The 61,001-nt window shown below is 41.9% G+C and overlaps 3 protein-coding genes across 7 annotated transcripts; 1 reads left to right on the top strand and 2 right to left on the bottom strand.

Moving 5' to 3' along the window:
* The first annotated feature begins 5,096 nt into the window (after positions 1-5,096).
* On the top strand, positions 5,097-7,028 carry GCNT3 (glucosaminyl (N-acetyl) transferase 3, mucin type). Its single transcript, XM_056347853.1, has one exon. It carries the CDS (start codon positions 5,733-5,735, stop codon positions 7,020-7,022), a length of 1,290 nt encoding a protein of 429 aa, XP_056203828.1. The 5' UTR covers positions 5,097-5,732; the 3' UTR covers positions 7,023-7,028.
* Positions 7,029-17,709: 10,681 nt separating this feature from the next.
* On the bottom strand, positions 17,710-32,512 carry GTF2A2 (general transcription factor IIA subunit 2). Of its 2 annotated transcripts, none has more exons than XM_056345157.1 (5): positions 32,378-32,512; positions 31,840-31,955; positions 31,240-31,344; positions 29,827-29,953; positions 17,710-18,032 (listed from the first exon to the last, which is right to left on the bottom strand). In XM_056345157.1, exons 2-5 carry the CDS (start codon positions 31,909-31,911, stop codon positions 18,007-18,009), a joined length of 330 nt encoding a protein of 109 aa, XP_056201132.1. In that variant the 5' UTR covers positions 31,912-31,955; positions 32,378-32,512; the 3' UTR covers positions 17,710-18,006. The 2 variants fall into 2 exon arrangements, with proteins under 2 accessions (XP_056201132.1, XP_056201133.1); XM_056345158.1 differs by lacking the exon at positions 32,378-32,512 and adding an exon at positions 32,244-32,262.
* A 294-nt stretch (positions 32,513-32,806) lies between these two features.
* Positions 32,807-53,177, bottom strand: BNIP2 (BCL2 interacting protein 2). Of its 4 annotated transcripts, none has more exons than XM_056345152.1 (13): positions 53,089-53,166; positions 51,264-51,395; positions 48,816-48,953; positions 48,211-48,341; positions 47,410-47,477; positions 46,181-46,348; positions 44,108-44,284; positions 43,072-43,174; positions 42,646-42,777; positions 41,967-42,053; positions 41,714-41,812; positions 40,208-40,243; positions 32,807-37,663 (listed from the first exon to the last, which is right to left on the bottom strand). In XM_056345152.1, exons 4-13 carry the CDS (start codon positions 48,258-48,260, stop codon positions 37,615-37,617), a joined length of 969 nt encoding a protein of 322 aa, XP_056201127.1. In that variant the 5' UTR covers positions 48,261-48,341; positions 48,816-48,953; positions 51,264-51,395; positions 53,089-53,166; the 3' UTR covers positions 32,807-37,614. The 4 variants fall into 4 exon arrangements, with proteins under 4 accessions (XP_056201127.1, XP_056201128.1, XP_056201130.1 ...); XM_056345153.1 differs by having other exon boundaries at positions 51,325-51,395; XM_056345155.1 differs by lacking the exon at positions 51,264-51,395 and having other exon boundaries at positions 53,089-53,177.
* Positions 53,178-61,001: the final 7,824 nt, after the last annotated feature.

Raw genomic sequence — 61,001 nt, 5'->3', positions numbered from 1 at the left:
AAGAGGCCAGAAGCTGCCCCATGCCAGACACAAAAGGCTGAGCCAATCAGTGAAAGTGGTAGCACAGAAAGCACTTAAAAAGCACTTAAAAATAAAAATAAGCTGCTCAGCAGTTGGCAGGGTGGAGAAAGCATGAGAAACAATCTTGCAGACACCAAGGCCAGTGAAGAAGGTGGAGGCAGGAGGGGTGCCCTGAAGGAAGCTGCAGCCAGTGGAAAGCAGCCCACCCAGGAGCAGGTTTTCTGATGGAAACTGCTGCCTGTGGAAGACCCACACTAGAGCAGTTTTATCCTGAAGGGCTGTGGCCTGTGAAGAGGACCCACACTGGAACAGTTGACAAAGTGCATTACTTTCTGATTACAATTATGTCTTATACACATAATTCCTTGTATTTAGGGCTTCATTATCTTGATGTCATAAAAAAGCCCCTAAACAGCTGTCAGAGACAAAGGTTAAATGAAAGTCATTGTGCTGCAAATGTAAAATTCCTCCTGTTGCATAAATGTCCTGGAAAACACAGAACTTAGCTGTGAGCTAGTAATGCCTACAAAGCAGTTAGCCAAGAGAAACCACAACACAATACACACTATGCCTCCAAACAAATCAGGAGGAAATAAGGCACTCTTCTGAAAACTGAGAGGATATAAAATACAAAAGCACCAGAATGATAAAGACAACAATGCCCTGATAGGTTACAACTGGTATTATAGCTTAGAGGTGGAATCCTTCAAAATCCCTACCGGCTGGTTTGTAACAAACTGCACAGATTCTAACTTAAAAAAAAACAAAACAAAACAAAAAACCCACAAACACAACAATCTATTTGTGACCAAAAAGCTAAAACCAAAATTCTCAGCCCACCCAAGAAATGGAGTTTAACACACAAGATTTTTTTTTGTAGCATGTACAAGCCTGGTCTCAGTTGATTAGGTTAACATAACTTACTACTTCCATTTTCTTAAAAGTGATGCTAAAGAAGCCAACACTGTATCTATACATATAAACAATCCTTTCCTTACACATTTCAGCAACCAGCATTTCAGGCTAATCCCTCCAAGTGAGTTCTGTTTGTCCTCTTTATTGATGCTGCTTTCCCAGGGAAAACCCTATTCCTTCTACAAGCTAACTGTTTTCAGGTGAACCCACTGAGACTATGAGCTTTGCCATCACAATCTAAACTTCTACCAGATGCTTCACCAGGTGTGGCACCATCAGCAAGCAATCACATCGTATTTTTTTCTCCCCCTTGGAGAAGCAAGCAGAATACCTTTCTTCTCCACACTTCAATGCATTTATCTGAACCACAACCTAAAAATTGTGCAATGAGGCAAGTAGGTAACAGGTCACCTTGTGATGACTCTTTTTATCCCTTAACAAGAAAGCTTTAAAAAGCAGGAACTTCTGGCTTGATATGGTTTATTGAAATGGAAGTAGGTACAAAAAGGCACCAGAGAGTTGTGGCACCTAGACTAATCAGAATTGTTTGAAACTAGAGTTTTCACACTGATTAAGAGCTCTTTGTTCTTTGGTATCAACAGGGGAATACCAGAAATGAACAGAAACACCAGTCTGTCCCATGACAGCACAGTGACCTTTAAACCATGGCCATCACTGCCAAACACCTGAACCCCTCTCCATGCCGCTCCTTCACCACTTCAAACATAAACAACTTTAGAGGGCTGCGTTCTGTTTATGTTTCTGTAAAAAAGCATACCACAAGAATCTTACGTGATCTAACTTCTCACAGAGGGTATTCTGCAAGATTATTATCTAAATATGATTAAATCATCCTCCTCTTACATTGTAATCTACTGTCATATCTCCAGGCTGTTGATCTCTCTATGTAAGTGATCAAGTGGCTGCTGGTTACCCTGTAGACAGTACTTGTACTATAGTATCCTTACTGTAGGACAGTTGTTTTACACTCACTTTTAAAAAGTCAATTTTATGTTCATTGAGACATGTATCATCATTAAACAGAGTCAAAGCAAATGATTCGAGCCCACAGTTCAAAGCAAAGTATTTTGGAAGTTACAGTTACACATAAGAATATCAATATTAACAGTTTTTAATCCCTACTTAGTATGAAAACAAGTTCTCCAGTCTTGGACTTTACCAACAAAATATTACTTTGTGTCGGCTAACATTTATCTCATGGGGAAAAAAGCAGCTTTGCAGAAAGCACACTTAATAATGTTTTATTTAATTCCATTTTCATGTGTCTTTAAGGACTAAGTTATTTCATTCAGAACATGCAACAGAAAAAAACCACTTTTTTAGGTGTTAGAACCTATATTCTGTTACATAACTGAAACATCAACTATTTATCTAAACCACCACTAAGGACACAAATTCATCTTCATGAAGTTTTTTACATGTACATATTTTGTCTGTAATGCATACTATTCATAATAGACTAATTAGATACCAAGCTTCACAGAAATTGTAAAAGTTTGCAATCATAACCACAGCTCATCTGCTGTGGTTATGCAGCAGATGTGCTTAGCAGAGAATAAAGCAAATGTTTACCAGTGCTGATCATGTGGATTACCACTTGCTCTTAAGAGAATTCATGAAGAATGATACCAAAACACAGGAAAAAATGGCATGCTGAAAAACAAAAAAGCCATTCAGACACAGTTGGTCAGCACATAGTGTGATCATCTCAGTGATTAACTGGTAACTATTATGGAAGTTTTTCAGATTTCCAACTAAGTGTTTAGCTGGACATTTACATTTCATACTTTCCAAAGGAGACAGTTTTAAAAATTCACCCTGAAAGTAGGCAAGGAAGATATTTCAGGCAGTAGAGGCATAAGCACTTCAGATCTTTCAGCACTTGGGTTTGCTGCGCCTTTTTTAACTTGAGATAAAAAAGAGCCTATATATGAAGAGCTATGTACCACAGAGTGTGTCAACCTATGGCCACACTTCTAACCACAGAAAGCTTCAAAAGATCCAAGTTCCTTGCACTGAACAAGTTCACGATGTTAACGCTTAACGACAAACTTCTTCCAAAGAAGTTTCATATTGATGAATCTGTGACCATATTTACAGAATGTTGACAAATCAATCCAAAATAATTTCTTTCCTTATGCAGTATTGGGCTTTCCTAGAAAAAAACATTTACTATCAGATAAAGTTACCAACAGAAGTAACCTTTCCAAAAATAATTTTCCACATAGCTGATATTCATCAGTGTGTGTGACAGCATTTTCAAGCAGTGTGTTACTCCTACAATCTATTCTCTATCTGTCCACACGTGACTTCAGCCATTGACCAGCATAAAATGAAATACAGCAGCAGTTTCCTGTCATTTCACACACTGTTTTGGGGTGTGGGTTGATTTTTTTTTTTATTTTTTTTTTTTAGCTTTTGGCACTGTTCAGAGATGGAATACACTGTTGCCTTCAAGAGTATAGCTGAGAACACTGAAAAGACATTTTTCCGAGTCTCAACTTAGACTTAGCAATTGTTGACTCTTAACAAAGAATCACAAATGATAAAAATGTGATTTAAAAGTTACAGTTTCTTTTCAACTTCCTGAAAAACACTTTTGGGAAAAACACCACTGCATTTCTGAATCACATCACCGTAATTTTTGAAAAATTACTCAAAAAATGCACATAACTGGAAAAAGCTACAGCCCATTTAAAAGCCCTCATGTGGGGCTGTCATGTTTTAAGCATTTCCTGGAGGATTAAGAATTTGAGGATTTCTTCCACCACACCATTACAAGACACAACACAAGACAGAGCAGCTAGAACCTGAAAGTAGAAATGGTTGTCTACAATGCCATACAATATGTAAAATATGCTCTTATTTTCCTAGTCACAAGCAAGCACTGTATGAAAGAAGATACCTGCATACTGAAATCAGAGGAGAGGATCAATATAAAGACATTGCTTTAGGAAAAGGAAATCCCAAGACTACAAGAAGTTGCCATCCCTCCATGCAATACTGCAAGGATACAGTCTAGCAGAGGTGATCTGGAGGGGAAGAGCTGCTTGGAAGTGCAGAAGATGCACCGAGAGGATTATTATTGTCCTACTCCAAGAGCTTCTTAGAAAGTACCTTTCCTCTGATGCTTTGAAATTATTCAGGTGAATGAGGTCTCTAGCGCAAGCTGAACATAGCTTAGAAAAAAATTTCAGGAACAAATTTCAGGAACAAAGTGCAAGTATAAATGGGATGAATGTCTTCCTCGCACTGAGAAAGCAGCTGGCCCATCTAGCATCTTGTTGACATCCACCAAGCCTTTTTCCCCCTCTTCTCCCAAGTACATTCACTTTGGTACTTAGCGCAGGCAAACTGGCAGCTGTGTCTATGGGAAATTCTATATGCAGCACATCATTGCCTTTCATAATGCCAGTTAGAATTTCTGGACCATAGATGCCTAAGACAATTATTTACTGAATTGGGTAAAGCTATTAATTCAACAAATAATCTCAGTTTTGAAATCAGGGAAGTTACTTCTGCTGTTTTCTAGAACCCTGGCAGAACCACACTCAGTCCAGCTGCACGTTCTGTGAGTTTGGTTCCTTGATACATATGGAGAAAGAAAAAAATAATTTAAAGAAATACACCTTTATCTAAAAAAACACATCTTAGAATTTTTGACTTAAAATTGAAACTGGCCCTTTTTTTACAAACATGGTACCAAATACCACGTTTGGTTCAAACCACAAAGTGGTTCAGGATGACTGTAAAACTTAGGGGACATTATTTCGTTCATCACAGCACAAGGCATATTAGACACTCACAGATATCCCTCTTTTTCTCTTAAGTGATACTCAGCCAGGATGTACATGTAGGTGCATGCAGGAGGTCCTGACACTCTCTATCAATATTCTCTCACACCTTCCTTTAAGTGGACACTTTGTGGCAAAATATTTATAAACCAGGGCCTCCCTCTTCACCCTTTGCTTCCACGGTAGAAGCAGGGATTCCACTTTGTGGCAAATAATTTATAAACCAGGGCCTCCCTCTTCACCCTTTGCTTCCACGGTAGAAGCAGGGATTCCACTTTGTGGCAAATAATTTATAAACCAGGGCCTCCCTCTTCACCCTTTGCTTCCATGGTAGAAGCAGGGATTCCACTTTGTGGCAAATAATTTATAAACCAGGGCCTCCCTCTTCACCCTTTGCTTCCACGGTAGAAGCAGGGCTTCCACTTTGCCCAGTTATCCAACATCTTTTGCAGTAAACCTTCACTAAATCTCAAAACCCCCACAGCCAGCAGAAAGCTCACTGCAGCTGGACTCGCAGACTACAGTGCTGTTGCTGTCACTCCCTTGACCCGTCAGTTGGAACGATCAGAACACTGGAAAAGCAGGTTAGAGCCCCAAGTCATCTTGTCAAGTCTTTTTAAAAAAGCGCGTTACACAGGGTTGCATTCTAGAGGCATTTTCCCTGCGTTACACGCTGAATGGGGGTAAGATAAAAAACCCTTCCTTTAAACAGACACGCAAGATACACAACAACCTGCAGCGCTGGTAAAACCAAACGCAGCCACGCCACGGGGAGGGAGGAGACTTCCTTTTATTCACCTGCGGTTACGGCGATCGCCCTGCCACCGCTCCACCACTCCCCAGGAAGCAGGCACCCGGGCTGTCAGGTCACCCTTCGCGCAGCACCGGCTCCAGCGCCCTCAGCGAAGCCCCCCGCGGCGGGGAGGGCAGCCGCACGTGGCGGCGCGGCACGAGGGAGCCGTCGGTGCCCGCCGCGGGGACATGCGGCTGTGCGACAGGAGCCCCCCGCAGGCGCGGAGGCGCTGCGCGCTGCTGCTCGGCCCCCTGCTGCTGGTCGCCGCCGTGGCGCTGCGCAGCGCCACCCGGCCCTGCCCCGCCGGCCATCCCCGCTGCCGCCACCGCCTCTACCGGGCGCTGGAGCTTTCCCCCGCCAGGAGGATCAACTGCTCGGGGATCGTCCGCGGGGACGAGAAAGCCATCCGGGAGGCCCAGCTCAGCAACCTGGAGGTGGCGAACAAAAGGGTTGCCCTGACGCCCAGCGAGTACCTGAACATGGCGAGGGACTGCGGCAGCTTCAAGGAGACCCGGCGATTCATTGAGTTCCCGCTGAGCCAGGAGGAGGTGGAGTTCCCCATCGCCTACTCCATGGTCATCCACAACAAAATCGAGATGTTCGAGCGGCTCCTGCGGTCCCTCTATGCCCCCCAGAACATCTACTGCGTCCACATTGACAGCAAGTCTCCGGCCACTTTCAAGGAGGCTGTACAGGCCATCGTGGCCTGCTTCCCCAATGTCTTTGTGGCTAGCCACCTGGAAAATGTGGTCTATGCCTCCTGGTCCCGGCTGCAAGCTGACCTCAACTGCCTGCAGGACCTGTTGCGGAGTCCCGTGCCATGGCGCTACGTCCTCAACACCTGCGGCACAGACTTCCCCATCAAGACCAACGCCGAGATCATCCGTGCCCTGAAGGTGCTGCAGGGGCGGAACAGCATGGAGTCAGAGAAGCCCTCACCCCTCAAGCGGCAGCGCTGGCAGTACCACCACGAAGTGGGGACATTTATCTCACGGACTGCCAGAGAGAAACTGCCGCCGCCGCACAACTACCCCATGTTCACAGGCAATGCATACATTGTGGTTACCCGGGCCTTCGTGCAGCACATCTTCGAGAACCCCACAGCTCAGCAGTTCCTCGAGTGGGCCAAGGACACCTACAGCCCTGATGAGCATGTCTGGGCCACCCTCAACCGCATGCCCGGCGTGCCCGGCGCCATGCCCCAGAGCGACAAGTACCAGCTCTCGGACATGAATGCCCTGCCCCGCCTGGTCAAGTGGCAGTACCTAGAGGGTGACACCAGCAAGGGTGCACCCTACCCGCCCTGCACCGGCCAGCACCAGCGCGCCGTCTGTGTCTACGGGGTGGGCGACGTGTCCTGGGTGCTACAGCAGCACCACCTCTTGGCCAACAAGTTCGACCCCATGGTGGACGATGCCGCCATCATGTGTCTCGAGGAGCACCTGCGCCACAGGGCCCTCTACGGCCGGGGACTCTGAGGGGAAGCGGCCAGGGACTGCAGGAGGGGATGGAGACCCGCGCCGTGAGGCGAGAGGGCGCGGCGCCCCCGCGCTGGCGGAAGGAGCGGCCGCCGGGAAGCACGCCGAGCGCCAGGGGCGGCCGCGGGCGCCTCAGCACTGCCCTGAGGCGGGGCGGGCGCGCGAGGCAGCGAAGGGCGGGAACAGGCGGGCGGCCCTCTGGGGCGCGCGCAGGGCCCGTGCGGAAGGGCGGGAGCGCTGAGCCCCGCCCCGCCCCCCCCCCCCTCCCCAAATCTCCTCAGGGGCAGCGCCCGCCGCGATTTGCCGCCCGCCCTCTCCTCACAGACCGTCCTGAGGAAACGCGGATTTCTCCTGCCACAGTCTGTTCCCAAAAGTGACCCCAGGGCTTCTTACTTGAGACAGGCAGGGCCAGGTCATGGAGCACGGTGACTCCACGTCCTGCTACAAGCAGAGCCGACACTAGACTGAATTTGCTCTTCTAAACATCACCCAGCAGGCCACCTGCCCCGGCCCCTGCTGCACTGCTCAGGTGGATATCTGGCTGCTGCTTTTGCATCGCTAAGTTCCTGTCAATAACCATTAGCCATTAACAAAAAAGATATTCTGTCAATAAAAGCCAATATACTAAAATAGATGGCTCTTTGGTATTCTGTACACCATAGTGCTCTGAGAAGAACTACTTGTGCTCCTAGGCAGAGCCGTTAAACCAATTACCCCCTCCGCACCCAACTCCTCCATCTGTGACACAGGGAGAGGGATGCTTATGTGGTTAATAGTGTGCAAGCTTACATTTTTCTCCTCTCCCTTTCCCTCCCCCCAGAAAAGAGTTTTTTGTGAGGAGTGCACTGGGTAATATACTTGCCATATCCAGCAGTGTATCTGGCCTTTCAGATGAACAAAACAATCATTCAGCATGTTGTTTTCTTAAGTTTCAAGAAGCTGGAAGAAAGATTTGTGAACTTCTGTGTTTTACCCATGTCTTTTTTCCCACCTTCTCACATTAAAGCTAGCCACTTGACATGGATCCAACAGCTTTTCACTGGTTATAATGCCAAGGGATTAATTTGGTTGTCTTTGTAGTACCAAAAAAAAAAAACTTCAGGTAATTTTTATTGTCAGTAAACACTCTCACCTCAATTTATAAATTAAAGGTGTCCAGTGGAGGATTAGCATTATACAAAGAATATCTGAAGCAGTTCCACAGCACCAGGCTACATTTAAGTGACGTTAAGTGATGACTGCAGTCACACAGATCTTTACAACATTGCTTTAAATAGGATGAGAAGATGAAATAACTGACTTGAAAAAGTGTGTCACTGCAATTTTGTTTGACATTTTAAGATGAACTTGGTTGTAAAATGCTGATTTTTAAAATGCCATGGTGATTTCACAGCAAACGTTACAGGGTACACTCCCCACCCCCCCAAACTACTGCCAAAAAAAGCTCTCAAACATAAATACCAAACATATTATTGGGCATTTGTTTGTTCAAAAAGAGCAAAGTAATAGGATTGCTGGTCCCAGTGGGAAACTTTCCATCTTGTGTAAACAGACATTTGCTACAACAGAGGTTAAAGCTTTATGCTAACCTGACAGTAACACAGAACATTTGAAAATGCTTTCAGCAGCAAATTCAACATTAAATGCCAAACGTCTAATACATTCTTTTAGAACAAACAAAACTTCTCTGGTGACTCAGGATGAGAACTCAAGTCTCCCAGCACAGAGGAGGGCATCTAACCACTGCTGCCTAGTCTGCTTTTGCTTGTTGGAGCTCTTTCATTTACTTTAAATTAATACATATTAGCCCCAAATGGTAAACTACTACCAGCGGTTCATTTGGGGGATTGGGATATGTTCAAGTTTCTGGACTAAATCAGGCAGAGTGGGGTCAGTGTGTTTCTGACTGGCAAGGTGCTGCCATTTTCCCTTGGAAAATGGAGGAAAAAAAGGTGCACCTGCATGGAGAGAAAAAACCCCTCATACTTCTCTGTTCTAAGGAATTGCATCAAAACCATACCCATCTATGAAATGGATGTCTCTAAGACAACCTAAATAATTTCTTTCTCAAAGAACCTTCTGAGCACCTACAGAAAGCAAGATGTTTAGGCAGTGGAAGGAACCCCAGCCTGAAATAGTGAAAGACTGTTAAAAGAGGGATCTTCTCTCATTTTGCAAACATACCTGTCAAGAAAGATACATAATTACAGGTTACTTACAGATTCGTTAACAGTAATTTTTATCCCCTTCACTCTGTAAATATGTTGAACTTCTTCAGCTGTTTCTTAGAAATATGAAGTAGTGGTTGTACACACTATTTAAATAAGTGTTTCATCTATTATTGACAGACACTGCCCTGACAGAAAATGTTACAGATGGAGACAGAGACAAGTATTTAGATTGGGGGGGCGGGGGGACGGGGGACGGGACGGGACGGGCACGGGACACGACACTTCAAACCTGTTCCATGGTAACTCTTCAACTCTTTTAGCAAAGGCAAAATAATTTTTTTTTTAATGTTACTTGTTGCAATCTATGCTCTTCCTGATCAGACCTGAGGACAAGGAATCTAAGCATTTATCCACATTTGAAGGAGCTTGCCCGTAGAATATGAAGGCCTCGATTGAAACCAGCACACCAGAAAAGCTGCTTGGTGGCACACTAAGAGGAACAGCAGACACCTACCTACACAGCCCTCCCCATTCAAAGAGATCACTGATTGGTATGAAAATGAATGTTCTGGCATTATTATCTGGAGGTGTAAACAATCTGTGAACTTCCACATCCCATTTTCTTGATTCAACGAAAATTTTCAGTTTCTGTTGATGTTATTACTCATAATTTATCTCCGATCATGTGGTTCCATAAACAAAGGCGTATCTTGTGCAAATTTGCTTTCAAATGACCCTCTTCTTTTAGAAGTGACTTAATTCCTTCTGAAAGAATGAGACTACTCCCAAATTCTGAAGGTGAACTAAGACAAAAAGAATCTTACAAAGGAATGTTCTCAGCATTTCCCCTTCCAAAGACATTAGAGATTTGAGTCAGATTTATGAGTGCAGTGACATGCCAAAGCAGTGATACAGAAAAGAAAAAAGGAAAAAAAAATTATGTCTCCTTATCTTTACAATACATGTCATACAATAAATTAAAAAATCACTCAACTGTAACACAGAACTTTGTATTCCAAAGATCTCAAAGTATCTTAGAAACAAGATAGCGAGCATATTAGGCAACAGGGCACAAAGAAAGGATGTAACTTGCCAAGGTTAGTTGCAGAACTGAAAAAAGAATAAACTTTAAATAGGGAAGGACAAACTTTAGCCCAGAGTATAGCACAGAATATAGGGCCACCTCCAAAAAAACAGGTTAAACCCCATATGAACTTCACCAGTAAAATCTTGGAGCTATCCAAATTGGAAATATAGCCATATCGGAAATGTTAGTGTTAACTTTGTCTAGTGAGAGGATGAAAACCTACTTCTGACACTTCTGTCTATAATCAATTGTTAACTAACAATCTGACCTTTAAATAAACCACCAGTTGTTTAAGGACGAACTATGCTGCAAATTGCCATTTATCTTTCAAGATATGCACAGGAAGAAGGTGAAACTACAATTCTGAAATCTAATAACAGATATTTTTTAAAACTCACCTGGCTTTAATGTGTATTTTATTTCCAGGTGGTTTTCACTTTATTTTTACAAGAACAACTTGATGTGAGCTGAAACTGGCATAATATGTATTTACACAGTGGGTCCATGAACAGCTCATCTTAACTGTAGTTAGTCTGTTGCTTCTTGCTTTGCATGTCTTTCATACTCCATATGATCATCTCTGAATTGTCCTATAATAAAGAGATGGGTCAACTGAAATAAATTCAGAGGAAACTAGGTAATAAATTCTGAACAAACCAGAAGGAAACATGACCTATAGGAAGAAAATACCAGTAAAGTATTTGCAGTCATGAGTAAAATCGATTCAGGGAATGGGGTTAGGGTGTCCTTTTTCTTCAGACTGTAACAGCAATTAATGAAACATTAACTAGACTCTAGTGAACTATTTTCTACTTCCTTGAATAGTGCAGGCTCTTTTAGCACAAGGTGAAAGCCAAATTATTCATATGTCTGTGACTTACTACCTACTAAGCCAAAATGGCTAATTTATTAATTAATTTATCTTTGTAAATTTATCTTTGGCCAAAGCTATTTTCCTAATCACCCTTTAAGTTACAGTGAAGGAAAAGTCCGTATCTCCCAATAAAGTCTTATTAAGGTTAAAATGCTTTTTACCATGTTCCTACTTTTCCTACACCCCCACCCCCACTCCAGAACTTTTAGAGTACAGAAAAGCAAACCAAGTCACTAGTATCTTAACTGAGATACTATCTCCTAAGCTGCTGAGATCCAAAAAGATCTGTGTTTTGAGTAACATTTACCTCATTGTAACTAGTCATTGTGTAAAAAGTATGTAATGCTGCTGATTAAATTGTGTTCTGGGAATTCATCATAAATTCTTCCTGGTCTGCTCTTGCCTTTAATTTCTGTCTCTCTGATAACATGTAAAGTCAGGTACTGAGGTATTGACATCCCTGACTCAGCAAACAGCTTACTTCAGATAACGGCTGTTTTGTGCACTGAAGGAATCCACAAAACTGTTTTTCTTGGAAGCCATATTTAAACAAAGGCCGTCACCCACAGCTACTTCTGTATTGGTGTTTATTCATTCCTTTTCTTCACTATCTTTCAGCTAATTTCCTTTCTACATAGAAACATCCATTCCAGGTCAAGGTGCAAAGGTATCTTTTACTTCGCTACTGATAGGCAGGAGAAACTGTGACCTTTCTGAAGAAAATCAACAAAAAAACAAATAAATGAACGAGTCCATAAAACTACAGGTAAGGAAGACAGAACTATATAGGCAGCAGTGAGTATGCTGATGCTGTAGCAGGTGAGATGGCTTGTCTTCTGCTGTGTATTAAAATAGCTTCGTATAACAAAAGTGCAGTTAACACTTCTAGGTGTAATTCAACAAATCTTCCAAAACCACAAAGCATATTAATCATATGAACATGGAGCGATTAGCTGAAATTCAAAGAGAAAAAATACAAGTGGCAAGAAAGTTATGGAGACTAAAGCGATAAAAAGCAGAAATAATATTGGCACCAGATCCCCTTACCTTGTCTTTGCTCCCCTCTCCTTCAGTGAATGGAAGCAGCCTCCACAGAAGCAGCAGATACGGGTCCTGGACAAACACCACCCCAGAAACATGGTTAGAGCTCAAAAGAATGTGTGCTGCCAAGGCAGTGTCAGAGCCTGTGCTGGCAGCTGTGAGCTTTGCAGGAATTAATTCCTCCAGAAGCATAGGCAAGCTTCTCTTCTGTGGTGAGCAGGCAGCAGACTTCATCGCATAGGCGTAGTCCCTGAGGCATCACTACAGCAATTCTAGACATCAAAAATGTTATTCGCAGGAATTAGTTACACCTCATTGTACCTCAAGAGCTGTCTCCAAAAGGGATGGCAGAGTTCACAGGGTAAATACCTTATGCTGAATGGGTTGTTTAAGAAAAAAAGGATCATTCAGAAACAACAACAACAAAAGAGAGAAACTAGAGCTAAGCTAGGGACGGAGAATATTTCCAAACAAAATACAGGAAAAAGCCAGATAAAGTTGGAACTGCATACCTGTGTGAGGTTTAGTTTAGAAACCATAAAGCAACCCACATTCATGTTGTTTCTTCACATACACAAAACCAACACTAACTTCTGCAGTTTTCAACAGTATATTCATTGAACAAATAAACACTAAAGAAGCTGTACCTGCAGCTTCTGCACCATAACATAACCATACACAGAACAAGGCTGCCAAATGCTCTTCTGTTGCTTAGCTCAGCTTGCCCTTTGGCTCTCAAGGACAACAGACCACAAGAGCAAAGATTAGCACTGATAACAAAACTTCATTCTTTTCTTTGTGTGCCCAGGTAAACTCAGTATTCTGTACGCATCCACATTTGAATTCCATGCTTAGAAACATCCCACAGATGCAAAAATTTCCGATACCTGCATTGCCTAACACTGCACTGTCATGAAGGAGACAGAAGATGCACATGTAAGCTAGTTTTAGGAACAATAAGTAGACAAACATAGAACAAAATATTTATTTTGTAAATTAAATACAGAGTACACAGAAAACACAAATGATTCCACCATGAGAGTGGAAAACAAGTGGTTTGAAAAACAACAGCTTGATGCATTTATCATAATCAATCAAAGCTAGCTTATGTTACCAGAAAATTTTAAACAGTGATAAGAAAACATTAACTAGATGTGAAAAAAAGCTGCTAATACCACCAATAAATAGCCAGGCAGCAGCAATACAAAACGTTCAGGGTACATTTTTGTTTGGTAACTTCTCTCTTCCTGTTGTGTGTGAAAGCCCTTCCCAGCCTTGTGGCTGGAGGTAGGCATGTCTAGATAACAGAAGCACGTTATGACTGCCCACTTGTTCCTACTCATGTGTTCACTGTTTCACCTAAAACATTCCCTTACTCCCCATTTGTGCATGCTTTCCAGCCTTTCACAGACTAAATTACACAGATTCCCCCAGCACACAGTCCCTCTATTATCACTGTGCCCGAGAACAGATTGCTTCTTGCCCCAAACCATCCCAGTTGCTAAAAAATCTTTAAAGTATGTTGTGGATTTCTTTTAGGACTACATTGTTATTAACAAAAATGAAAAATCTTGGAATAGGTCAGAAGCATGCACAACGTGCTGTATTTTTCATCTGTGTCACTTTTTGCTGCTCACTTAACTCAGGCTAAACAACAAGCTAACATCAGTGTCACTTAAGCATTTGCAGTAAATGCAGAAAGACTCAGGCACAGAGCATTTAAATTCTTCTCAGAATGTCCATCTCCTTTTCAAATGCTTCCTTACAAGGCAAGGCAATACTCAAATCTGTTTTCACACTGAATAGGAACCACCAGAGAAGGAGAGTATGCAATACAAAGTATTACTGTTATGCACCAGCACAGGGAGTATCCCATCACCTTCTCTTTCCAAAGGACCAAGTCTAGCGCTTCAATGGGACTGTAACTTCTTTTTTCAATCAAGTCAGTAAAGTTGTCCTGAATTATAGGTGAACATAATCATTTCTGGTTCCTGCTCACACTGACTTGAATTTCACTGATTGCTAAGTAGCAGACATCTTTGTCAGCAGAATTATTTCTCCTTTCATTTGTAATTTCTCTTGGAATATATTTTCATTACATTATTTTCTTTTTTAGTTAAATATTTATTTTCCTTTTAATTAACAGCTAAGATAGCACGAGTGCAAGAGTAGCAGTGTGCAACTGTTGGAAACACAAAGAGAAGCCTGGTAGAAGAGTATCAATGAAATGTAAACATAAATCCATTCCACACAATAATATCACATCATCAGTACAATTGTACTTCTCTGTTATATTTATTTTTAATGGAAAATGCTATAGTAAATATGCTAATGCACACTTAATTGGAACAAAATGTGTAACTCTTTTTATTAGGAGGGAGTCCAGTGGCTACAGAGAACTGGAGATTGAGAAGTTTCTGTCCAGAGACAGGAAGATACTGCAAAGAGTTGGAGGTAGAAACAGAAAACTTTTATAAGGGCTGAAATTCAGTTTACATGATTATTAGACAACAAAAAAATGTTTAAACCTGAAAGATTGAGTATGATGTAGACGAAGAGAAAACCACAGTATCAATATACATTTGCATCCTTTAAGATAATGACCTCAACAGACTTAAGTGTGCTGCTCAAATCAGAGCAATGGTCTGTTCTGGTTTCAAAAATGGTAAGTCACCAATCTTCAGTTTGCAGCAATGGACGTTTAGCATAGACATGAAACAAAAAAATTAGTGGTAAACGTAATACTTGGAACAGTCTAGCAAGCAAGTTTGTGAACTCCTTTCTCACTTGAAGTGAGGGAAGCAGAAGTTAACTAAACCCCAAATATATATCATGTGCAAATGTAGGATTTAGGGAACTGTAATGTATCAGTATGGAAAGGTATTAGAAGAGATACTAAAGCTTTATTATTTTAATTGAGTGGGCCAGTGACATGTAGAGAAAAGTTTCAATATGTAACTTATGCTCTAGTTTCAGCATGTGTAGCTGATAAAACAAAGATTTTGACTGATCTGAAATGAGTTATGCCCTGGCTACTATTCTGTAAGGTTTCCAGTTTCTAGTGGTCTGTAAGTAGCCTGTTGTCAAAAATAGATGAATTTGACACTGTCAAGGCAGCTAGCATTCCTATGACCGCACTGGAACAGTCACTGCTGTTCAGTCAGACAACTGAGCTGTCAGTACATTATATTCATACCTCTAGTAAAGAAACTATTTTCAGGGTTCCTTGAGTGGAGTTATTTGGTGGAATGTTTAAGTCTAAAAAGAACAAAGTTATCCGTTTGGTATCTCAAAATTCATAGCTTGACTCTTTCAGAGAAATCCTGTTGGCCACGTGTCCCATTAAATGTATTCCACATAAATAGAAAAAAAAACATTTTGAAAAGCATTAAAACAAGCAGCACTAACATTGGTTGAGATTATAGTGCAATGTTAGGAGACTCACTTTCATTATTTCATGGAATCCTTGAATCATTTATGTTGGAAAAGACCTTTGAGCTCATCAAGTCCAACCATTAACCCAGGACTGCTCAGTCCATCACTAAACCGTGTCCCTAAGCACCGCATCTATGCATTTTTTTAAACACTTCCAGGGATGGTGGTCCCACCACCTCCCTGGGCAGCCTGTGCCAGTGCTTCACCACCCTTTCAGGGAAGAGACTTTTCCTAATATCTAACCTAAACCTCCCCTGGTGTAATTTGAGACCATTTCTTCCTGTCCTGTCGCTTGTTACCTGGGAGAAGAGACCGACCCCCACCTGCTACAGCCTCCTTTTAGGTAGTTGTAGAGAACAATAAGGTCCCCCTGAACCCCCTTTTCTCCAAGCTAAACAATCCCAGTTCCATCAGCTGCTCCTCATAAAACCCTTCCCCAGCTCTCTGTTGCCCTTCTCTGGTCACGCTCCCACACCCCTATGTCCCTCTTGCAGCGAGGGGCCCAAAACCAAAGTGTTCAAGGTGCAGCCTCACCACTGCTGGGTACAGGGGGGCAGTCACTTCCCTGGTCCTGCTGGCCATGGTATTTCAGATATGAGCCAGGATGCTGTTGGCCTCCTTGACGACCTGGGCACACTGGGGGCTCATGTTCAGCCGTCAGCCCCCCAGGACCTTTCCAGTTTCCCAGCCCCCTGCCCCAGCCCGCAGCTGCCTGGGGTCGCTGTGCTCCACGGGCAGGGCCCGGCAGTGGCGGAACCTCACACAACTGGCCTCGGCCCATAGGCCCGGCCTGCCCAGGCCCCTCTGCAGAGCCTCCTGCCCCCCAGCAGATCAACACTCCCCCCACCTTTCTGTAATTTGTAAACTTACTGAGGGTGCACTTGATCCCCCTGTCCAGATCGTCAATAAGACATTAAACAGGATTGGCCCCAGTACTGAGCCCTGCAGAACACGTTGGGCCCCGTTGCCAGCAGGATGTAACTCCATTGACTATCACTCTTTGGGCTCGGACATCCAGCCAGCTTTTTAGCCAGGGTAAAGTACACCCATCCAAACCATGAGCAGCCAGTTTCTCCAGAATGCTGTGGGAGATGGTATCAAAGGCTTTACTAAGGGTCCTGGCAGACACCATCCACAGCCTTTCCCTCATCCACTAGGCAAGGTCATCTCGTCGTAGATCCATTTTTCAAGCAGGACCTGCCTTTCATAACCCTGCCTGGCTGGGCCTGATCCCCCGTCCTGCACATGCCGCGTGATGGCACTCAGGATGAGCTGCTCCATGGCCTTCCCCAGCACTGAGGCCAGGCTGACAGGCCTGTGGCTCACTGGATCCTCCTTCCAGCCTTTCTTGTAGGTGGGCATCACACTGGCTAACTGCCAGTCTTCTGGGACCTCCCCAGCTGGCCAGGGATGCTGAGGAAAAGTGGCTTGGCAAGCTCCTCCGCCAGCTCCCTCGGTAGCCTCAGATGGATCCCATCCAGCTCGACAGACTTGTGTGCATCTAAGTGGAGCAGCAGGTCAGCAACTGTTTCCTCCTGGAATGTGGAGACTTCATTCTGCACCTCCTCGTCCCAGTCTTCCCGAGCTCAGGAGGCTGAGTACCCTGAGAATAACTGGTCTTACTATTAAAGACTGAGGCAAAGAAGGCATTAAGTATCTCAGCCTTTTCCTCATCCTTTGTGGCAATGTTCCCTCCTGCACCCAATTTCAATTTGATTCGCTGTGCAGTAACTTTAATACTTGAGTTAATCTATTAAGAGCAGAGTGTACCAAATGGACAAACACAGAGAGTGATGCAGTAACAAAGGGTACCAAGTGGACAAATTATACATAGATAGAAAGATGCAGTAACAAACAAGAGAAGTACAGTGGCCAGCATGAGCTGCTAAGCTTCTGTTGATGTCCTTCCCCATCATTCTGAAACAGCCATTGCTTGCAATACTAATCAGTGCAAACATACTCAGAACCCTGTGACTGAAAACCTGTTGCATTTGCAACATTAAACATGCTTAGACAACACTGGGAGAATATATATTAATTATTGTTTTTAAACAAAGTTTTCCAATGATCACTCATTCACAAGTTTTTAAATAAAAGTTTATTACAGAAATTATTTTGAACAAAAAAGGCAACAGCATCTGTTGTAATTAAAAAAAAAATAATAAAAAAAAAATTAACATTGTATTCATGCCCTATAAGGTGAACTGAAGAAATGCTACAGGTATTTCTTCCGCTGTCATTCTGTGATGCTTTCTAGTATGGACTAACTCACACTTGCATCACAAGAATTAAGTATGAACACAGTCCTTTCCCATGCTTCCGTCCAGAAAGTGCCGCATATTAACAGAAAATATTGCAGACAAACCACGGTTCTATTCATTCTGCAGTATTGGAACCAGTGTCTAGGGAAAAAAAAGAAAAAAAAAAGAAAAGTGTGAGGAATACATACTCCCACTACAGCTGAGTATAAATTAAAGAGAACCAATACCATTCTCCAATACCTCCCCCAAGCTCAAAAGCACTCCTCACGCATTTTAAAACATGTTCTCTATCTACCCAGTTCCCTCTACTGCTACTGAAACAGAGCAAAGTCTTAAAAAGATTAGTCAGGATGAGTTTGGTACAATGCCCTGGGTGATGCTCTGTTCTGCTGATGATGTTAAAGGAATGAACTCTCAACAATTAGGTAGTCATAAACAAAGATAAGGCGGGCATCTGAAGGAGATGAGAAGACCATGACTCAGGAGACCGTTGAACACAAGAAAGTTGACGAGTTCAAGCCAGGAAGAAGACTGAGCGACCCCCAGGAGTGAGGCTGAAGAACGGAACAACCACCCAAAAATCCCCCCAAAAGATGATTCTAGAAGGCTCCACCTCAAGCTCTGCCTAAATCCCACCTATTATGAACATGATGATTAGATGTCCAAATTAAATGAATATGTATGTAAAGATGTTGCAACCTCTCACAAAAACCGTATAAATTACCTGACTTTTCACTGAAAACTTTGGAGCTAGTTTGCCTGGTGTGAACCGGCTAGCTGCCCAACACTGCACAAAATAAATACCTTTGCTGCTTAAAGACAAAATTAGTCTCTCAGCAGTTACTCTGTGCCGTTTTGGCATCATTTTTGTGAGCCAGGCAGGAGATTCTCCGCCAGTGCTGGAATCCAGGGTCCTGGGGACCCTCAGGGGCCCCCGACTGGATCTTCAGTCACCAAGACTCCCCTACCCCTCGGCTTCTCACACAGGTGGACAAGGACTTCTGCTCAACATAAAAGGTATTTATATTTGTTCTTTGGTTTAACCTTGGTTGAATTTAGCCCTTAAGATGAAGACAGGATGCTGTCCTCGCAGGGTTATGAAAAGGGACGCCTTCTGAAAGGGGTAGCAGCCCCTATCTGGTGTGTTATGTATTTTTGGGAAAGTAAAACTTCCTTTTGGTTGCCATAAGATTTGGGAAGGTAAAACATTAAGTTTCCTTTCAGTTTTCTTCTTGTCTTGTTAGGAATTCCTGGAATGTAACAACTGAAGTAGCGCTCTGTGTTTTGTTTGTTCTATGTGCTGTCTTGTTTTATGTTCAAGATTGGAGTTAAGGTTCTTTTATGGGAAGTAATTCTGAGCGAGTGGCTGAGAACTTACCACGCCGTTTAGGACCCAAAATTAGAATTTGCCCTTTTTGCAACTGTTCATTATATATGAGCTCTGTGCAACAATTGTAGTAAATATGTATTAGGACCAAGAGGAACACAGGAGACAGGACTGAATTGAACAGTGAATTTGTATTGTATCAGATGTGGGGCCAGTCAAAGCTTAGAAGAGACCCAGTGGGGAGATTCTATTGTCGCTCCACCCATAGGTATGTGTTCTAAGAATTCACTCAGATGGCTATGGAATGTGAACTTTGCGGTCCACAGCGACATCTTGTGACTGTGTGGTAACGCAAACTGGTCTTGTAAATTTTATAATCCCTGGAGCTGTATGTTGTAAGTGCACGGTCCCTCGTACATGCTAACACCCTGTGTGACTGAGGACGAGCCCAGAGTGCGATGGGTGTGAGAGACGCAGCTCAACTGCAAAGCGGGTGAGGAGTCCCAATCTGTGTGTCCGTGTTCCCCGCGAGGGGGCCAGCCAGACATGGATGAAGCGATTGATAATTCAATATATGAAGTGGTGGAATAGATTGAGAAATATTTTGAGACAAGAACCAGAGTTTTATAAGAAACCCACTCAGCTGGAGGATACTGCCTGGAGCCTAGCACAATTAGAATTAGAGCAGGAGATACAATAGCGAGAATTGCTTGTAGAATTAAGAGGGTATATTGCATAAATTTTAAAACATTTAAGATGGAAGGGATATGAACCACTAGTAATTGAGAACTTTAGTAACTGGGAACCTATGTGGGCTCATGATCCTTATATAGGGATGGTATGTTACCGATGCTCGGAGTATTTGATAATTTGATTTAATCTGAGGAACAAGAGGGGGGAGACTATAGACAAAATATTAGAATTAACATCGTTTGGGAAAAAGCATGAACTAGCCTCTGCACTTGGTGTCGTAGGTGCTGTCTGTATACTCGAGCAAAAGGTGGCAAGTGTCTAAGATACATTATCTCCCCCCAAAAAAGACCAAGAAATAAGGCTAAATAGAGGTGTTGAGTTGTGGTGTATGCTCTGAGGTAAGTACGGTGCCGCCAGTAGTAACATACATTGTAGATAGATATACCAGACTCATTAGGGTGATGTGGAGCAGACCCAGCAAAGAAATAAATACCAGAACACCCCTGGGATGTATTTTGAAGCATTGGAAAGAATTAGGTGGAACTCCCAGAGGAAATCTGAACAAAAAGACATTTATAAAATACTGTCAGAATTGGTGGCCTCTGTATACATTAGGTGATGGTGAAAAATGGCTGCCCAAAGGAAGTCTTAATTACAACATAATTTTACAGCTTACACTGTTTCTCCATAAAGAACAGAAGGGGGATGAGGTAATGTACGCAGATATGTTTTTCACCGTAAGAAATAAACTCGATTGGCAGTAGAATTGTGGAATAAATATCCCACCACAAGACCCTTTGTTTTGGCACTAGAAAAAAGTCAGAAAAATCATGAACCAAAAAAGTGCTGCTGTGATGCTTTAGTATCGGACAGCAGTGTCTTAAGCTAGGAAAAAGAGAAAGTGATGAGGAAAGCATCACTGATTCTCAAGAGCTTCAGTCAGCTTATTATGGGAGGAGACCTGACCCAGCTAGGCAGGATAGCCCGCAGGGATCTGGACTAGATGCCAGAAGCCCAGAGAAAAAGATTCTGAGAGTATAGCAGAGTGCTTAGAGAACCCAGATGAAGGGGTAAGTAGTACCCACTACACTCGTAGTCGAACTGTGGGACAGAAAGCTAAAAGCAAAACTGGGGTTAAAGCTAAAGCTAAAACCAATGCCAGACATGTGGTTGCTCCCTCATGAGAAGTGGTAGCACCCACAGGTAACCCAGCAAAGGTAAAACCACCTTTTTCATAAGTGATCTGGACAGCTGGAGGGAAGAAGCTAAAAACTTTAAGGAAGATCCAAGTAAAGTAGCTAAGAGATTTAAACTAATTGTGAAAAACCAGGATATCGACTGGCAAGATGTGGACCTAATGTTATCAGAGCCAACAGAGACAGAAAAAGAACTTGTAATAAAAACTGCAAGGAGTCATGTGCAGGGACAAATTGCAACTGGTACCTTACAACATACCATTGATGAACATTTCCCATTAGTGAATCCCAACTGGGATCCAAATAATCCAGACCAGTATAGATTACTGGTTAGGTACAGATTGTTAGTGCAATTGGGATTGGAAAGTGCCATACCCAAGGCAGTAAACTGGGCTGCCCTGTACAATGGGAAGCAAGGGTGAGATGAGACCCCAACTGCATTCTTAGACAGGCTTAGAGCAGCCATGAGAAAATACACCACCCTGGATCCACCCTCAGATGCAGGTAAGCAGCAGTCAGTGGGTTTGTTAATAGGACAAAGCAACCCTGATATTAGAAAAAGATTGCAGAAAATCAAAGAACTCGATAATAGGGATTTAAAGACATTAATGGCAGAAGCTTGGAGAGTGTACAACAACAGAGACAAAAAGGAAGATAGGAAATTGGCGAGGGTTGTGGTAGCTGCTATAACTCAAAATTTGAACTTTCCATGACCAAGAAGTCAAGGTCAGGCAACACGAGGCCAGACCACATGAGGGAAAGGAAGCTTTCCCTCCCAGCACGCAAGAATAGGACAAAACCAGTGTTCCTATTGCCTACAAACAGGTCACTGGAAGCAAGACTGTCCTAAACTGGCAAATCATCGCTATCATTGAACTATCATCGCTCATCAGAATAGTGAATGAGGGGGACCAGTGAGTCATTCCCTAGCAGACCCACTAGTTAAAATTGAGCTAGGAGAAGGTGAAAAAGAATTAGACTTTCTGATCAACACTGGAGCCACATTTTTGGTTTTATATCAAGAACTACTGCCTAAAAGTGATGAATTTGTTCAAGTCATGGGAGCAACAGGCCAAGCAGAAAAGGCTTTCTTTCTGAAATCCCTCAAATACAAAGTTGGGAAACAAATGGGAATTCATAAATTTTTATACCTGCCGAATTCCCCAACACCTCTGTTGGGTAGAGATTTGTTGGAAAACCTGGGAGCTGTGATAAAATTTGAAAAAGGTAAACTTGAATTTCAGGTAAATGAAGAAAAATTAATAGTAGCCCTGAGTTTAGTCATGAGCTCCGTAAAGCCAGAGCAAGACAATCAAAATATCAGTCAAATTTTAAATCAAGTGTATCCCTTAGTATGGGCTACCGACGTACACAGTAAGTCAAAACAGGCAACACCTGCTCAGATAGAATTATTATCAGGAGCAAAGCCAGTAGTCAGGAAACAATATCCATTGAGGTTAGAAGACAGAAAAGGAATTGAACCAATAATTGAAAACTTTTTGAAATTGGGGCTTTTAACACCCCAATTCTCCCAGTCAAGAAACCAAACGGAACTTATAAACTAGTTCAAGATTTAAGGGCAATAAACGAGATAATTAAAACCTTACACCCCGTGGTAGCAAACCCCTATACACTTTCAACAAAATTAAGAGATAATTTGATTTGGTTCACAGTGTTAGATTTAAAAGATGCCTTCTTCTGTCTACCCCTAGCTTAGGAAAGTCAGAAGATTTTTGTTGAATGGGAAACTGTCAATAGAGGGAGAAAGATGCAACTTTCTGGACGGTTTTACCACGGGGATTCAAAAATAGTCCCACTTTGTTTGGTAACCAACTAGTCAAGGAGCTGGAACAACAGCAGCAGCCGCCGGGAGATGGCATTCTTCTCCAATATGTAGATGACTTATTAATAGCGACTGAGTGTGCAGTGGACAATCTCTCTTTTAAACTTCTTGGGTTTAAACGGTTATAGAGTCTCCCAACAGAAAGCACGGTTGGTGCAAGAAAAAGCGGTATACCTGGGATATGAAGTCTCCGGCGGACAACGTTCCCTGGGAACGGCAAGGAAGGAAGCTATGTGCCAGACACCCAGACCTGAAATGGTGAGAGATCTACGAGCCTTCCTAGGAATGACAGGTTGGTGTTGTTTACAGATGTATCAGTATGGACTACTTGCAAAGCCTTTATATGATCTACTGAAAATAACCAAAAATCGCATAATTTGGACCCCCGAGACAGACTAAGCCTTCAAACGACTGAAACGAGAACTCATGATAGCTCCAGCACTGGGTTTACCTGACGTGACGAAGCCCTTTTGGTTATTCTCGCATGAACGTCAAGGAGTGGCTTTAGGGGTCCTGGCTCAGCAATTAGGGCCATACAGAAGAGCTGTGGCATACTTCTCCAAGCAGTTGGATGAAGTAAGAGAAGGATGGCCTGCCTGCCTGAGAGCAGTGCCTGCAGTGGTAGTGGATACAGAAGAAGCCAGGAAACTTACAATGGGACAGAAAATGACTGTGTTGGTGTCCCACACTGTATCAGCAGTACTGGAACAAAATGGTAACTGTTAGTTGTCACCTTTCTGGTTCCTGAAATACCAGGCGATCCTAGCTGAATCAGATGATGTAACCATTCAGGTAACTAACACTGCCAATCCAGCTTCATTCCTAGAAGGAAGAATTTCAGTTAAACCTGTCGTCCATGACTGCTTGGAGACCATCGAGGCAGTGTACTCCAGCCGCCCAGACCTCAAAGAAGAGCCGTTCCAGGATGCAGACAACTGGTTCTCGGATGGCAGCAGCTTTGTAAAGCAAGGTGTAAGGACAGATGGCTCTGCAGTCACCACCATGGAACAGGTAATCGAATCAAATCCTTTGCCTGCTGGGACTTCAGCCCAGAAAGCAGAACTGATAGCTCTCACCCGAGCTCTTGAACTGGCAAGCGGAACGCGAATAAATCTATGGACTGATTCTAAACATGCCTTTGCTATCATCCATGCCCATGGAGCGATCTGGGAAGAACAAGGGCTACTGACTGCCCAAGGAAAAGCCATAAAGCATGCAGAGGAGATCCTACAATTGTTCAAGCCGTCCAACTCCCAGCACGGGTGGCTATAATGCATTGTAGGGGACCCCTGAAGGGTAACAGCGTTCTAGAAATAGGTAACAGAAAAGCTGATGTAGAAGCTAAATTAGCTGCTGCAAGAAGCAAAGAATTATCAGTAGCAGCTCTAGTGCCAGAAAAACTAGACACAGATTTTCAGCCAGAATATCAAGAGACAGACTATAAGTGGATACATGAAAATGAAGATAAGCAATTGGACAATGGGTGGGGTCAACTGAAAATGGGACAGTTAGTATTGCCAGAAGAACTAGTATGGCAATGTGCAAAAGCAGAACACGACAAGGCTTACTGGGGCTTAGACCCACTTTATCAGCATTTAAGAGTCAGAGTAGCAGGACCGAACCTATTTACCACAATAAACAGGTCACATCTCAATGTGAGGTTTGTCTGAAAAATAACCCAAATACTGGAACCAAAATACAACAAGGGGCAATAAACAAAGGGCAATTCCCAGGTGAAATTTGGCAAATTGATTTCTCCGAACTCCCAAGAAAAGGGGGGTACCACTATCTCTTGGTTTTAACTGATACATTTTCTGGATGGTCTGAAGCTTTTCCATGCAGAACAAATAAGTCGAGAGAAGTGGTTAAAGTTCTGTTGAACGAAATCATACCACGATTTGGGGTGCCTAAGAGCATCTCTTCAGATATGGGCTCACACTTTTGTGCACAAGTCATGCAAGCAGTAAGTAAAGCATTAAAAATCAACTGACAATTGCATATACCCTACAGACCCTAAGCAAGTGGGCAAGTACAAAAGATGAACCATCTCACTAAACAACAAATTGCCAAAATATGCCAAGAAACAAACTTATATTGGTACCAAGCTTTACCTATTGCTTCAATCAGGCTGAGGGTCAAACCAAGATCAAAAGAAAAGCTGAGTCCATTTGAAATTTTGTATGGCAGACACTATATGATGCAGGTTGTAAATAGCAAAGCTTTAGATCAAATAGGCAACCAGTAGGTGTACGATTATGTTATAACTGTAGGAAAACAAATAAAAATACTACAGCGGTGTTAGAATACCAACCTAAGGAAGCTGTCTATAAACGACATCCGTTTAGTCCTGGTGATTTGGTATATGTTAAGAATTTTTCAGGAAACCCTCTGCAAGAAAAGTGGGATGGACCCTTCCAGGTGTTGCTGACTACATTCAGAGCAGTATGGATAAAAGAGAGAGTGACTTGGATTTACTATTCCCGAGTCAAGAAAGCTCCCGAGAAACCATGGACCTCCGAAAAAGAAGTACCTGCTCTCAAGCCCTCCCAATGCTAATTTTTGGACTTTTGACAAGTATAACCTTATCTCAAGGCCCCACTCTAGAATGGCCATGGTCTGATGCGCAAATTGTCAAATCACTTCCATGGGTTGGTGCGCTGCTCTCAACTAGCCCAGGGCCTAACCCAGGTTTAGCCATTTATGTTTTACACAACAAGTCGTATACGCAACGAGACTGGAATAAGATCCAGGGTTCAGTAAATACCATAATAGGAAAAATGGAAGATGAGATCCAGACAGGGTGTAAAGGTGTTAACGTGTTACGGCAAGAGACAAATCAAGTCAAGCTAACAGTAACACCTATGAAGAACCGGTCACTTACATTTGGTCATATGGGAAACATTGACAATAATGTTTGGCTAAAAAAAGGAAGGACCAGTTTCCTGCCTGTGGGATAGCGTTAAAGAGGATCAAAGAAACCAAGACCAGTGCGAGCTTAAGCTATTGTTAGATCAATCAGTTTCAGTTATGTGCTTATGGGCTAGCAAAGACAGAGGTGCTTCTGAAACGTTTATCATTAAGCTTGAAGAAAGTCCTACTACTAAGCCACCTATTAAAACAACTGTCAAACCATTTATTGGGACAACTGACACACCTACAACTCCTTTTATGAGCTGTGAAAGTGTCCATAACTTTACCTTCATTGGACCTTATGTAATTAGGCACTCAAATGAGCAAAAGCTACTATTAGATCCCACATATTCGCTAAAGAGAGTTCAGATAAATTTCCAGGCAAATATATCTCGCATACAAAAAGGTTGCCAGCCTTACATACAACAAGGTCTTAAAGGATGGAAGGCCTGGCTAGCAACTAGGTCTCACCACACTAGAACTCAAAGAGATACAGCAGGATGGATTGGCCAGGATTGGGTGTATTAGATATCATAGACCAAGAAGTACTAGTCAACAGGCTCAGTGCTGTCCCTTCTGACCTGGGAAAGCTAAGTTCCCTTGAGATCATCTGTGCTCACATTAGCAGAAGCCCAGTCATTGGCAGTTAATAGTTAACATTAGTAGCTAAACACACAGCCGAGGATTTCACCAAAATTACCGACTATACTGGGGGCATTAGCAAAAAGGTTGCACTTGCTATACAACATATCCAAACTCAGCAGTGGGTACAATCTGTAGCCGCAGGAATACTAAGGGAAGGAACATCAGGAATACTATCTCAAGAAATAAGGGAAATAATAGCCAAAACCAGCTTCACCACTCGATTTGAAAAAGATCACCAGGCTTGGTGGGAACTAGTAAACTTCACCTACAACCCACAACAAATTGAAGCATAGGTGCTCACAATTAGTGCAGCAAAAGAACAAAAAATCTTTCCTGTTTTGACACTGGCAGCCATACACCAGAAAGTCATTGTCAGACCCCGAGGCCATAATGTCTGGGCAAGTTATGATCGGACCAAAGGCAAGCGGCAGTCGGTTAGCATCGAGCATGCACCCCCACGGAACCGCTGGGATACATCTGTGAAAATGCAGTAGTAGAGACTGAAGATCTGTGTTTAGATATCAAAAAGGCTACGTGTACTTTCGAAATGTTTCCACATACTAAAGCCGAGCCACAAGTATTTTATGTAGGAAATGGATGTGCATGTGTTGGAACTTCTTGTGTTAATGTTACTATCGATAATTGTCACAAAATGGCAAATGGTACTAATTTTTCTGTATATAATTCTACTACAATTGTAGGCTGCGATTTTGATTATGTTGTTCTTGTAACTACTAGACAGTTAACTGAAGCTGATTATACCCTGTATCATGATGTACCTACATTACAAATAGGCATGAACATTAGTCTCTTTAAAGCAATGCTCAGACACCCCGACATAGAAAAACTGGTCCAAGAAGTAAACAGAACATTCCAACGCATGCTTTGGCAGGTAAAGCATGACTCTGAAGATATAAAATCTATCTTAGTCGATGCAGAACAAGTAGGAGAACATTACTGGTGGGGCATCTTCGCAGGACATTCCCCTAAGGCAACATAAGTATTCCACTATTTAATACATCCCATACTCATCATGTTGGGAGTAATGATCCTGTTCTCCCTCTTGAATGTCTGTCTGTGGTATAAACTAAATGCCATAATTAAAAGAACACAAATAATATGGGCAATGATGCATGTCTACCAAAACCCTTTGTCTTTGGAGCTTGACAAAAGAATTCATAAGTCTTAAGAAAAAGGGGGAATGAAACAGAGCAAGGTCTTAAGAAGATTAGTCAGGATGAGTTTGGTACAGTGCTATGGGTGATGCTCTGTTTGTGTTGAGGTAAGACAAATACTTTTTTTTTTTTTTTTCCTGCTGAAAAGTTAAAGGAATGTACTCTGAACAATTAGGTAGTCATAAACAAAGATAAGGCGGGCATCTGAAGGAGATGAGAAGACCATGACTCAGGAGACCGTTGAACACAAGAAAGTTGACGAGTTCAAGCCAGGAAGAAGACTGAGCGACCCCCAGGAGTGAGGCTGAAGAAAGGAACAACCACCCAAAAATCCCCCCAAAAGATGATTCTAGAAGGCTCCACCTCAAGCTCTGCCTAAATCCCACCTATTATGAACATGATGATTAGATGTCCAAATTAAATGAATATGTACGTAAAGATGTTGCAACCTCTCACAAAAACCGTATAAATTACCTGACTTTTCACTGAAAACTTTGGAGCTAGTTTGCCTGGTGTGAACCGGCTAGCTCCCCAACACTGCACAAAATAAATACCTTTGCTGCTTAAAGACAAAATTAGTCTCTGAGCAGTTACTCTGTGCCGTTTTGGCATCACTACCAATGTGATGCATGAACTGCTTTTGCCGTTTCACTTGTTAGCAACATTGAAAAGAGCCAGCACAAAACATCCAGGTCGTGCACGTACACATCATCTGCTATTAAGGCATTAAACATACAGGAAGCTTTGCTCTAACTTGCAGTGATACACCAACACCTCACTGCAGTCAGCCACAAGCACATCGAGCTAAACCACAAGATCTACTAAAGAGAAAGGGTTTTGTACATCCAGTAGCATCACCTCCTACAGAGCGTGAGATATAGTTTATTATGTGTTATGAAACAGATGCAAGAATGAGCATGATCCTCATAAACCAAAAGCAAGTCTCTGTTCTGAACTTTTGGCAGAAGCACCAATAAACACCAGGGCAACTTCCAGTATTACAACCACTATTGCTTTCTTGTTCTTAGCACTACGGAAAAAATACGTAACTTGGATACGGAAAAAAACAAGTCAGTGTTTACTGCATTCCTTCAGCAAGTCACCTTTTTGTGGGGAAAAAAAAAGCTGTAACACTAATAGCAACTTCAAGTCTCCCACTTCTTTAAGTCTTCCCTGCATACTTTTATCTAGAGTGAAAATGACTAATACTTGGAAAGTAAGGTTTCCTCTACTAGCTATAATAAACACACAAAAAATAAACAGAGCAAGATTATAGGCTTGGCTAATACCAGAAGTTGAGTAAACAAACTCTGTCAAATCTTTAGAACTACAATTTGAAGTGACTATTGTAATCATCCAGGATCAAGCAGCCATGAAGAACCTGTTCCAGAGGTCTAGGGTGTATTCAAATAAAGCCTTTTCATTCTCAGTTATTCCTTTTAGCGTAACGCCCCCAGGATGAAACAAGTGGCACCATTTTACACGTCTTTATTGATATTCTGCCACATCGATGGTTTTGAAAATTATAAACCAGCTTGCCACAGAAGTCACCGAATTACTTTTTCCAGCAAAGAATTTCAAGGAACACTGACAAAAGTAATCCAGTCAAACACATAAACTCCCATAAGCAGTGTACATACAGTGGGCCCGCTGAGCAACATATAAATCTTGTAACACAAATTGTCAATGCTAGCTCTAGATTTTGATGTGCTTAGGTCCCCTACTATCAAATCCAGCAAACAATTGCTTAGACAGTTTTCTCAGACAATTGCTTGCTCAGACTGATGAAGCACTCCTTGAATTCAGTAAAACATGGCGCTGTTCTAACTAACAGGTTAACACTAGAAAAATCACCATACAGAAATTCAATTAAGATTACTTCCAACTTTCTAACTGCTTCAGTAGTACCCAAGTAGTTCTCAAGAACAGATCTACAATAGTCTCTACCACGTTCCTATTTCAGTGCTTAAGCGTTAGGGAAGCATCTAGCTGGCTTTTGTTTCATGTCTCATATGCAAGAGGGAGTGCTGAGCCCTACTTTTATCTGAATACAATCAATCTAACTTTAATCATACATTCGGTCAAAGCTTTCTATAAATGATCAAGTCTTGTGTCTCAGCTCATTTATATCATGTTCCATACTTACTTTTTCCATCACATGCTACAATTTTCACTTTATCCACTTTCACAAGTTCAGTGACCTCCCTAAATTCAACATCGTTCAGTACAAATGTCCATACGTTGTCACAGAACCTGTATGTATTCAGAGACCCCTTTAAAAAGACAAGAGACATTTTCTATAGCATACATCCCAAAAGTAACAGAAAATATTACGTTTACTACCTACATACCTTCTAGAACTAGCCTTGCCATAAAGCCAACTGTGAACCTGAGTGCGTACAAACTTGGCAAGCAAGCAATTCTGAGGAAAACTGTAGTTTAAATGCCCTCCAGTGGCTGAAATTTTCAAGCCTGTCCAAGGGGAAGCTTCACGGGTACGCCAAGAAGTTTTGTAACTTTTCTGATGTGTATAAAGAACCATTATCAGAAAATATTTCTTAAAGCATAGGCCATAAGAAAAATCAGTTACAGCAGTGATCATAAGCTATGAATTCTGCCACTGTTCAAATAAAGTAATACTTTTCATTAAAAATCAAGACAAAACTGACCTATGTGACATAAAGCAGTATCGCTCATGTTTGATGTATTACGGAGGGCATTGATATGTAAAGCTTTTGGCCTTCACCTTCACGTATTTTACGCTGATACCCTTGAACTTGAGCTCCAAGTAACACTTTTTTAATTTATCCACTAAACACATTCTGAACAGTTTTCTATACTACGTTACAGACAAACAAGTTACATGTGTTAGACAAAAGAAGTTATGCCCTTTTTAACATATTTATATGGTTTAAAAATCTAAAATCTTAAGTTCTCACTTCATTAATGCATTCTGCACAGACTGTAGAAGTGTTAGGACGTAAGTTGACAGAACAACTTGGGTTTTTTTCTGAAAACAACAATCAGGTTCACATTTAGCAATCTGATACTAATTGAGGTGGCTGGCTGTGAAAAAAACCCACAAAAACAAAAGAAAAACTTATTTTTCTATGATATCTACAGAAAATAGCAACAAAATGACCCAGTGACTTGCATAAAGGTAGCTCTACAACTCTCTAGTCTCTCTTCGCATTATAGATGCGGCCTCATCTTACTTCTGCTAGGTACAACTAAGAGAAGCAAACGTCTCCCTCCCCATCTGCAAGACGCTGAGGATGGCAGTGCTACCCTCAAAGCATTCCCCTCTTCCCCTTCCCCTGCTTTCACTCACCCACCCAATCTCTTTCTGATTTTTGCATTCCTTCAAAAGATCCCTGGCAGAATAAGAAGGTAACAAGCCTTACAACTGCATACAGAATATACATGTAAACAGTCACTATTTCAGAGTCAAAATGGAAGTTCCTAAGTTTTTGCTTAGAGCACACAGCTTTTAAAGACGTTCTGCATCGACGCTTAGTTACTGTACCTCATGAAGAACTTTTATGTGCTGTTATCTTACCCTGAAATTGACTCTGTTCCTGACTCGTTGTGCCAATGCCGAATTTATAGCTTTATCAAACTGAAGTAGCACCTGAAGGGCCAGCTGAGGAGTGATCTGCTGTGACTAAAGTAGTTTAAAAAAAAAAAAAAAAATTTGAGTTGTTTCAAAGAAAACTCACAAATGCAGTAAAAATTGAAAATATCAAAACAAAGTTCATGGGAGGCAGATCTCTAGAACAACTTACAGAACTAGTATGTTCCTGTGCTTATTTTCTTTTTCTTGTTTTAACTCTGAGTGAAGAAACAGTGTGCTAATGTGACTTTTTGGCGCTACATGGATTTCTTCTGCGAAATATTCATTGGAAACAACCAGAAGAGCAGGAAATGGATTACAGTGTTCCAGGTCAATCTGGGTGTTCATTTGCTGGGCCATGCAACAGGGCATTACGCCACTTACGTAAAACTTTTTTTTGTTCTGAATGTGAAGAAAAAGGCTTCCCACATGAACGAGTACCGACAGCTTTTGATGCCAGCCAGCGTGCTGTCCAACCGCCAGCCACAAGCGCCCCATACAGCGACCGCCCTGCCCCGTTAGCACCCAGCACCGCACCCCACGCACCTGGATGAGCTCATCCAGGCTCTCCTGCAGGCTGTTCCCCAGCGTGGTGTTCCGGTACAGCTGGTAGGCCATGGCTCAGCGGGGCGGGCCGCACACCCGGGCAGCCACGGCTCGCTCTCGGGTTAAAAAAAAAAAAAAAAAAAAAAAAAATCATTTAAAAACATCAACCCACCGCAACACAGCCCCGAATGTACAACGCACAGCAGAGGCAAGAGGAACCCCCGCTGGGAGCGCTAAGCAGCGGCGGCCCGGCCCGGGGAGGCTGCAGGCCCGGCCGGCCCGCACCGAGATGCCCCCGCACCCGACGGCCGCGCCGCGCCGCCACGGGGCCGCCCGCCTTCACTCACCGCCCGCCCGCTCAGGCCCCCCGCCCGGCCCGGCCCGGCCGCCCGCCAAGCCCTTACGGGGATTACAGGCAAGAGCAGGGGGCCGAGCGGCCCGCCGCCCCCCGGGCCCATCGTCCCCCGCCAACCCGCGGGCAGGCGCCGGAGCCCGCCCGGGCAGCCCCAGCGCGCCCGGCCCCGGCCCCGCGCCTCACCCGCTCCCAGCGGCCGCACCAGGCAGGGCCCCCGCGGCCGCCCCCTGGCCCGGAAGCGGAACGGCGAGGGCGGTGCCTGCGCCCGCCTCGGCCCGGCCGCCGGCGCTGGAGGCGGGGCCGGCGGCAGCTCCCGGCGCGCAGCCACGGCGGAGGGCGGCCCGGCCCCGGGGGCAACGCTCACGCACCACCCAGGAGTTCCAGCGCCTCCCGCTGGTTTCGGTTCGCTTCCCCTACGCCGGTGACCGAAACCCACCCCCGCCTTCAGCCCCGAGCGCAGGCTGCAGAGCGGCCAGAGCCCCGGCAAGCCCCGGCTCCAACCCCCTCACCGCCTTGGAACCCCCCCCGCGAGCTTCACAGGTGGTGCTGCACACCCTAACAAAAGACTCGTGTTTCAATCTGTTATTACTAAGCACTAAAATAAAACGTTCAGACCTTTGCCAAAGGGATTTATTGGATACAGCATTTATTTTTCTCCTAATTAAAAAAGTTTCCAAAGTTTCCCGTAAGTATTAACAGCTAGCACATTCAGAAATGCATTCATTGCGTTACTCCGTGACGCTTTGCAACACAAACAGAAAACAGCAGCTCGTTTAAAAAGAAAGGATCGTAACATTTTAAGAGGTAGGTGAAGAGTCTTGTACATTATATTAAAGGGGCAAAGGAAAATAGTCACATCTGTGAAGAACATCAATAGTCAATTTAGGCCAGTTATATCACCTACTACTCACAGACTGTGGTTTTGCATGATTACTGCAGCTTCCTTTTGTGAAACACTGCACATTTCCCACATCACACGTATTAAAGTTTACTGGTACTAATAGACATTGTCTTCACCCTTCGATCTACCACCCGCCTGGTAGCACACCCCACTACTCAGGCTTTGCTTTTTAATAAAAGGGCTTTGATCAGATGACTGAGTAAGAAACGCTGCAGAACTGCAGAGCCACTGGGAAAGCAAGCATCTGTCTGCCATCAACATGTTTTGTAATTATTAACCTGGAATTGCGTGTCATAAATATTAAATGGCAGCTGAGTAAGCAGCATGGTAAGATAAGGACTTGATTTTTTGAAAACACTCCAGTAGCTTCTCCTCAGATAGTTTTCAATACTAAAAAAAAACAACCACCACCCACCAGTATGTTTAAATCAAAGTAATCTGGGTAGTCCAAATTGCAAAACTGAAAAAAGACTAGTTGAGAAAAGAATGGCTTTGATTTCACTGATCTCAGTCATGCTTGAAGGGAATGATGAGAAACTAACACAACTTATACCTCTTCCCTTCACAAATGCCCTTCCCCTCCGTTAGCTCAACATAGGGAACAAGATGCAATAAAGGAAACCACGTAGTTCAGCTTACAATTCTGAAGCTAGGAAAGCTGCAAGATCTTTCACAATATGACTATTTAAAAATTCCTTACATTTCAGAGTGCCACTGACTAAACCCAGGTATCCTTAGAAAGTACAATTAAAGCACTTATTTCAAATGCCTCTGACAGCTAGTCAGTGAAACAAATCCTCTAGAGAATGACCTGCATCCACAAGGATTGAATAACAATTTTCACTGAAAGCTATACAAGACCTGCGGTTACAAAAAGTACGCAAGCTGCTGTCCCTCCCCATCGTTCCTCATAGGAGACTTTTCTCAGGGAGACTGGAATAACTGGAGAATTAAAGCCATCTCCAAAGACAACAGCTTTTGGTAAGAGATGCATTTAAGCCATCTTTCTATGTAATAAATACTGTATAAATCCATAGGATACACAGACAAAAATTTACTTTTCACCAAGAAAGTTACTTTTGTGACAGATTTAGTTTAGAAAGCGCCCATTCACAACGTAGTTCCATTCTTTTCAGTTAACTACAGTCATTTCAGCAGATGACATCCGTGAAGCTGACCCACGACTAGGCACCACTGGCACCCTCTCCCTGTGACACACTTTGAGGTCATTTCAGAAAGGATTCCATTATTGACATGCAATCTAATCTTGAAGTCTGACACAAATTAACCGTTGAAAGGCTTTAAACTGTCATTAGAGCATTTAAGTGTATGAATTCACAAACGTGCTGAAACATGCCAACAAACAGGGTACATACTAACGGTGTGCCATTCAGAACACAACTACTGTTTTTCAGTACAAAGCTCCTCACAGCAAGAAGTACTATTCTTTGCGTGTTCGCTGAAAATAAAGGGGAAGAAATATGCTAAACAGCATTGTTATGAACAAGGCTATGTACTATGCTAACTAGTTCTACGCTTTTTGGAACCAAAACTTCTCCATTTTAACAAACAAGGACCTCAAAGACTTCGATCTGCTTCAGCACTAAATCCTCAGACACTCCGTTACTTTCCAACGGCACGTGGCTTTGCCATACCACACAGAACATCAAGAGCATTCAAGCAATCCTGAGCCTACTTACATCAGTTTTTCATGACACTTTCTCCAAAATATCTTTGCCACTTCCAAACACTTCCCCTATTGTAGAAATCAATTTACTAAAGGCCACATACACAGAGGGGCCGCTGGCCCAAACGCCTCAATTTCAGTTGCACACAGTAATAGCAAAAAGATAACTAGCAACTTATTACCACACACGCACATATAAATAGGCTAATGGGCCCTCTAAATCAAAGGTAAATTAGTGACTTGTGAAATTATCTCTTCTTGACAGGGCTCAAACTGTATTCTAGCAACGGAAATTGTACTTTTGGAAGGAAGAGCTATTGAAAGATGAATTTCCTATGATACTGTATCTTACTCCAAAGTGAGTCGAGTTTTAAAATAACTTTAATACAGCTTCTCATGTTTTTAAATATTAAAATATATTAATTTTATAGAATTTTAAAAAAGGTAGGTTTGACTAAAAGTTACCCATAACTTTGGGACCTCTTCCCTTTTAGTAAACATGCACCTCACCATTAAATGATGAACTGCAAAAGGTCAAAGGGGAATAATTCTTTAGTACACCTGTTTCTTCAGCCACACGCCTTTAGGGACAGAAGAACTGTCATGCTGCACATTCATTCACAAAAGCTTATACTAGAGAAATAAACCATTCGGTAAGCACATACGCATTTCAAAAAGAAATAGTGCTACTGCGGCATGGAATTGTAGAACCACTCAGCCACCAGGGAAGACAATAACAATCCCATTATTTGATAATACGGCCTATACAAAGGACTGGCTACTCTATACTGCACTATACACATAGGAAGTAAAACGTGTAGAACTACAATCCTTCCACTAAGAATATGATTTAACTGAGAAGAGTACTTTTGTTAATCAGGAAAAATTGGAAGTGAGATGATTAGAACGCTTAGTATCTAGCTTAGGGCCCACACGGAATCAGGAGAACTCGGGAAGGTGTGCAGGTTTGCACACTTATACACCACACTGGAAGGATTAGAAGCGAGCGGGCTGCGAGTGTCCAATTTACAGACCAGAACTTTACATGAATCTAGGGTCAACATCAAAACTGAAGCAGGAGAGAAAAGACAGCCCCAACAGTTTATTTACTGTTCGCATCCGTGTTCTGCTTTCAGAGCAAGATCCAAACCTGATGACATGATGGAAGGCAGCTTGACATTAGCACCACCTGTTCAAAAACACCCTGCACACAAAATCTCTTTGGAACTGCGATACAGAAGCTGCTGTAACAGAAGGACCTAGATCTGGAGATGAAAATCTCCGAATTGCAGACTTGTAATTCCCAGAGACACCGGCAACTTGCCCTCATCTGACACGAATACGCTATCAGGGTCTATGCATGTATCATTAGAGACTGTAGATTTATTGTTAATTGGTAATAGGTCTTGACCATGGAACTATCTCTTGACTGCTATTTATCAGTGGCAGGTAGTAATCTAGTTGAACACAACTTTTTTTTTTTTTAAATAAGAGAACTATAAAACTAACTTGTAATATAATTAAGTATTGATATTTTTGGCGTGAAGACAAAATTGTGACTGCAGTAAAAACCAGAAGTGAAGGTTTAATATATTTGCTACAATATTATGTTGCTCAGCTCCTGAATGGGTTTATTTGCATGCACCTGTCCTTACAGGGAAATAGCAGTGATTATCAAAAGATGTTACAAACTTTTACAGCATATCAACCAGTGCATTATTGTTGCCCTGATAAACCTATAAACACTAGTTACATGTCCAAGAACACCTCTCATAGATACACATTTACTACCATTGTGGGGAGAAAAAAGACCCCAACCTTAAAATAATTTAAGTGAAATTAGTGCTGGTATCACATATCAAACTAAGAACTTTAGAATTGCATGTTCCATCTGCCAGGATGACACAGGTAGCGTAAGACTCCCCATACACCTGCAAACAATTGATATTTTGGCCAGAATTATCTGTGTAACTCCCAAGCTCTACTAAGCATGACCAGAGTTCCTACTGGTGACAACAAATACTCATCCAGGAAGAGCCACAATGAACTCATTTCCTACTGGTAGCTGAGATAGCCTTGATTTACTGCAACAGGATCTGAATTTTCAACTTACATTGCGAAAGGTCCGATATCTGACTAGTCATTCAAACCGTTCCGCTTCTCTTGTGGTTTAGGCTTCAAGCCTTGGCCAACAGACTGAAGTTCATAGAACTGCAGTTCCACCTTCTAAACAACGGACTAAAGGACACCAAAGCTCACGCTAGTGAGGAAATGAGTACTGATTCTATTAGGTATGTGAGCAAAAATAAGGGTCTCCACACTTGTGAAAGACTACATTACGTGACTGTTAATATCCAAACAAAGTAAGGATTCTGTGACAACAAAAGAAATGCACTTGACCATTTACAGCAAAACAGATTTATACAAGTAACTCATTGCCTTGTCTACCTGCAAATGAATTCCTTCAGCAGGTACACACAATATATTGCTCAGTCATAAAAATATATATTATCTCTTTCCTTTAACATTTAGGTATATAAATATTTTACTGAAGAACATGCATCATTTAGATAAACAATTGCAAGAACATCCTCTGAAAACATGGGGTTCTTTGACATTTAGCAATATAAAATGATTACATGAACATAGCTATTAAAGTCAGGACAAACCAATACAGCAGTAAGCAGTCCATTGTGTGCCAGTTCAAAGAAATTAAGCACCTTTTGCAACAGGTTATATAATATATACAAACACGCAGAGAATGCATTGTAAATGGAGCAAAAATAGCATCATTCCATCTGCATATTCTTCAGTCTTATTTGGACTCCAAACTTACTGTTCACTTTTCTGCTCTTGTTTTCCATTCAGCTCTTGGTCAACTCTGCTTAGCAAAGAAAGCAGTAAAATTAAAATGATGTTAAGCAGTAGTTTAGTTTGACAGCTCATATGTTAAGTATGAACTACTAATCTTAACAGGAACAAACAAAGCTTTTACATGGAAAAAGCTTTACTAAATAAATATTAACATTTTTATTGATTGCGGTCACAACAATACATTGGGTTTTAATTATTTTCTTACCTCCCCCTAGAAGTTAAAATTGTTAAGAAAGCATTTAAAAACTAGAGCATTTGAAAGGAAGCATTTGAGAAGTGCAAGTGAAGTTTTACTACAGAAGAGAAAAAAAGCAGGTTCTGTGCTTTTTATTAATGAATGCAAGCAGGAATACAAGTTCACAGGTAACATGACAATACCATCAAGCACTGCTACTTGCATGAGTTCATACACTGCAGGATAAGCACAGAATTACCTTTAACGTTACAGTATTTAAGCCAAGAAGGTAACAGCACTAGGTGACTCAACAAGTTAAGTGGCTCCTTAACTGCAGTACTTCCATCTACTAGGACTCCTGTATTACCCAGGAAAAACTCACCATCATGCTGCTAAATCTCTTTTGTCACTTGTCAATTTGGTTTGGTTTTTTTTCTATCTGCCTTGGGACTAGCAAACAAAACGTTGCTTTGCAGAACCCAGTGGATGGTTGACAGTCCTGCACAAGGTCTACTTTTCCTCTCTACAGTAAAAGCAAGCTACAGTCTTAATTATACCTTCTGGGAAATAAGTTGTGCATGGAGGTAAATTATTGTTAAAACCAACAGCACTTCCAAAGGGAGAGAGGCTAAGGCCGAGTTAGTCTTCTAACAACTAACCTACCTGTCCAGTCTCTCAAACTATAACCAACTAGTTTTTCAGAATGATAAAAACAATGACAGCTCTTCCAGGTCATGACCCCACAAAAAGGGGAGGCAAGATTTTTGGAGGTTTTTTGCAAGTGTAAGAATAGCAGCAAGTATGTAAGGACCCCATAGGTTTGGAGCAGTGCTGCCCAGAAGCAGCAGTCCTAGCTGAGCAGCTGTTCACCTGCACAGTATGTAGCTGCAACTCATCCCAGTCCTCACTGCAGTATCTGAGAAAAGCATGTTTTGACACAACTTTTAGGACTAATCACAGAAAGTGTAAGAAAATGTGGTGCACACACAACCTATGCGTAAACATACAGATGACAACATAAATCCATCGAAGTATATCATATTCTAGCTTCCAAAGTGACTCAGAGACAGGGCCAAAGATATCCTACTGCCATCTTCAACCAGGTTACTAAACTTCAACACATCTCCTTTCCCCCTGTGATAATGCCTACAGCTGCTTTCAACCTGATTGAAGTCTCAGTATCAAACAGTGCCTGGGAGCTCTCCTCTATACATAAGTTTCAATTTGGAACATGCTATTTTTCACAAAAGTGATGGTAGTATAAGTGACAATAGAAAGGGACGCTAAAAAGTGCTTGCTGTACTGGAGATTTTAAAGTTTTCATGTTACTGTTTCAATGTCTCAGGTTTGCACCCTGATTACAATGGATCTTGCAACAGAACTGAATCAAATTATGTACAGGGGGTGGGGAGGGGGGAGAAAAATTGTGCAAAACTATTGTTCAATACATACTGAGAGTTTCTTAAATTTGACAGGCTTAGCACTTCAGGTTACATGCTACAAAATTATCACTTAATTGGAGTAATTCCTAGAGGATGTTCAACACTTGTCACTAGCTTACCTGCTAGCTTTCAGAAAGGATTTAAATTCCTTTTACTTTACTCTCTCAGTGCTCCTCTCTATGTCCATTCCCCAATTTAGACAATAAGCATCCCTCAGTAGTTATGCACACACAGGAAGAGTAATTAAAAAAAGCAAAAGTTAGTGGCAAAACCCTTCAGAACATTTGTTAGAGTGAAAAAAACATTCAAAACATTTCATCAGCCGCTGGAATAGCTTCAATAGTTAGCAGAAGACTGGATTTTCATTTTGTTAATTTTCAATGTTTATTAGCAAGGAACACAGCCACTGCAAATACAAACAGCACTAAAAATACTGACTTAGATTGCATCTGTGCAAGTACATAACTAAAAAGGTAGTGAATACCAAAAATACAAAATACAAGGTTCAATATTAGAACTACTTCTAGAGTCGCATCTCTGCTGATGCATAGCTACAGCTTAGCACCTAAAAAAAGCTCTTCCTTCAGACATCACTTCTTGTTAGAAAGAGTAAAACTTGATTTAATAAATTCATACAGAAGCACTACTTTTGCCTCTTGAGGATTCAGTTGACAATCCACTTATCCCCCTTAAAAGTGAGCCTCTCATGTAATAGAATAATAGACACTATTCACAAATAATCTGTTTGGCCATCCAGCGTGAGCTCTTTTAGATCATATGCAGGAAGTAGTCACTTTCATGCATAAAAACTTTGTCACTAGTGCATGTTGGTATTTACAAATGCTTATTCCTTTGTGCAAGCCAATCAACTGGGAGTTAGTTGCAGTGCAAATAGTCTTATCTAGATGCAACCCTAATCAAAATATGAATATACCTTTTCTGTTTCTTTCTAAACTTTTCTTCTTCATACCTTGGTGAGGAAAAGTTTGATTTCAGTAAGTGTAACATATGAAGGCCAAATTCAACAAGCTGCAAACTGGTATTAGTGTCAAAACAGTTTGTACAAACATACCAAGTTTTGAAACCCATGTAATTAACAAAAAAATGTATTGTACTTCCAACAGTTATAAGCATTAAACAAGAAGCAGTAAGATTTAATTACTATGACATAACATATGAATTCAATACAACTTCTTGTACAGTATTAACATCCATCAGTGAAATTTAAAGTCTGTATTCGTAACAGTCTGAAGACAGACATAATCCTCCAAGGAAGTCTGACAATTAACTCCGTAAATCAACCAAGTTCAGCCTTTGCAGGACAGTTAAAGGTTCACCAGTACAGAAAGGAGTCTTTAAAGACATGGAATGACAGTCTGAATATTCATAAGACATCCTTCAAAAGCTCCAGTAAAAAAGTATTCTCAAGATAGCACAAGGCTGTTTCAGCCTTGCCATGTCTTTCCTCCCTGCCCCAAGAAAACTGCGTTTTCTCTACTTTATAAAAAGTTAAATTGTAAACTGATACCAGCTGAATGCCTACAGCAATAACCAGCCATCTGTGGGGGCTGGGGGAGGTTTGTTGGTTTGCCTGGCATGGATGTGCCCTTCTGTCCAGACAGTGAGACTATGTGCCATCCTTCCTTACAGAGCTCCCAGCCTGTGGGTACATACTGTGATGCACAGTCTATAGGTTTTGTATGTTATGCCCTCCAAGAGGCTGATCAATTTATCATCAGAACTGTTAGTATTTTTATCTGGCTTTTTTAAGACCCAAGTTTATGGTTTCTACTCCATTACTGCACCCACAAATGCTATTGACAAAAGTATCACCATCATATTTGAGAGCACAGTTGTGCCGATGTTGAAATGGGTGTTCATAATCTGGAGGGAAGGAAGAGCAGACCAAGGACATTGATGTTGCTGCCTTCAGCTCTTCACTGAGGCAGTTTTAGAATCTACTTTAGGTAGAGATTCACCATTTTTCTACCACAGCTCTTCTTCTAAATGAAATCCCAATCCAAGTGGTATTTCACCACTTAACTTATTCCACATTGTAGCTTGAACAGGGAAGATACTATAACTTCAGTATCAACATGCCCAGAATTTCTCACTCGCAAGCCAATTTAGTATACTAAGAGGGAGAACTGGAACGAGAACTTGCCTCTAGGAGACTTAATTCACACACCAGAACTTGGTAGTTACACAAGGCACTATATGCAAAAATCCCTATACATTAACATTTTGGCTATCCATGCCACTACATACCAAACTGTAGTTAGCAATACGTTCAAACATGGATACTCCTCCTAGAGATAGCAAAGATCTCAGTTAAGTTTTGTTAAATGCTAAGTACTACATCCAAACCAATCGCTGAATACAATATATACCCGTTCTAAAACATGATCAGTGTAGAACATGTTTGAATAATAAAACGTACTGTTTTATGCATTCTGGGATGCCAACGTATTCCATGGGGATGAGTTCAGCTAGTTCTGCCAGGCTAAAGACATACCTAATTTTTTGGCTGAATTTTGAGCTGTGAAAGAACAAATGCAGAGTACAGTTAGAACTTAAAAGTTTTTCAGTTGGTCAATATTAAAAGACTTTTTGAAGTTTCAAGTAAACAGTAGTTAGGATTATTTCTTTTTTTTTTTTTTTTTTTAAAAAAGAAATTTCTTCCAGAGCATTACCTAATAAAAGGTTTTGTGATGGCCAAAAGCGTTCTGATGAACCAAGAAGGATGAACTATGATTAATGACTTCAGGTTTTTCCTTAACCTAAAGAATTCAAACAATGGGCATAATTACTAGAACAAAAAGACAGCATGACAACAAGACCTTCTTAAATAATAAAAAGTATGTTTTTTTCAAGCACAACTGTCACATCAATCTAGTATTCTGACATTCCATTATTAGAAATTATCTGCAAGACAAAAAAAAACTACCACACAAGTGTATAGTCAAAATTTAAGATACAATACCAGTTTGACAACGAGAAGGAAATAACATTCCAAAGAAAGGTTTCTTTGAATCTTTTTACAGAACTAATGAAGTGATTCAGAGAGGATCCCCCCTTACTAAACTTATCACATTAATACATGAAGGTTTAAGGATATTCTACGTGGTTACTGTTTTCACTAAAACAAACAAACAAACCACCACCAAAAAGACACCACACAACAAAAAACCAGCCATGCCTGTAGTATCCCACATTGCCGCGTTTAGGAAGAGGTTTTCAATATACAAAGCAATTTGCTTAATTAAACCTTAACCAGTAGGCACCAGGCACCACATAAACCAGCAGTTTTTCCTAAATACGTTTATCACTGGGCATGTGAATATTCTAAGAAAACACAGCTGTGCTTCTTACCTTCTGTCAATTTGCTGGTAACATTTCCTAAGCCAGCCCAAACTTGGCATTTTTCTCCGCGTTGTTGCGCCATTCAGGTAAACTATCATATAGTTCTCTGCTACTAACAGCTCTAAAGTGCCAATTACATACCTGCAGAGACAAACAAAGAACTTTCAAGTGAAGATCTGTGGATATTACAGTAATTCCTAGTAGTGCTCAAATATATTTAAAATATACAGTTGGCAACAGTGCTGAGCAACACCTAATAATTTTTTTCCTTCCTCTGGACGCAGATGTAGTTGCTTTTCTATTTGTTATCTTTCCCTCATTTGAAATATAAAAAGCTTCATTAAAAAAAAAAAGGGAATTAATTACCCTTACATCAAAATGGTAACTTTCACAATGTGAAATTAAGGCAGTATTCAGAAGCAGATGATGACTTACTTAAATAGATTGTCCATTAGGTATCTGTAGTTAGGCTGACTGCTTTCAGGCATAAAACAAACGGCAAACACAACAATGGCATTTAACCCGTCACCATAATAACCTAAAAACAAAGAAAAAAGCAGTAGTAGTGACAAAGGTGACTATACACTGACTACAGTTACACAAAGTCAAGTACATTCAGTAAGCTTTTTCATTATTTACCTTAAAGAGTATTCTATATGGACAAATTCATACTTTTACAGAAAACCTCAAGATTTCTTTTTCAAGTTTGTCTGCTAAAGAAACAGCTGAAGTTTCTTTCAATCAAATGCTGTGCCTACAATCAACGTCTCAGTATAGAATCTCAGCATATTTAATGACATTTTATATAGTCAACTTTTCTTCCAACCAGAACTCCACAGACTGCTGGGAACTCCTGAGTCATTAAATTGATTTATGACTTAGTAGATCTACAGTTAATGCTTTCAACACTCTTAAAACCAAAAAACTACACTGGTAGCACTGACACCATAGAAGAGATCACAGAATCATTTAGGCTGGAAAAGACCTTAGAGATCATCAGGTCCGACCGTTAACCCAGCACTGCCCAGCCCACCACTAAAGCATGTCCCTGAGCACCACAGCTATGTGTTTTTTGAACACCTCCAGGGATGGTGGCCCCACCACCTCCCTGAGCAGCCTGTGCCAGTGCTTCACCACCCTTTCAGTGACAAAATTTTTCCTAACATTCAACCTAAACCTCCCCTGGTGTAAGTTCAGGCCATTTCTTCTTCTCCTGTCGTTTGTTATCTGGGAAAAGAGACTTACCCCCAGATAAGTACATCTTATTACATATGTGCATGTTAGTAGCTTCATCTGAACATATGTACGTTTTGGAACTTGAGTTTTATAGGGAAAAAATATTAAATCAACCGTACACTTCAATATTGCAGCAAATGAATCGTCACATGAGTCTTTATGCCCAAAGCTCTTCCTGTGCCACCCCAACTCAGCTTAAAGTAGCAGTTCCCCTCAGGATATCACTAATCCTTACCACCATGACTGATAACTTTTTTGTATGGTTCAATAGCCTTCATGTCCACCCTATGGTCCTGTTCTCCAATCCTAAACATTCGCCAGCGTCGACCATCATCCTTCTCCTCTACCACAGTGTATTCAGTAAGTGATCCTTTCCTAATTACATCAGTAGTTTTTGGTTTCGGAAGATCATCTGCCAAAGTTAAAACATGTTCAAGATCCATTATGAACACTATGTGTAGTGACAATGAATTACAACATGGGTTAACCACTTTGCTATCTAATCTATTTTAATATTCTTTAGCCAGTCAGACATACCAGCTGACTTGGTTCTTTCAGTTATTACAAAATAGGTCTCATGGGTGTCACATTTTATCAAAATATTCTATGTTGGCGGTTACCCTTTGACCGTAACATTCTATGTTAAGTAAACAACAAATGTCTACCCCTGTAGGAAGCCTATTTAATTGTAGGCTTTCAGAATACAGACCTTAATAAATCTCACCAAAACAGACAAAGTGGTTAACTCCAATGACAATTACGCAGGTTGCTCGATCACAGATTTATGTAAAAGCATGATTGAAAACATTGACAGTACCTTGCAAGCAGACATGCAGGCAAATCTATTAGAAATTAAATCTAATTCACATATGTGCAATCAATATATATGAAATTTATGCTGAGAGCAATCTGTAAGAATTTGCTCCAATTAAATTATGATTCTTGACTTTGTTGCATAGACCTTACCCAAAGCGAGAAAACCTACTGCAAGTTAGTTGTCTGTTCCCAAGACAAAGCTGTTAATTGAAACTATCCTTCCAGGAAAATGAAGGCAGCAGCATTAAAGGAAGAAAAGACAGAAACCCTTTTCAGCCACTTTTAAAAACAAGACACAAACATCTGGAACATTTCCTTCGTATCACTGCATAACTAACTCTAAATACCAGTTCCTCTTCGCTAAAACGATGACAATCCTTTTACGCAGGTAAACCCAGAGTTCGTTATGAAAACTTTACCTGCAATATGTTTTTAGCTATTTAAAAAGCCCACTTTATTCTAAAGAGTGTTTGCTTCTCCATTTATAAGCTACCTTGGAATGAAGAATAGGTAGCGTTTCATACGTAACGGTGAAAAGAGGGCTTCCTGTTTACTCAGGAATTAAAATTACTTTATTTTCAGAAAAATAAAGAAATAACAGAGCTTATACGTTTACTTAAGAGACAATAAGTCATGAAGTTTATTAAGAAGAAATTAAAAACTTCAACTGTTTGATGAACACAACAAACAGGTTTTGGCTTACAAAAAAGGGCCTTAAAACATAATTAAACTGCAAGTTTAAAACTTGTGCTTTAACTCCTAAACAGATCTTTTTTTACCTCAAATAGAATTTGCTGGATTCTCCAGGTTTTGCCTATAAGGCTATCATGAATTATCTACACATTTCTTAATTTTAAGAACACTGCTAGTGTGGCTATAGCTGTTAACTTCCTACCAAGTCATTTCAGAACTTAACACAAAATAGAGGCTTTTCTACCACTTCAAGTCACTCCAGAACATGTGCAAACTCTAAGGCTATGAGCTTTTGCCATTCTCACCACAGTAAGATATGAGATCAGGTGTTACTATTTTTAAAAATATCAGATACATCCTTAAATACAAAGGCTTGAAATTCATAAATTTCTGATGAGCTGATCCATCATCTATCTCCCTTCCTATGGTTCACCTCCATTTAAAACTGGTTTCTAATACAAGTAAAACACCTTTGATTTTTTTTTCCCAGGTTGGTTCTTAAAAAAATACTGCAACAGAGAGGATTTTCCATATCTTTGAGTCTTACAGGTGTTTAATGACATTCACCTAAGCTTACTTGGAGTTACAGCTATTACGTTGCCTGTTTACTAATCAGTCAAGGTTTCATTTGCCCTTTTTAAAATTCACTGCTCCTATTTCCAGTTTCTAATCTAACCACTCCCTATATATTTTTCCTCTTGTCCTATCGAGTCATAGTCACTTCTCACCTGAAAAACTGTTGACCTGCATATAAGAAAATAGAAATGTGTTAGGGCACCGGATAAAACAAAATACTTACCTTCCCATTCAAACTCATTGCTGTTTTCTGAAGGAGTATCCAAATCGTCCAAATCAATCTCTCCACTCTCATCCAAGTCATCAGACAAAACAGATTCCTCACTGTGATCCAAAGTTAAGCTAATATCTGGAGCCATTAATTTCTTCCTCACTTTGGTTCCATTAACCTCTATATTTAAAAAAGTAAATTATTTATTTTCAAAGCTGAAGCAAGTTTAGATAAGCCTATTAACAAGACGGAAGAGCACAGTGCTTTCTCAGAATGCATTGTAAGTCAATGCCCTGAATTTATACAGTTTCTCTTTGGAGTAGAACAGCACTTAAGAGGTGAAAGCTCTCAAGTTCTCAAGACCGTAAGTTTACCCAACTGCATACACACTATGATCACAGTGGGAGACCACCACACTCCCTACAGAAGAAAAACCTGAAGTGCTGTCACCACCTAAGCAACTACTGCCCCTATTAACTATATCAGATAACTAACTCACTCTTGAAAACAATGCAATAGATTCATGCCCCTAGGCCTTTGTTTTGTTAGGTATCTGTAACATCATAAGCATCTTTGATGAAATAAAAATTATTATACAAGCTGCGGGGGGGGGGGGGGGAGAAGGTTGACAGACAACAGTGAGGACAGAAAATTGAAGAAACTATGAGATGAATACACATGCTTCGAGACACAAGATAAATACTTGTGTGATTTAGACAGCAATTGAAAGCAGGGAATAAATAAAAATGACTGGTCTGGCACTGGAAATGCCACAACTAAAGCAGACTGACAACACCCAGAAAATTTACAAATGTGAAAAACCCTGTCTGTGTTATTTCCCCTCTGACCATTCAGACAGGCAACGTCCTTCAAAGGCCACAAAGGTCTGACATTTGGAACCAGAATAAGGCAGGCCCTAACTGATGCACAGAAGCCAAGTAACGAATCAAGATTATAAGACAGGTCAGGAAATGAGTGCAGTAATTAATTTTTGTACAGTATTACCTGGATAGCCCTGTTCATAGGGAGGATGAAGAGTCTCATATCTTATTCCAAACCCCTTTTATTTCTAGACAACACATTTATAATACCTCTCACATATAAAAATCTTATTTAGAATGTCGTTTGCTCAAGTCTGACTCAAAAAAAATCCCCAAACCAAACCCCTAAAAGAAAACAGAGCTTTAAAACAGCCACCTAAGTAGGGAATAGTCAGCTTGACTGGACTGGAATGTTCTTACCAGCTTCACTTTCTGTTCCAGCTGCAGCCAATATATCTGACTCAACAGGATCGTCCTCTGGCAGGGGCCTGGTACACAAAGTAGAAGCTTATTACAGAAGTTTTTTCTTTTTTAAATAACCAGCTAAACGCCAAATATATAGACTTACACACTGCTAAAAACACCACCGTTGGACAGTACTGAATTTACGTATAGCCTAAGTTCAAGCTTTCAGTAAACAAAGCACCAAAGTAGCAAGAGAATTCCTTTACAGCATTCAAGCAATCATCTGTTGATGTGACAAATGCCAAAACACTGGCTGCTGCCAGTGTGTGTCATCCTTAAGATAACGTGTCATATTCTTGCTTGAGAAAGCTTGACATTAAATACATTACAGAAGTAGTTTAGTCATGTTATTACAAAACAGCTCCAGTCAGCTGGTTTAGTTTCTTTGCAGGCCCAAGCATCACTAGCAGTCTTAACTTCAAAAAGTTGCTTAATGACATGACTTGGGCCTTCAGACACCAGTAATAATATGCAAACAATGCAGTTGCAGAATATTACCACAGAAAAACAATGCCAAACTTTGAAATTTTCACTTTAGTAACACTGGGAACTTCAACAGTGGCATTCCTGTGTTAGTCAGCTCAGACATGTACAGGAGGTGATCCCTTTCCTGACCATACAGAAAGATGCCACCAAACCTTTTCCAGATTACTATGTTAATGGAAATCACTTCAAGATTATTACTGAGTGTTAACTCAGATAAAGAGGTAGCTTATTCTGGATGTTATGCATTTGATTTGAATTAAAATTAAAAACCTTGGAAAATCTTCATCTTGCCATTCTTCCTTAAACTCAACACCTTCCATTCTCCAGCCAACCTGAACTGCTAACAGAGACTCCTGATCAGCCAGAACCTCTTGTCTTCAGGACACTGGGCCACAGAGGAGCTGCAGGAACACAACAGAAGACGCCAGTTCAATACTGTTGTTATTCCTACACTTGCAATACATCCTTTCACTTATCACCAAGTTGAGATATTATGCAAAGGAAAAAACATTAACAGGGAGAAGCTTATAGTTTGTTTCCTTCCCCCCCCCCCCCCCCCCATACGAGACTGCTTATGGAATTTTATGGTTTTTCATACAATAATTCAGGTTGGAAGGGATCTCATGTAGTCCAATACCCTACTCAAGTGGGATCAACCTCTCAGTTAAAATGAACACCCTGAGCAACCCGATCACACTAGTTCACTCCAAACTGTCGAAACCTGACAGCACTTTAGATTCCATAGGAGATTCTGAGTAAGTATATGTTTAGAGAAAAAAACCCCAGACTGTAAGATCTAAAATACAACCCAGTTCTTAAAACCAAACACACACTTTAAAGACAACTATTGCAAAAAGCGTTTTCAGAGAACTCACCATGTGATGTGCAAGTCAAGCTGTGTTTTTTCAGGTTCACCCATCACCAGCAACAAGAAATCCCCAACAGTTGAACATAATAAACCATTCTGCTGACATACAAGTCCAAGCCAGTTGAAGCTCTTTGCTGTGTTGGCTCTAAAGATTGGCAGAAACAGGTAAACTTATCAATACTAATCAAAACAGGAAATGACATTTTTAAATGCAAAGAAGCAATCAACACACACCACTAGTAAATACAAAGTTTTAATGTAATCATACTGCTAATTAAGCCAGAGACAATTTTTTCCATGTGGTTAAAAAGAACCAAGTTACACTTACTGTTTTACAGGATCACCTTTCACAACAAATTTCCTCTTCTCCTGACCTGACTACAACCAGACTGATTTTAACACACCCTGCAACGCTTAAAGCTACACAAGTTGATCAATAAAAAAATATTTAAGACTATTTTTTTTGTAAAATTGCCAGTACCAGAGACAAGTCAAACACTAATGACCACATTTAAGCTTATTTTACTGATGTTTCCCTGCTTCTCTCACTCAGAAAATGGAAGAGAAATCTCTATAAGGTAGCAACCTAGCTCCGTTGAGGGTCACTCTCCTTCTTCAAATCATTTACCCCCTGCACTGCTCAGCTGCTGGCAGTATGTACCTGCGCACACAATCTCCAAGAAGCTGCCCCCAGCAATCGTTCTCCCAGCTCTCCCCCCTTGCTATTTGTCCTTTTTGACTAACATGCTGCTTGGAGCAGTTTCTTGCTGCTTGAATCATAGGACTTTCCTCCTGAAACATGTCCTCTCTCCCATCAAGACTGATGATGTTCTCAGCATACAGTTTCTCCTGGATACTAACTTGCTGAGCGTTTGCAACAATGAATTTTAAATATTTGCTTGGAGATATGATCATATTTTGCTGAGTAGTAACAGTGAACATGCACATAGCTCTTTATGCATTTGCTTCAGGACACTGAGATGAAGCATGAGGAGTTTCACAAGGTACCCTACACAGTCAAGATAACACAGTGGTTACAATCAGCATGGAATGGACCATCCGATGCAAATATGCAGCTGCCTGTAAACAGACAATAAACCAAAAAGAAAAATCTAAACTGATGACTTTCCTCTTAAGGGACAGATGAAGAAATGAAGAAAACTAACAGTAAAAAAATGTCGCCGCCACCACCACAAACCACTCCTATCACTGTGCAGGTGGTGATGCCACTCGAACTCGCCTGCACTGCATTCACAATACAGTTGCCGCCAGACAGTTTGAAGTACGGTTTTGCTCCAAACAGTTTTCTTACCACGCTTCTGAAGAATACCAAATGCCAAGTAACATCTATTAATTTCAGATGTACAGCATATCAGTGCAGAAGCAATTCCTACCTGTATGTATTCAATTATATTGAGACAAACTTTATACACTAAGACAGGCACAGCATTTAAAAGTTATTCATGCTGTAGTCAAAGTTTAATATACTCTTAGAAAATACTTCTCATGTTACTTAGAGAATTCTCATCAGCAACTTCTCATTAAGGTAGATTTGAAAATGGTCATTTGCTGAATACCACATAATACAAGTCCAAACTTCTTACAAGGCAAGTTCCAAGTTCAACATCAAATAAGCTTAATTTCAAATTTTTCAGTATCCTACTCAACTTGCAGACTAAGCAGCTGTTTTGGATGTTTCAACTTAAGCCTCATAAATAAAAGCACTATCATTTGTCAACTGGAAGAATGAGAAGGAAGGAGGAAGGGTAATCTCAAGAACATTTAAGAAGTGCTGACTACAGAATGATTTTACATCACTAATACAAATGCTTACAGTGTGGGGCAAGGGAGAAATCTACTATTTCTGCTTATACAAACTAAAGCACAGTTTAGAATAGCCTTCCTATAGCCGCTCTGGTGGTGCTGACATCTTCTGGTTTTGTTATGCCAAAGTCTATTTTTAATTCTGCTGTAAATCAAAGATCTAAAAGCTCAACTTGAAAATTGTAATATATTGTAATAATGCAAGTATTTATTAGCCAGGTAGAGGAAAGCAATTAATTTCCTCCTGATCCTAGCACTCTTCATGGCCAACTCAAAAAGTCATGGTTTCCCAGAACAGCAAGCCTGGTCATTTTTACTCTGTTGCTCATTACTTTCCATTTTACTTGAAGAAATGGAATTGAAAGACTGGAAGCTATCTGAAGGTCAGAAACTTCAACACATCAAAGAACATCTGGATACAGGATTGCCATGTGGTTCTGTTCTCTTACCAGAGCCACTGGACTTTGGTGCTCAACAATGCCTTTTATATTTTTAAGTGTTTCAGCAGGCAAGTTACCATACTACAAGAAGGAAAAATCTATCACAAGGGAACACATCATTAAAAATGCATTATTCTTCCACTACAGCTAACAAACAGATTTCCATTTCCACAACACCAGGTTAAACCTACTTCAGTTTGCATCTGAAGAGTATTACTGCTTGCACCAGGAGTCAAGTATCAGTGTTCTCACCCTTTTTCCTGGAAGAGGAGATAATTTTCAGAGTTCTCTCGTTAATACCGAGCTGGCTTAGTTAGTAGGTGCTGGAACAGCAAACAACAGTGTTAAGAAGCCTATTACGAACTGCCATTTTATTCAATTTAGTTTACAGCTAAACAGAAACTAGAATATGTCCCAGATACTTAAAAAAGAGACAACAGAACGCATGAGATCACTTTTACTCATGAAGTCAAAGACCCCTCACAAAAGTTTTTCAGGCTTTCACCCTTGAGTTCTCAGAGGAATACAGAAATAAACAGGAATTACGCATTGACGTGGTCATACCTGCCTATCCAATACAAAGGCCTATATTCAGTCCTCACTCAGCACCTCAGCATTTGAAGTAGAATAAATATGAAGTTTATTTTGCAAGACAATTGCAACAACAAGCACACTGTTGAACTATGTACCTGATTGGCAAAGAGCAGCATGCTGTTTCCATCTCAGAAAGCCGAGATCAACTTTGAAAAAAGGGAGCCTACTTTTTTCTACACTCCTCCCTCACCATTTCAACACAAACATTAACTGAGCGTCAGTGGAGTGAATTCCAGGTTACAGGCATTAAAGAGGTGCCTCTACGGGTATTTTTCACGTTTGGTTTTACAGCAAGCCAAAAGTAAGGAACAGATATTTTCTGCTACACCCATCCACATGGTGCAGCTCAATATAATTTGTTGGTATAATTTTTAAGTGGTTTTATAACCCCATTGGCTTTTTGACTGTGGCCACAGTAGCCATGATCCCAGGAAACGTTTCCCACATGTGAAGATGGACACCCACATTTTATCACTTGCATGTTCGCATAAAGAGGCGATGCAAGGACTTTCACAGATAACAAGTGGGGTTTTTTTAATTCCTTTGTCTCCTTTTAATCCCTTCTCTGCGTCAAAGCATGGAGCAATCACCCAGCTAAAAAACTTGAAAACACTCTTGCTGTCGTCTATCGCGGATGCTACTTCAGACTCTGTGTTCAGAGCAACAGAAGGATCCGCACTTGGGGGTCACTGCGATGCATCTGAAGGTAAATACAAACTCATCAGACAACAGACAAAACCAGTATGTACCCTGCAGAAATGCAATCAATATAGCTTCGTCAGATCGCAATACACGCACAAGTTCACCAACAATAACCAATTACGACTTAGTGTATTACGGTAGCAGATGGAAACGAGGAGGAACGGAACTGGAAGGCACTGGGAAGCAGTGGCACCGCCTGTGCCATCGCTGCGCACTGTGGGTCTGGCAGAGCCACACCGGGGTCACCCCCTCCCCCCGCTCCAGCCCACAAAAGGGGGGTGGGGGTGGTAAGTCTCGGTAACGGCAGAGACCCCCCAGCCCCACAGCGAGACTGAGGCTGAAGCTCGCGCTGCCCGGGACGGGACGGTCCAGGTGTAACACTCGGTACCGCTCCTGCCGCCGCCCAGCAAAGACCGCACGGCGCCCGGGGGGGGCACCGGCACGGCACGGCTCGGCTGTCCGACCGGCCTCCCCGCTGCGGGGCCGGGCCCAGCTCGCCGTCCGGGCAGCGCCCGCTGGGCCACCCGCCGGCGGCTCTAGCAGCCCGGGACTCCTAACCGAGCCCCGCCGCGGCAAGGCCCCCGGACCCCGGACCGAGCCCCGCCGCAAGGCCCCCGCCACCCACTGCGCCCCGCGGCCCCGCCCTGCGCCCGCCCAGCCCCGCCGAGCAACGGCTCAAGGCCTGGGGGTCGCCGCTGTAGCCCCCTCCCGCGGCCGTACCTGGTGGGGGACCTGGCGGGGCGGGGGAACGGGACGGGCTGCGGCCTCGCCCGCGCCGCGGCGGAAAAGCCCCGCTCGGCTGCGCGGCCCCGCTCACCCGGAAGCGCATAGGCCGCCGGCCCACGTGACAGCCGCCCTCCGTGGCGGTTGGCGCCTCACGCACACGCGCAACGTAACGCGCTGCGCCCCCCCACCCCCCGCGCGTGCGTGCGCGCGCGCCTTCCCCAGGCGCGGCGCGGGCGGGGCGGGGTCGGGAGCGCGCGGGCGGGGCCGGGAGCGCGCTGCCTCCTCCGCGCCGCTGAGGCGCTGCCCGGGCTCGGCTGTCGCGCCGCTCCCGCGTCTCACGGCAGCGTTTACCGGGGCGGGGGGAGGCCTGCGGCGCGGTGAACAGGCACAGGGTGGGACACGGGGAGCTCCGAGTGCCGGGGTGGTGCGCTGCGCCGCGTACCCGCGGGGCGCTGGAGGGGAGGTGTCTGAGCCGGGAGCGGCGCCGTGAGGTAAAGGGGACAGGTGACAGCAGTGCTGCACCCCGGCGGGCAGCGGCAGAGCGGTGGTGGGCAAAACCGTGAACCGGCACGTCGTTTGGAACTACAGCTGCATAAATACGGCATCCAACATGCAGGCCTTCAGCTGCGTAAATACGGCATCCAACATGCAGGCCTTCAGCTGTGTAACTGTGGCATCCAACATACAGGCCTTCCTGGGGGCAGCCGTGGTGGCATTACCTGCGCGCAGGGAAGCCAGATAAATCTCATTCTCATCGTTGTGTACTGAGAGTGGCAGCGGCAGGCAGCACTGCTAGGAGTTCAGGGTGGAAGGTTTTGGCTAAGATGTAAATTTGCCAGTGATGCTGTTACACAGACAGCCACCAACTTGGTGGCACTTACATAGCACATCTGTTGCCCAAAGGTGAACAATGCAACAATAGCAACAAAGTTTGTTTTATGGTACTGAAGGAATGTGGAATAAATGTGACAGATGTGGAGAAGAAGTGTGGAAGGAGTTAAAAAATAACGTAAGGGGGCACAAAATGAATGGAGGAAACCAAGAGAAAGAAAAGTACCACAAAAGAGAAACAGGAAGCACAGGCACCCCAACCCACAAAGGCACAATCTGCAAATAATGGGAAAAAGTAGTTATAAAGGTAAATTAATTAGAGCATTTAAAATATAAATAACTGTCCTTGTTTTGGCTGGGACAGAGTTAATTTTCTTCCTAGTAGCTGGTGCAATACTGTATTTTGGATTTAGTATGAGAACAATGTTGGAACACACGGATGGTTGTAGTTGTAAGTCAGGGACATTTCAGTTTCTTCGGCCCTGCCAGCGAGGGGGCTGGAGGGGCACAAGACACTGGGAGGGGGCACAGCCAGGGCAGCTGACCCGAACTGGCCAAAGGGCTGTTCCATACCATAGAACATCACCTCAGTATATAAACTGGGGGGGCTGGCCAGGGGCTGCCGATCGCTGCTGGGGACCGGCTGGGCATCGGTCAGCGCAGGGTGAGCAACTGCACTGTGCGTCATGCAGGGTTGGTTTTTTTTTTGAGTTTTCCCTTTCTTTTATCCCTCTTTTCATTATTAGATTTTACTTTTATTTCAATTATTAAACTGTTCTTATCTCAGCCTATGTGTTTTACCTTTTTCTGGTTCCCCTGGAACTCACCAGGGAGGCAGGGAGTGAGTGAGCGGCTGTGTGGTACTTAGTTGCTGGCTGCAGTTAAACCATAACAGGAGTTAATGTCATGCACAGTAGGTGGCCTGTGGCCTGTAGGCATTATTGTGGCATAAGTTTATCAGATAATAGTTACTAATGTAAAGTGACAGCTAGCTTAAGTATAAAGAAGGGGTTTGTAACTACTGGTGGGAGAAATACAGTAAAATAGCAAGGGGAAGTAGCAAAAGGCAAAAAAATATTGTATCCAACCATCTTTGTTAACATCACTACTCCATGCTTAAGGACATTATCTTTTTCTATCTGCTCCCAGCTGCACCAAACTTCTTACTGTTGCCAGTGTACTTGGGAGCTTCCTGTGCCTGTAGCACCCCAGCTTTTAATAGTGAAGATCTCATTATGTGACTTTTGTGATCAGTTTGTAAGGTGCTTGCCTAGGTATTGAAGACTGAATGGCAAGAGAGCTCAGCCTGCCGATCTGGAGTAGCTGTGAACAGCTGGAGTTATTCCAGGGTGAGCTCAGTCTCACTAAGGTCTAAAGATAAAGGGCGTCCATGATTCCTAGAGGGGCACGTTGCAGGAAAGAAAAGTTCCCTTTCATGGGCTGCTCAGTTATCATGGATCAAAACTTACGTATTAGTTTGATGCCTGAATACCTGTTATTTTACCAGCAAATGCAAGTTTACAAAGTGTCAGAGTACAGATTTTGAACCAGTACTGTTCTATTCTGGTTTAGATAAAGTAGAAAATGGGATTAAATTATGCTGTACAGAATAATTTTATTACCCAATAGATAATCTTCCCTGTCTTTCAATAGAGCAGTAATAAATAAAGGGCCACTGTGACTTACTTATTAAGTCAAAAGGTTGGAAGTTTTCCAGCAAATTAATGTTTTAAGAAAAAATAAGTCTCATATTAAATACTTATAGTGCTTTTCTTAATGTGCTTCAGTTGTCGATAAACTCAAAACTGTCTTCAAAATGCACGAATGTCTCAGCTGCAGGACACCAGTGCCAAACTCGTGTCATGATGGTCGGCAAAGCTGTGCAATTTCCAATCTCGTACACGGGGTGGCACAGTATAGCTGGAAATCTATTAAGTGTTCAAATGTAACCCAGAAAACAAGCAAACAAGAGGTCAGAGCCAACTACTAGGGAATGTTGAATAATTCTATTTTTAAACATCAGACAATTGCAAATATAAGCAGTTTCTCACATGAAAAGTTTACCAAGGAGAACAGGCTTGAAGGAATGTTCATTCTGTTGCGTGAATTTTGTCCTGTGCATGGGAAAAATCAACTGTTACACAATTTCAGGTTGACGTAATTCACAATTAACCTTTAAATAGAAAGTAATCACCAAAAGCAACAGAATACAAAACATACACCTTTTTCACGGTCTTTTCCCATTTTACATATTAGAAAAATATTTTCTAGTATTTTTTTAAAAAAAGGGAAACCAACAACTAGATTAAAAATGCTCCCCTTTATAGAAACAGCTGAGAAATGTTGGAATTTTAAAACATTCATTTGAAAGACTTTCTCTGTGGGGTTAGATGTAGAGATTGCATTTGTATACAATTCCTTCTTGCTGTTTTCTCTGTACAGAAAGTATGAATACTGTTTTTTTTCCAACTTTATTTTGCCTGGTTTTGATTGTAAGGGCTTTGGGCTGTAGTTTACCTCTGCTTTTGTAGTCCCTGCACATAGTTTGGCTCCTGTCTTAGACACCTGTGATACAAATGACAAGAACACCACATTACAGAGTAGTAGCTTTCAGGTATGTGGACAAGAAGTAGGGAAGTAGGTAGTGCCTGATATTTTGCCTCACTTCTGATATTCCTGTTGGGTGCATCATCACCTCTTTAAAGCCATTCCGTTGTGCTCTGTTGTCATGCTGCTGTAGCTAGCTGAGTTGCGTAGCTGCATCCTCTTTGCATATCATGGGGTAAATTATGGATCAGAAGGTGACCCTCAACACTTTCTGTTGAGTCCTTCTATGACCCTGTGTACTTTCTCCCAAACCTCCCTGAGCTACTAGATACAATCCACGATGCCATAGTGAACTAGTTCTTCTTAAGTGGATTTGTACTTCCTGTCTCCTAACCCTCCTCCCTGACATTTTGTCTTTTAATAACTGTGAACAAATACCTCACCGTTGAAAAGAATTCAAGGTCCAAGTCAGATATAAGTGAAGATCTTGTGTTTGGAATTCAGCTAGAGAAGTACAAAAATACAAAGGATGCACATCTTTCGTAACAGTCAAACCAAACTGGACCTTTGCCATTTCAAGTTTCAAGGACATAGCTATTGCCTACCTAAAAAAGAGAATCTATTCATCCTCTGTGTGCATTATTTTCAGGGTTTTTTAATGTATTTTTCCTGTCAGAGAGCATCATAGTTTGTTGGTTACAAACAACCATAACAGTATGAAAGAAAGCAAGACCCAACTTGCTAGCCATAAGAATCTTCATGCCTGTGTTGGCGGAGGGGGGTGGGGGTGGGGTGGGCGGGGGAGACATAATGATTGTTTACAGAAGTTATTGATGTTCTTCATTAGTATTTAAATAAGATTTCTGTATCTACAAGTAAAAGGTACTAAATGTATTGCTATTAGTACCATATTTGCTAACTGCTATACCCTCAAGAAAAATAGATATTAAACCTAAATTTTGCTTTGGTTGAAAACTGAGGGACCCGTTAACTGTGGGAATAATGTGGAAAAATAAAAGCAGTAAGAGATCTCTTGCATCTGCCTCTTCCAGATAAACAGCATTAGACCATTCCAGTGCACCAGTAGAATAACACGTGGTTGTGTACTGTTGATTGACATTCCTTAGTTTGTACTAGAAATTTGCCTATCTTAGAAAAAGGAGATAGTTACACATAGGTACAGATTATGAGGTTATGTTCTGCATAGGTGTTTTTGAGACTAAACATTCTTACCTTACTATGCCTCATAAAAAACGTCTGATCTTTGCCATTTGCAGTGTCAGCTTAATGTCTACCATAGGACTGTGTTAATAATATCATTTTTATCGTATTGTGGTCTGAATCTAATATCAAGTGTGGATGAATCTCACTGGGAAAATGTTTATGCATAATCAAAAAATCTGCAACTTCCTTCATATGAAGCTGTTGAGTTCTCAGTTTGCGTTTCTGCGTGTTCTGATGGTCAGGCTGTTACTCATACTTGCATGCAGTATGAATTCAGTGTACTTGGTTCAGCTCACTTCTTACAGTTTCTGAAAAAAACATGAAGTACCCTGTTACATGGACAGAAGATATCTTTGCTGGTTGAGCTTGAGGGGAAAACTGGGTACAATTATATATTCTTTTAATTATTCATGACTTGGGTCTGAAGTGAATGTGTATACGTTTTTCACTTATTCACTTTATAAAATTCAAAACTAAGCCCAGAAGCAGTTTTATGCTTGGCAGCGTGACAAGTTTCCTTTCCTCAACGAACCAGTCAAAGGAATTGTTCCTCAGAGAGTTTGTCATCCTCACGTATCCCAGAGAGTCAGGAGGGGAGCTGGCATTCATTACACCCCCATCACACATATGCATGTGCACTCTCTCCCTCTCCCCCCCCACCCCTCTCCCTCCCTCCCTGGCTGTGACAACAAGCCCATCTCAGCGGACTGTGTTTGTACCTAGCATGTGGTTTCATTTGTGTAGCTGATTTGCAGTTCATTAATCTAGAAAGCATTGCCCAGTTCTGGTAAGGACAACATATCCATATGTATTCTGCTTATTCCGCCTTCTATCCCCAGTGCAACACACAGTTTAGAGAGATGGAAAAACTTTTTTTTTATTGGGGGGGGGGGGGGGGGTTAGGGGGAAACAACTAGAGCAAAAGCAGCTGAGGAGCCAAAGCTGATGTAAACATACATTAGGAAATTGTTTTGATCTGGCCTATCAGGCTGCTGGCAATGCACTGTGCTTCCTTGGGAGACATGCAAATTTATGGGACACAACTTGACATGATTAAGGCAATGCATACAGAAGAGGTAATTGCCCTTCGGCAAGAGAATGGTGTCAGAAATCAATGATTCTTTATGTTCTTGGCAGTACAGGTAGGATCATGAAATTAGGGACCTCTTGCAGATTCATTATAGTTTAGGTGTTGGGTTGGGTATTTTTTAAACTTGTTTTTCCAGCTTTTATGGTTGTATTACTATTAGTTGTTTGTCTTGCAGGGGAACCTAAGGAGAACAGTCAATTTGTAGTCTTCAAAACCTAAATCTGTATGTGCTGATACTGTGATAGCTTGTTGAGTCTGGAGACAACAACCACAAAACAACAAAACAAGAGTGAAAACAATGCCACAGGGAGGCACCAACTTCAGCTGTTCGCTCACAGCAGTGGGGTTCTTCACTTTGAAATTTAATTATCAGAGGCACTGACACTCGTTGACAGACATGTGCTCAGAACTCATCCACATGCCTGAGTGGAGTCAGATTCATCTTGTGCCAGGGTTAATTAAAAATAACTGATCACTACCTGGGAATTTGGGGGTAAGAATGGCTGAACTTAAGGTGAAAGACTCCATATCCTATTACTACTCCCCTGGGTCAGCCTAGCAAATAGCTAACTGTAATATCTTAATTAACCATGTGTTAGAATCAACCTTATTCTCCCTCACAAGCTGTATACGTTGCTAATTGCAATAGGTAAGCATACAGGAGCACAAGGGAAGCAGCCATTAGTGCCGTGGTGGGGCAGTTAGGTTTCCCACTGTACTGTGTAGCAAGGCAAATCTGGTGTCACTGGGGTGGTGCTGAAACAGCACCCTTTAATTTAATGCAAACCCTTCCAACCCCCCAGACAAAACAGGCACTGCAGACAAAGGCTGTCTTTGCATTCCTTTCTCCTATTAAGTTTGGCAGAGGCAGAAACTAGTAGGAAGAGCCCAAGTGTGTCGCTCTGGAAACTGTCATCTTTCATACACCCACTATACTGAGGGTCTCCAACGCTCATGTTCTGCTGCTGGGAATGCTCAGGAGCCCAAGTGTCAATACAGCGTTGCCGCACTGCTGGGGGCACAGGGAGAGGGAAGGGGAAGTGTCTTGTATTCTGGCTGTGCACAGCTGGTGTGTGATTCATCAGGGACTTGTACCATCTGGTACAGACGAGAGTCTGATCATGTTACACAGTGTCATTATCAGAAATAGGGACTTAGAAGAACATGGCAAAGCTAGGATTAGTTTGCTGGTGCAAATTTAACTTTTGAACTGCAAACCTCACATGGAGAGGCTGACCGCTTCCAAAAATCCCATTCTCCAGTTGTCCAATGCACAGTTGATAAATACTTGATTTTCTAGGTTCTGCTAGCTGGATAAAAGTGTGTAATTTCTTGTGGATTTTTAGGTCTAAAAATATAGTCCCAAAGTCCTTTCTGAAGAAGCTAAAATGCTGTAAATTAGGGTTTTTTCCATACCTGTCCATCAGTACACCATTTCTTTGACATTTCCTCCACTGGTACCTGTCATGTTCTCTTTAAATTAATTTTTGGTTCTCTGTTGCTTTATGTATTAAATGCAGTTTTTTGAGGTAATTCCCATCTAAGCTTTCTCTGTCAGTCCCTGGCCCTTCATCTCTGAGCTTTTATTCAGAATACTTAAGATTTTATCCTAGCCATTAATTTTAATTTTCCAACAGTATTTTTTGAAGAATAGCTAAATTAAATCATTTTTGCAATTAGTGTCAAATTAATCCATAATGGAAGGTAGATAACAGCAGAGATGGAGTCTCTCAGATTTTGACGGATACCCTCATTGAGTTTAATGTTTTGTATAATATCTCCTTAAGTGAGCAAACAGCTCGCCTTGACGACTTCCTTCCCTCACACCTAAGCTGCTGGCCACATAGAAATAATATCTTTGGTTATGGGGAAAACTAACTCTCTTTTTACATTTCTTGAGTTCTGAGAGGGAATGTTGTTAGCCTGATGGTATTAAAAAACATTTTTTGGCATTTTTTGGCCTTATCTCTGGCACTTGATAGCTGATGGTTGCTGAACCTCCATGGAGTGTAACATATGAAGTCTACCACAAAAAATAATAATTTTTTAAACTTGTTTTCATAGAGATAGGCGAAAAAGAAGCCAAATTATCAGTTTAACCAGTGGAAATCAAGGAATCTCCAGCAGGCACGCTAGTGGAGAGGAGGCTGGAAATGGGATAGCAAGACCAGTCATCTCAGGATCAGTTCCTGGATCAGCAGCAAGAGTTGTGTCT

Source organism: Falco biarmicus, chromosome 7, assembly GCF_023638135.1.
Source record: "Falco biarmicus isolate bFalBia1 chromosome 7, bFalBia1.pri, whole genome shotgun sequence".
Classification (NCBI taxonomy): domain Eukaryota; kingdom Metazoa; phylum Chordata; class Aves; order Falconiformes; family Falconidae; genus Falco; species Falco biarmicus.
This window is presented reverse-complemented; position numbering and strand designations above follow the sequence as displayed.

What these genes read in the sequence shown, in the direction of transcription:
- GCNT3 (XM_056347853.1), top strand. Translation starts at nt 5,733, where the DNA reads ATGCGGCTGTGCGACAGGAGCCCCCCGCAGGCGCGGAGGCGCTGCGCG.
- GTF2A2 (XM_056345157.1), bottom strand. Translation starts at nt 31,911, where the DNA reads ATGGCCTACCAGCTGTACCGGAACACCACGCTGGGGAACAGCCTGCAG. An exon ending in GCCTGGATGAGCTCATCCAG is followed by an intron (nt 31,345 to 31,839) that starts GTGCGTGGGGTG and finishes AAACTACTTTAG; the next exon opens with TCACAGCAGATCACTCCTCA. An exon ending in GGAACAGAGTCAATTTCAGG is followed by an intron (nt 29,954 to 31,239) that starts GTAAGATAACAG and finishes GTCTTTTTAAAG; the next exon opens with GGGTCTCTGAATACATACAG.
- BNIP2 (XM_056345155.1), bottom strand. Translation starts at nt 48,260, where the DNA reads ATGGAAGGTGTTGAGTTTAAGGAAGAATGGCAAGATGAAGATTTTCCA. An exon ending in TACCAGCAAATTGACAGAAG is followed by an intron (nt 42,054 to 42,645) that starts GTAAGAAGCACA and finishes TGAATTCTTTAG; the next exon opens with GTTAAGGAAAAACCTGAAGT. An exon ending in ATCACAAAACCTTTTATTAG is followed by an intron (nt 41,813 to 41,966) that starts GTAATGCTCTGG and finishes GTTCTTTCACAG; the next exon opens with CTCAAAATTCAGCCAAAAAA.